Source organism: Bidens hawaiensis, unplaced genomic scaffold, assembly GCF_021521415.1.
Source record: "Bidens hawaiensis isolate Kalapana, Puna unplaced genomic scaffold, B.hawaiensis_p1.1 tig00015545_1, whole genome shotgun sequence".
Classification (NCBI taxonomy): domain Eukaryota; kingdom Viridiplantae; phylum Streptophyta; class Magnoliopsida; order Asterales; family Asteraceae; genus Bidens; species Bidens hawaiensis.
The window spans coordinates 154663-226751 of record NW_027492389.1 but is presented as its reverse complement, the minus strand read 5'-3'; the positions used below and the strand labels follow the sequence as shown (position 1 = coordinate 226751).

Sequence of the window (72089 nt, the reverse complement as noted above, 5' to 3'; positions counted from 1 at the left end):
TTAATAGTTTTAAAGTCAGCATCTAAACGGACGTACTGATCAGTCATAGTTGTTAGTTGCTCAGACAAATTTTCACAATTAGTACAAATATTCTTATTACTTACCTCGGAGCGAGTGTCCTTGTCATTTGCCATGAAAGCTGTTTCTTCTTCAGTAGCTTTCTCAGTTCCATCAACCTTCTCACATTCTTTAACTTCAGCCTCAGCCATGTTTGCTTGCTCACCAGAACCACTTGAATGCAGGTTCCAGTTGTACTCACCTGCTTCTCTGGTCAACATGGCGTTAATCTCTCTGTTAACTCCAGAATGTTGTGTAGGCCGACCTTGTCCTCGTTCAACCCTCTCATTTCTGCATTCCTTGGCAAAGTGCCCGTACTGTTGACAATTATAGCACCTTACCTTGGATTTGTCGAACCCGGGCCGACCACCAACAAACTTTCTCCCAGTTTTGTTCATAAACCGTTTCACACGCCTCACAATCATTGCCATTTGCCATTGCAAATCCATCTCCTCCAGATCATCAGCATCGATCTGGTCGTAATCCTCATCCAGTACAGCAGGGTCCACAATCTTCCCCTGAATGTAGTTTTCGTAGGAAGCAATAAATGATGCATAGACTGCAAGCTACTCCTCAGCAGATTTTACACTCATAGGCATCTTGGAATAATTATTGCTTGAGGCATTAGCAGAAAAACTACTTGTGGAAGCTTGAGGCTTTGAAGTACTTGATCCTCCAGCAACGAAACATACATCACCATTCGAGTTTACAGAAACGTTTCCTTCATGAGACGAGTCAGAACCTGACTCCCCTTTAGAGTAATAAGCAGCAGATTCAGGCCTCGAACTTGAGCCTGAGTTAACCTTTGCACCATACATACCAGGGTCTTGTATCTGATCTGTAGGTGTTTCTTTTCGAACCATATTAAGCTCATAAGTTCTGAGCTTGTTTACTGCCGTTTCAAGATCATAATTTGGAAAGTCTCTGTCTTCCCTCATAAGAACGGTGTACATTTCCCACTTCGGTGGGAGAGCATCGAGAAGCTTTTCAACGATCTCTTCTTCTCGGTAAGCAATCGAATAATTACTAAGCTCTGTCATTAGATGATAGTATCTGGTGATAATATCATCCAGTGATTCGTTCTTCAAAAATTTGAAGACGGAGAACTGGGTCTTCAAAAGTTTTACCTTCGATGCACGGATACCCACATTCCCCTCGAATCTATTTTCAAGAGCATCCCAAAGCTCTCTTGCAGAAGTGTACTTTCGGAACGTATGGAGAACCTCTTGAGGAAGTGCCATTGTTATAGCTGCATGGGCCTTACTCTCAGCCTCATACATTTTCTTTTCTTCGTCCTCCATTTTGCTGTACTTCTTAACTACGTCACGGCCTTCGTATTGCATAGTTGGAGGGATATATCCATCCTGGATGCACACCCACATTTTGGCATCCTGGTATTTGATGTATTGGATGAATCTGTCCTTCCATGCCACGAAGTCAGTTCCTTTCATCAGCCTCGGGGCCTTAGTGGCAGACCCCGCTTCTACTTCCATCTTGACCAAATCGGAGATGTTAATCGACGACATCCTTGCGAAAACCTGAAAAACCTGAAAATAATAAAAAAATATTAAAACAGCTCAGTAGGCGAAGTTAAGAATAACTTCGCTTGAAAGTTAACTTCGCTGAAAAGAGAACTTCGCTGAGCCTCAAATTCGCTTGACCTGGCGAAGTTAAAAATAACTTCGCTTAGAATGAGCGAACTTAGGGGTTAAGCGAACTTGGGTGGGAAGCGAAGTTGCGGATAACTTCGCTAAGGCGAACTTATGAGGTAAGCGAAGTTGTGGTTAACTTCGCTAATCCTTATATCTTCGCCGAAAACCCTAATTCCAGTGACGGCAACTTCGCCTGAAGAATGGTAACTTCGCCCGAAGAACGATAACTTCGCCCGATGAACAAGGAAACTGTTCAGATCTGTTTTCGTCGATCCAGCCGATTCCAATCAATGCAATGGCTTGAAAATGACTGTCAAGCACGAGCAAAACACAATCCCAACAAAAACACGTCCCGCGAATAGGTCAAACGAGACGTTTTCTACACCCGCGTGAAATCCCGAACCTCACAATCGAGCCGATGGCTCTGATACCAATTGTAGGCTCCTGGACGGATCGTACACGGGACGTCGCTAACAACGCAGGTGCGGAATCCCTGCGTGGGTAGATACGAGTGTAGAGTATGTAGAGATCGAACACGAAAGCAATAAACCAACCACGTTATATTGATAACAAACACGTGACCCGAGGTCACAGTTACAGACTATGACACGAACACGTTCACTGAACAACTGAAAACAAAACCCTAAAACGACCAACTCCGTAAACTGTTCGCTGAACAGTATATAAACACGACAACTTCGCCACCGGCGAAGTTGTCAATAACTTCGCTGATTCAACAAGTTCGCCATAGCGAACTTGTTGACAACTTCGCGCTTTACATAAATAATCAAATTCAAAACATAATTACATTACAGACTCGATTACAAATGCTAGACTATGAACTACTGACACACATGTACCAACACAGTCAATAAACTACGAACTTTTGAACTTAACATGGTTCGAAAAGAGACACCAACTGATCAGGTTCAGGATCCGGGAATGTATGGTGCGAAAGTTAATTCAAGTTCAAGTTCAAAGTCAGAATCATCTGCTTACTACTCAAAGGGAGACTCGAGCGCTAACTCAACTCATGAAGGTCATGTAACTCTCAACGTGGATGGTGATGTGTGTTTCGTAGCTGGTAGAACAAATGCTTCTAAACCTCAAGCAACAAAGGGTAGTTTTTCCTCAAGTGTTTCGAACAACAAATACTCTCAGATGCCCATGAGTGTTAAATCTGCTGAACAGCAGTTTGCTCTCTATGCATCTTTCATTGCTTCTTATGAAAACTACATCAAAGGTAAAATAGTCGATCCCGCAACTTTGGATGAAGACTATGATCAGATTGATGCTGATGATCTAGAAGAGATGGATCTGCAGTGGCAGATGGCAATGATAGTAAGAAGAGTTAAAAGGTTTATAAAGAAGACTGGTAGAAAATTCGTTGGTGAAAGACCAGGTTTTGATAAGTCAAAGGTCCGGTGTTATAACTGTCAACAGAATGGCCACTTTGCTAAAGAATGCACAAATGACAGAGTAGAACGCAGTCAAAACAGGTCTACACAACAGAGTGGTGGTGGTAGTGAAAATAAGGCTATGGTATCTAGACATAATAGTGGGTATAACTGGAATCTACAAGTTGAGGAAGACTTCGAACAAGCAAATTTGGTGAACATCGAAACTGCAGGAAGTGAGAAAGTGACTGGAGAAAATCAAGCTTACATGGCAGAAGTGAACGATTAGCTTTCTGAGGTAAGTTCTAAACTCCCTTGTACGAAATGTGAAAATCTGTCTGAACAATTGAAAACAATAACTGATCAGTTTGTTAGTTTGGATGCTCAATTTAAAACATTAAAAGAAGATCATCATTACACTAAAACTAGAGAAAACAGTTACTCGGTAAAAATAAAAGCTAGTGAAAAAGATATCAGAAGTCTTAAAGCCAGTCTAGCTGAAAAAATACAAGTAATTGATCTTAGCTATGAAGTGTTAGAAGAGAAAACTAAACTAATTGCTGAAAGGGATAAACAGATAGCTGATTACCGGGTGAAAGTGGTGGAACTAAACAGAAAGCATGAGCAATTTAGAAATTCCTCTGCTATACTTGATCACCTCGTAAGTGATCAACGTTCCCCAGTTAAAAGGGGAGGAATTGGATATTCTGAAGTTCCACCACCTTATAATCATAACTATACGTATGATCCTAGTAATCAGAAATCTGTTGATGTTGAAATTGGTCAGACAGTTCCTGTTAAGGTTACGATTAAAGATCCAGAAGTTAGTAAAAGCGAAACGAGTAAGCCTGTTTCGAATGTTAAGATTTCTGTTCCTAGTTCTGTCTCATCAAATTCGGACAAGACATCTGAGTCTAGTGAGACAAAAGAAAAAGTAGTGTTACTAAAACGTGGAGAGGACCATAAACCAACTGAAAAGAATTCTCCACTAAACCCGTATGTCCCACCATATGTTAGACAAACGGGCAGTAATGCAACCTCAACATCTAAAACAACTGTTGAGACGAAAGTTGAACACAGAAGTTGTTTCAGATGTAATCAAATAGGACACCTGATTGCAGATTGCCCTCTAGATCAGAGATTCAGAGGTATGAGGCCTCCGAAAACTGAGAATAAACCAAACAGTAATTATTATAATAGACAGAACGCAAATTTACCAATGTTCAGACATTGGACTAAACCAAGATTTCAAAGATGTCAATCTCAGTTTTTCCCTGTTAACAACCAAACCACTGGTTACAATTCATTTAAGTCACGAAGGTTTAGATGGCCTCATAGTCAATCTCCAAGAAGGTATCCTTCCAGAACTTACAGAAGTCATTATCAAACTGACTTTGGACGACCAAAATACGGGATGCAGTTTAACAGATTTAATCGACCCAAGACCAGTAGGTCTTGGGTCCCCAGATTTTAATCCTTTGCTTTAATCGTGCAGGAACAGTTGAACAGGGCTGCAAACAATCTATGGGTTGTGGATAGCGGCTGTTCCCGGCACATGACTGGTAACAAGAATTTGTTACACGAATGGAAACCTGTTCAGGGAGGTAGAGTAAGTTTTGCTGGAGAGAGTGGTGGTAGAATTACTGGAATTGGGACGGTGACTAATGGTAAAATGAAGTTAGAAAAGGTGAATTTCGTTGAAGAGATGAAGCATAATCTGCTGAGTGTGTCTCAGATCTGTGACAAAGATTACACTGTGCACTTTACCAAAAATGAAGCGATCGTACTGTATCCTGGTTTCAAGATACCAGAGGCATGGATAATAATGAAGGCTCCAAGGGAAAAGAATACATATGTTATGGACATGAGGTCGACTGAGATGGCAACAGAAGAACCATGTCTTCTGTCAAAGCAACTGAATCGGAGTCCGAGTTATGGCATCGAAGAATGGGGCATATACATCTTCGAAAAATGAACTACATTGTCAAGAATGGGCTGGTGCTTGGTGTTCCCTTAAAAATTTTCAACTTTGAAGACCAATGCTTATCGTGCAAAAAGGGAAAACAACACAAGAAACCTCATCACACCAAGAAGATCAATTCAATAGTCAGTACCCTAGACCTACTTCACATGGATCTCTTCGGTCCCATGAATGTAAAAAGCCTAGGTGGAACATCGTACTGCTTGGTGATAACTGATAATTTCTCTCGATATTCTTGGGTATATTTCCTGAAGACAAAGGATGAAATGGTTCAGTTGGTAATTAACTTGATTACCAAGGTTAAGAATATTATGGGGAGAACGGTTAAATACATCAGGAGTGACAATGGGACAGAGTTCAAAAACTATCAGATGGAGATATTCTGCTTACAGAAAGGGATAGACCACCAGTACAGCGCTCCGTATACTCCGCAACAAAATGGGGTGGCTGAGAGGAAGAACAGAACGCTAATTGAAGGAGCCAGAACCATGCTGGCTGATGCTAAACTTCCTGTGGTGTTCTGGGCTGAAGCTGTTGCAACAGCCTGTTATATCCTTAATCGAGTTTTAACTGTTAAAAGATTGAATAAAACATGTTATGAACTTATGCATGGTAGAAAGCCTAACCTGAATGGTCTCGAACCATTCGGGTCCCCGTGTTCGATATTAAAGACGAACTCAAAATTTGGTGAGATAGCCGACGAAGGTATTTTAGTCGGAGATGTTGTTGGGACACCCAACAGACGAGTCTTTAATCTATCAACCAGCAAGGTTGAGGTGGTGTGTAACACTGACATCACAAGTTACAAATCACCAAAACCAAGCACGGGACCCGCTGGGGCTTTCGACTATGATAAGCTTTTTAAATCTTTTAATTTGCCTTACTTGGATTGTGCAGAAGTTGATGAGAGAATAGCAACGAAGATTCTTTATGATGAGGAAGAAAATTTTGTGCAACGACCGCAGTACGATGAATGTCAACCTTCCTCGTCAACTGCTGTTGACACCCCTGCTGCCACTACTGAAGACGAATTCTTCAATCCTTTTCACTCTCAACAACAATCATCCATTGATGAACACTCTTCGAACCTGGAAGACAATCTGCAAGTCAGTTCGGTTCCGACTACTGGAGTTCATAAATATCACCCTTTGGAGAACGTGATAGGTGATCTGTCTGATGGTGTACAAACAAGACAAAGCTTGAATGAGGACGCCTGTGTTTACGCAAGTATCAAAGAAACATGTATCATTAACGAGTGCCTATACACCTGCTTCATTAGCCAGATTGAACCAAAGAACTATCAAATGGCTCTAAAGGACAGCTCGTGGGTCGAAGCCATGCAAGAAGAGCTAGCCCAGTTCGAGAAGATGGAGGTATGGAAATTGGTTGCAAAACCGAAGAATGTACATGCGATTGGCACCAAATGGGTTTTCAAATGTAAGAGAGATGAAAAAGGGATAATTATCAGGAACAAGGCAAGGCTGGTTGTAAAAGGTTTTAATCAGCACGAAGGTATCGACTACAATGAAGTGTTTGCTCCTGTGGTGAGATTGGAAGCGATTCGTTTGTTTTTGGCATTTGTTGCACACAAGGAGATGAAGGTGTTCCAGTTAGACGTGAAAAGTGCGTTTCTTAACGGTAAAGTCGATGAGGTTGTGTACGTTGAGCAGCCTCCGGGTTTTCCTGACCCAGACTTTCCTGATCACGTGTACAAGCTAAGTAAAGCGCTATATGGGCTACATCAGGCCCCTCGTGCCTGGTATGCAACTCTATCCGATTACTTGCTTGAGAATGGGTTTGAAAGGGGAAAGATCGATAGCACACTGTTCGTTAAGAGAAAAGGAAGAGACTTTCTTCTGGTTCAAGTCTACGTGGACGACATCATCTTTGCTGCATCAAAAGTCGCCATGTGTCAGGAGTTTGAAGCCGTCATGAAAAAGAGGTTTGAAATGAGTGCTATGGGTGAACTAACATTCTTTTTAGGATTGCAGGTTGATCAGAAGAAAGATGGCATGTTCATTCATCAGACTAAATATGTCCAAGACGTACTCAAACGCTTCAAGATGGAGGACAGCACTCCATTTGATACTCCTGTCTGCGTCAACCACAAACTGGGTGCTGACTCAGACAGTGATGCAGACGTGGACCCCACCCAATATCGGGCAATCATAGGTTCTTTAATGTACTTAACTGCATCTAGACCTGATATTATGTTTGCAGTTTGTCTTTGTGCTCGCTTTCAGGCAAACCCAAAAGAATCTCACATGAAAGGTGTGAAGAGGATATTGCGGTATCTCAAGGGCAAGCCTAAGCTGGGGTTGTGGTACACGAAAGGGGGAGACTTGGAGCTGGTCGCTTACACGGATTCTGACTATGGTGGATGCAATCAGAATCGGAAGTCAACAACAGGGGGGTGCCAATTTCTTGGAGGCAGATTAGTGTCATGGCAGTGCAAGAAGCAGACCTCAGTCGCCATTTCTACCTGTGAAGCAGAATACATGGCAGCATCGAACTGCTGCTCCCAGGTTCTTTGGATACAACAGCAATTGCGCGATTACGGTCTGAATTTCACTCATACTCCTATCTGTATAAATAACACTGCTGCTATCTCAGTAACTAACAATCCCGTAAAGCATAGCAAAACTAAACACATTGACATTCGTCATCATTTTATACGGGATTGTGCTGAGAAGAAATTAATAGTGCTAGAAAAGATTGATTCGTTAGATAATTTTGCTGATTTGTTTACTAAAGCGTTTGACAAAAATCGTTTTCAAAACCTTGTTGAGCTAAATGGGATGATCAATCCCGAGTAACCGTGTTTTTCGTCTTTGTTTAAAAAAAAAAACGTCACTATCGCTTAGAATTATGTCGGTTGATTCAGTTTGAAGGACATATCTTCGGATATGTTTGGTCCTCATTTCTACCTGTAGATTATGAGGATAGCCATTAACCAAATGACTGAAAGTGACCGGGCGGTTTATGATGTGTTTTTATTCTTTCGCTGAAATTTAGTTGTTCATACTTAGTTAGAAGGACACATACTCGTATGTGGTCGGTTCAGCTGATCCATTGGATCCTCAGGATAGCCGTTTACCTGATGACTTTGACTTGAACGGGGTGATAGAACTTAAAATTTTTTTAGGGAGATGAAATTATTTTTCATGTCTACTACTTCGTAAGAAGTGTCTATACAATGTTTAAAAGAAAATTGATCCAACCTTGGAAAGTGATAGACAAACTGATTCTGTGTGCTTAACTAGTGAAGTTATTAGGCCTAAAAGACTTTAGAACAGTCACTGTATGTAATGGTAGCTTTTTATGGTGCGTAAAAGTAGAAGTGATACTAACTTAATCTCCTCGATCTTACGTGGAAACTCCTTAAGAGTTGTGCATGTCTCTATATATATCTTTCCGAATGATAGGCAGAAAAGCGATTACCCACTCATACACGAGCCCGTGAGTGTTCTGATTCCTGAGAAGATGGTATGTCAAGAAACTGCAGTGATCCAGATTTGGGACTTGCAGTAGTTTACTTGAAGCTGTGTAAATCTTGTTATTAAAAAAAAAATTATTTAAGCCTTCTAAAGCTTATAATGTAATACTTATCACTCATGAGGCAAGAAAGAGAACGGGAAGAAGAGTCTAAGATCGAAGAGTACTTACTATTTAGACAGACACTACGGGTCGAGGTCAACTCGGGGTGACTTGGGGAAAGCCAAATACCCTTTGAGAATAGATAGGAGACATCACATTCTCTGATGTGTTGCCCATTTAAGTTTTGAGCTTAATTGAACCTAACCCGTATCACAGAAGCGATGAAAACCATACTAAGTTATTTACCTGCTAACAACCTGTCTCTTTATGTCATAATACAGCTGAACATGGATCTATGTGACAGTCACTTAATTAGTATGATTCCTGTTCGGATCTTTTCTAAAACGTGGTAGTCCCTTTCGAGACTGAAATTTGAACCCGTGTATTTTATTTCTAAATTTTATTCTACTTATGTCGTTTTATGATGTTATACCTAGTTACTTGGTCTTTGATCGTATCATTTAACTTTGTAAAGGAAGTTTTAAAAGTTAATTGCAAAATGTTCAAATTATAAGGGTTTGTTTTGTAAAGTTTAATATAGGCGAAGTTGTTTAAACAGGCGAAGTTATGGGATAGGCGAAGTTAACCCTAACTTCGCCTGTATAACACTGACCCTATATAAGGAGTTTTTTTGGTCAAACACTTCATTATTTTCATAAACCAGCGAACTTATCAACAGTTAACCCTCGGCGAAGTTATCTTGTGAATCAAACCTTAATATTAATCAATTTCAATCCGTGTTAAGGTGTGTAGTGTTGTCCTAACTTATAATCTATGTCAATGGCGTTAATCAAAGATTGTTTTGATCCAATTCGTGACCCAGTTCATTCAAACCCTCAACACCCGCTTTTCAAACTTATTTTTACGTGGTCGTAATCATCTTGATCGTCGAGATCTCCATAAAATCATGTGTTTAAGAGTCCACAATCATCAAATTATCAAAATTCATCTCGTCTGGCCTTCTAAAACTTTGCCATTTCAGTTCAGGCGAAGTTGTTGTTTAGGCGAAGTTATTCTTAACTTCGCCTAAGGATTAACTTTGCCTGTTACTTAAAACTTTAATTAATCAAGGGCGAAGTTATGATTGGGCGAAGTTATCCTTAACTTCGCCTAAGGCTTAACTTCGCCTGATGCCTTAAATATTATTTAAATGTTAACCTGTTGTCAAGCGAAGTTATAGTATAGGCGAAGTTGTGCTCAACTTCGCCTTATGTCTAACTTCGCTTGCACACTAATGTTTATCTTAACTTCGCTCGTGGTAATAAGCGAAGTTACGATCTGCCTCGACGTTTCTCTAACTTAAACCGTTTGTGTTGCAGATATGGCAGCAGTAGCGGGAGCCGGTGGTGCTGGTGGTGACGAAGGAGGAGTAACAATCGGCAGTTTTTCCCGGGGCATAACATGTACATAACTTTGGACCCGGATGCGAGCGGTGTTGATGATTTCCGCGAAATCATCACGTTTCTTATCCGCTCGCATATCTTCCACGCTATTACTACAACACTGCCTATCTCTTTGCCAAACATAGAAGATTTCTGGCAGACAGTTGAATATGATTGTCGAGTCGAGCCCCCGGTTATGCGTGCAACGGTTAACAATCAGGTAGTGCGGTTCTCGTCTGAGCAGATCAGGGTGGCTTTGCAGTATGGGGATGAAACTAGAGACGATCCTACAGACTTCGTTTCTCCATTCAGAGATGGTGCTTTTCTAAGAATGGGCTATTCTGGTCCATTGGGGGATACTCAAAGACGAAAGCGGTTCTTGTTGGACCAATGGCGCTTTCTCATGCACGTGATGATCGTGTGTATGTCGGGGAGAAAGGCTGGTACAGATGGAACGGGTGCAACGATGCAGTCGGCGATGACAGCACTGACTTACAATAAGCGTTATAGCTTTAGTCAGATGGTGTTCTACGAGATAAACCGTCAAAGACGAGCGGTGGCGCGTGAGAGGTTCTTGATGTATCCAAGATTCCTTTAAATGATCTTGAATCACGTTGCTCCCACGTTACCTCAGCGCCGTCCGATTAGATATGTGGAGAGTGTAAGCAAGAGAATCTTCGCTCAGTGTAGATCATCAAGTGCAAGAAGTAAACCTGAGCTCCGTCCTCGACATACTCCGTTGTTTGGGTATTTGATCAATCCAGAGTATGTTGCAGCTCGTGGGGACGAGTTTCGGGATCTGGCACCACAACAGGCAGAGGCACCTCAACCACCACCTGTGGTTCAGCAAGCTTTACCTGCTGCTCCTATTGTGGCACCAGAGGAACACGTTGATCTTGAAGCTGCTTTTGGCGGCCAAGGATTCTTCGATATGGAACGTGTTGATCCAGAGGAAGAGGTGCAGGTCTCGGCTGCACAGGTTTCAAGTGTTGATGTGTCAATGGCAGCTACGACTGTGGCTTATACGGAGAGAACTGATTCTGACTCTTCAAATGATGATGTGAATGAAGCAAGACAGATTCTGATTACCCAAGAAAGAATTCACGGGAAGAGAAAAAGAGACACCGATGACAGTGATTCGGATTTTGAGGAAGACTTGCATCGGTTGGTTCGTAGAGCGAGAAGGGAAAGAGTAGGTGCAGGTTCGGGAGCTGGTGAGAGCTCAAGGGTGGTTCGTTTCTCTCCACCCGCACTGTCTGGTATGACTATCATCCCTACATCATTGACAGTTACAGGGGCGATCACCTCGGGTGTTCCAGTGTTGACTACCTCATCTTCATTCGGCATACCACCCACTACATTCCAGCTCTCGGCTCCGGAGATTGTGTCCTTGCCCCCTCCAACTCTTACTCCATCGGAGGTCGTTGCAAGGTTTGTTGAGTCGACGGTTGTCGCCACTGCAGGTTTGTCGGTTACGATACCACCTGCGGTTACGTTTCCATCTGTTTCTGAGGTGCCGGTTACATTGGGAATCCCTCATCCGTACGCTCAAGACATATCACATATGTGGTTTGATTTCGATGCAACCTTATTCGACTCGGAAAGAATAGCAGCGCTTGAAAGGGTCGTGGCAGAACAATCAAGAGTAAATCTAATCCAGACTCATGCTATTCAGCGCCTCGTTGCGGAGAATCAAATTCAGTCGTCCCTCCTGATCGAGCATGGTAAAATATTTGATGCCTTGAAACAGTTCTTGGCATCTCAGGGGGAGACGAGCTGTAAGGGTGACGAGCTGAGGACAAAAAAGAGCAACGATCGAGACGATGATCCCAATGCATCGAAAGGTGCAGGTGGTGAGTTGCCAAGAACTGAACAAGCTCTTGGGACTTCCACATCTCAGGGGGAGTCAACGAGCGCAACTGGTGGTTCAGGGGGTGATGATGTGGTGGTAGTGGATGCTGAGGAGGTGTTGGATGATGATGTTATAGGTGATGATGATGTGTTACCGTTGGAAGAGATTGAGAAGATAGGGGCTGAGATCGTGATTGATAGTGAAGTCGAAGAGGGAGAGATTGTGGAGGACAATGTTGAGCATGAAATTCCAACAGTTGAAAAGTCAGATTTGGGTAAAGATACGGAATGTGATGAGACTGAATGGGAAGAGCAGCCAAGATGGAAAGAAGGCTACGCTCAGTGGTTCGTAAAGACTAAGAAACCGGCGGTCCCTACTATGTTCAAGAAAAGTTACAACATCAAAGGTTATGCTGAATCGAAAAAGGGGATTATATGCTGGTTATATGATGAGCAGTTGAGGCTCTTTGTGATTAAACGGTATGATGGGGTTCAGTATTTCAAGAGGCTGTTGAGATCGTTGAATGCGTTGCCTGAGTGTGAAGTGAAGGACTTAGCTAGGTTGGGGTTGATAAACAGGAGTGATGATAACATGGCTAGGATCATTGGAAAGATAGTCTGGAAGGAAAGCATAAAGGAGAAAAGTTCGAGCTGTTGAAACCACAGAAATGAAAGCTCGTTGAAGACAAAGACAGAGGAATGAGAGCAGATGGCAAGCCTTGGATGATAATGAAGTATAAACCGATCCGGTGTCTAAAAGAAGTGCCGATGAAACAAATGCCCAAGGATGTGCTCAAGGATCTGAAATGGTGGTACGTTGATAGTGAAACGGCTGAAGCGGTAATGGAGGATGAAGATGAACAGGAGATGATGAGAGTGTATGATCCAATGCAGTTAGTGAATTTGTCTCAAGCTGATCTGCAGGTGCTAAATGAGAAAAAGATATTTTATATTCTTGCCTGGAAAGAGGAAGCAAAGAAATATCAAAGAATAGTTTCAGTTTGTGTACGAGAAGGAGTTCATGCTTGAAGATGGAAGATACAAGATTTTTGGGATTACGAGACACGTGAGTGAAGATAGAGATATGAAGCTACTTCCAAGGGGGAGTCTGTTGGTGCATGATGTCAGTAGTTCAGTATCTAGTATATGTAATTGTGTTAGTTGGATTTGTATTAATGTTTTGTTAACTTGTTTCACAAGTTCGCCTCTTATAAGCGAACTTGTGGAACAGGCGAAGTTATCAACAACTTCGCCTAACATGTTAGGCGAAGTTGTCGATAACCATAAAAGCTTGGTTGCGGCTTGTTTTGTAGTTAGTGGTTCAGTTCGTGTAATCGGTGATTGACATATCACGTGTTACTAGTTGCAATACAACGTGTTCTTTGTTTATTGTAACATGTGTTTGCTTGTGTTTAACGTATATCGATTCTACGCTCGTATTGTCTTACGTAGGGATTCCGCACCTACGTAGAACGAGATATTTCCGTATAGATCCGGCTGGGAACCTACAAGAAGAAGGAATAGACTTTGAGGAAGTCTTTGCTCCTGTTGCAAGACTTGAAGCTATCAGGATTTTTCTTGCATATGCTGCCTCAAAGAACATTAAAGTGTTCCAGCTTGATATTAAGTCTGCATTTCTAAATGGAAAGATTGATGAAGAAGTGTATGTAGCTCAACCTCCAGGTTTTGAGGATCCAATGTATCCAAACAGGGTGTATAAACTAAACAATACCCTTTATGGATTGCATCAGGCTCCTAGAGCATGGTATGATGAGCTGTCAAATCATCTTCTTGAAAATGGTTTTAAAAGGGGAGCCATTGACAAGACACTCTTTTACAAAAGAAAGGGATCAAACTTGCTTCTGTTACAAGTATATGTGGATGACATCATCTTTGGATCTACAAATGAAGAAATGTGCATGGAGTTTGAAGGGGTAATGAAGTCCAAGTATAGCATGAGCTCTATGGGAGAAATGAACTTCTTTCTTGGATTACAAGTTCAACAGAAAGCTGAAGGGATCTTCATTCACCAAAATAAATATGTGCAAGACATCTTGAACAAGTTCAACTGTTATGAGTACAAGACTGCTTCAACTCCAATGGACACCAAAGAAAAGATGATTGCAGATGAAAAGGGGGAGCCTGTAGATGAACATGAATATAGAGCCAAAATTGGATCTCTGATGTATCTGACTGCAACAAGACCAGATATCATGTTTGTTGTATGTGTGTGTGCAAGATTCCAATCAAGTCCAAAAGTCTCCCACATGAATGCTGTTAAAAGAATATTCAGATATTTGAAGGGAAGACCAGACTTAGGGATTTGGTATCCAAAGAACCAATCTTTTGATCTTATTGCATATACAGACAGTGATTATGATGGCTGTAACATGAGCAGAAAGTCAACCTCAGGAGGATGTCAATTTTTGGGTGAAAGGCTAGTGTCATGGCAATGAAAAAAGCATACTACTATCTCAATCTCTACTGCAGAAGCTAGATATGTTGTTGCATCTTCCTGCTGTGCACAAGTTCTATGGATTCAAAATCAGATGCTGGACTATGGTTTGAATTTTCTGAACATCCCTATTCTTATTGATAATACTGCTGCATACTTTACTGTCAAGAATCCAGTTCAACATTCTAAGACTAAGCATATTGAAATCAGACATCACTTCATCAGAGATTGCAATGAAAAAGGTTTGATTGAAATGCAAAGAGTTTATACAAGTGACAATTTGGCTGACCTATTCACCAAACCACTTGATAGAACCAGGTTCAACTTTCTTCTGTAAGCCCTGGGGATGATCAACTCTGATGAGATCTGATTAAGGATGTATGCTTGGTTGTGTACCTCTATGTGCTAACTGATCACTTTATTTATAGGTTTCACAAAGTGAATGCTATGTGAATATGTTGTATAATACTGATTATGCTACTGAATGTGTTAACCATTATGTGCTTTAACTGATTTTATGTGCAAAATTTTACATGATTGATTTGATTGAAATGTGAGCATGTTTATCAGTTGATGTGCATTTGTGATGTTAGATTAAGTGTTCTTGATATGATCTACTTGTTAGGACAAGCTTTTCTGACATCATTCCTTAATTGCTTGAATATGTATTTTATCTGATCTTCTGATGTTATTAAGATAGGTTAGACTTTGAATGTTAGTGCTGTCTACTTCTCTTGATGATATCATGTGTGATTAAGATTTAATTATGTTACAACTGTTTATGTTAAAATGAGTCTTATGTCAAAATTAAGTGATAATATGATGTCTTCCAATGAATTTGCATAAATACTTTATTTTGATCGAAACATGAGCATGTTGTTAATGGTGTAGAGATATGATAAGATTATTCAGTTCAAGCTTTAAAAGAAGCTTAAAAGAAGGATTTTTCTTAGAAAAGTCTCAAGTAGTTGTTTTTGCTGAAAATTATGTCATTTGCCCAGTTGGAATGACATGCACTTGTGTATGTTTGGTCCTTAAATCTCTACAGATTCAAAGGATAGCCATTGACCTGAAAACTGAATGCACTTGAGGCAATTATGACTTGTTTCTTATTCCTTCACTTAAAACTATGTCAATAACTCTGACTTTGAAAGGACATATATTTACATATATGTTTGGTCCTGTTGACCACTTTTGATCAAACAGGATAGCCATTTACCTGCCAATAAAGAGATATTGGGGTGATTGAATATTAAACTGTTTTATAATGGGAAATGATAGTACATTGACTACTTAGCCAATCATATGGATTTAATAGGCCAAAAGGACCATAGTATAGTCATTAACATGTATGGTTGCTTTCCCATGATGATGTAAAATCTAAGGTGATATAAACATAATGAATATGCTAATCTTTATGTGGAGATACATAGTTGTTTTTGCATGTCTCAAGATAAATCTCTCCAAATGATAGGCAGAAAAGTGATTACCCAGTCATACACAAGCTTGTTGTTATTTGGTCAACCAAAAATGAAACATCTTTAAATATGACAAAGAACATGTGTTAGAAAATTTGAGAAAATATCAAAAACAAGGGGAAGAATGAATAAATCAACCAATAGTTGATAAGTGTTTTAAATATTTTATCAAACAAGAGGGTTACAACAAAGAACTACAAAGATGTTGACAAAATCTGTCTCATCTTGAATGAAAGGCCTGTTATCTAACTGTAAGTCCAACGTTCAACCTCTATATATGTTTGAAAATCAAAAATAAAAAAAAATTCAATAAGTTCTGTCATACAAAAACAAGTTTTTGACCAAATACAGGAGGTTGGAGTCAAATTGGGGTGATCTGGGGAAAGCCAAATAAGCTTTGAGAAGAGATATGAGGCATCATAGCACAGTGTTGACCATTAATGCATTATGCTTAAATTGAACCTTAATCATATCACCAAAGAGATGAAATTCATGATAAGCTTATACCTGCTGTTAACCTATCTATGTTGTCATAATAATGCTGAGAATGAAGTATTGAGAAAGCTACTTAGTCAATATGATCCCATTCTTGAGATCTTTTAAGAAAATGGAACAAGCTGTTTTGAAGTGAAATACAAATGAAATTTGATCTCTAAATGCACCATTTGCTCTTAAACTATGATATGTAATGAAAAATATATATTGACAAAGTGGTTTAAGTCAAAAAGTGTTGCATTTTGCCTTTAATAGGTTGAATATGTTATTTCGGGTAAGGTTTGATGATTTATGACCTTTCCGGGCAAGCTTAGTCGTTTTTAACTAGGTCTATGATTTTCGGGCATGCTTTGAAGTATTTATACTTTCCGGGTAGAGTACACTGTTGTACTCATTTCCCGAGCAAGCTTGAAGTCTTGAGATGATTATGTGTTATAACTAGCTTTTAACAAGAGATTCTTGTTTGGGGCAAGCTTTGCATTTTATATGCTGATTGTTAGTTCAAGCAAACTTTGTGAACTTAGGATTAGTACACCGAGTAAGCTTTGTGATTTGTGTGAATATGTTGTTAGGAAAGGTTTTGTTAACCTTTCCGAGCACACTTAGATATTATTATTTAAGTTTGTCATGTTCGGGTATGGTTTGATATGTTAAAATCCCTCGGGTAGAGGCATACCTGATGATTGAATATGTGTATCCTAGTAAGCTTAGTGCTAACATAGGAATTTTTGGCAAGCTCTTTGAAATTATAGACTAGAGCACACTTAAATGTTTATGTGTTGTTAATTTCATTTCTAGCATGCTCTGTGATATTTATGTTTATAATTTCTTTGAAATTACAAGTGTTTTCAGGCAAACCTTGTTTTCCGGGCACACTTTATATTTCGGGTACACCTTTGTTCCCTCAATATACTTGGTAATTTCAAAACTTGACTTTCCGAGTACACTGTCTGCTAGAAGTTATTTCCGGGAACACTTTGTACTCTAGGAAGGTTATTCGGGTATACTTTGCATAAAAAGGTTGCTCGGGCACACTTTGCTCCAAGTATACTTGACTGAATATGTCTATTAGTATGTATGATTGAATATGTTTTTCTTTTTAATAGGGTTTATGCTATATTAAGTCATTTAATTTGAGTTTAAGAAATTTATATGGGGATCTTAATTGATTCCTAGCAAGGATGCTTATTTGATGCTATATACTTGATTATTTGCCTTGTGATTAATTTCTCAAGAAATCTGGTATTTCGGGTAAGCTTTCTTCAACAATGTTTAGACTTTAAATTACTTGGTTTGACCAAGCAAGGTTTGATGTTTTTATTATTCGGGTAAGCTTTGTGTAAGGGGAAGTATACCGAGTAGACTTTGGATATATTAAACTTTCCGAGTAAGGTTTTTATTAACTTAAAAGATAAATATTGTTTTTAATATATCAAGTGGATAAGGTTACTGTTTGACAGCTAATAATTCACAAAATGACAAAAAACATTTAAAACTCACTTTCAAAAGGTATATAAGAGGGAGTTAGAAAAATTTTTCAACATTACTTTTCCCTCTCTCTCCTTCCACTGCAATTGCTTACTCGCAAAGAAACCTAACCGACTTATCGCATTCAACTTTAATCCAAACCCTAACTTGAATTAACCCTCTAATTCCGACTCGGTAAGCAATAGTAATGTGTTTTCCGATCACGATTAGACTATAATGGGCTTTGATTATGTATTTGATTACTAATACTCTGTTTATGTGTTTAGGTTATATAATTGTCGAAGAACAGGTTCTTGATGATTTCTCTCTCTTTCTTCTTCATTTTTATACCTTGAAATTATTTAAAGTACTGAACTTTATGACTAATTTCACTTTGAATATGTTTATTTATAATGTTCAGATATGGCAGAAGAAGACCAACCCAAGTACTTCTTCGAAAAGAAGCATAATATGTGTGCACTCTTGCAAGTCACACCTGACAACGAGCCGATGGAAAGAATGATTACATGTATGGCTCGAGCAAATGTCAGTTTTGCCTTCACTGAAAATCCTGTTATCTACAGAAATCTTTCACTGGATTTCTGGAGATCTGCAGAACTTATTGAAGATATCAATGGAAAGAGAATCGAAGCATCTGTTGCTGGCCATGAGATACATGTGACAGAAAGAATGATCAGAAGATGTTTACGGTTGAATGATGATGATCATAATCCAATAAACTTCAATATTGATCACCTGATGACGATCTTTAAACAGACAATGGGATATCAGGGGATGGTACATGATAGGCAATTTCAAAAGGGGATGTTCCCTATGTTGTACATATTCCTTATTCATCATGTGATACAGGGATTTGCTCCACGAAAAGGATCATGGACTTTGATTAGTCGTGATCTAGCAAATGCCACTGTTGGAATCATTTATGATTTGCCATTTAATTTCTCAAAGATGATCTTTGAGGGATTAGTTTCAAATTTGAAAAAGGCTGAGAAGGATAGATTTTTGCAATACCCAAGGTTCCTACAGATAATCTTCAAAAGAGAATTACAAGATCTACCCACTATTGGCATAACACACCTACTGCAAAATCCTGACACTTATAAGAGAATTAAGAATCCAGGTGTTGCCAATAGATTCAATTCTGAAGTTCCATTTGAAATTTTGCTATGGCTGTTAGATCATAACTTGGAGGTGATGCCAGTGCCTGAGTTAAGCTCAGAGGAGGAAGGAGGAGATGATGTTGAGAGTAATGATGATGGTTCTGATGATGGAGATGATAATTTTGATGGAGATGAAGGAGTAGCTGGAGTAGCTATGGATATAGTTGCACCTGATCAGGGGGGAGCAACTTGAGCAAACAGAACAACCTATTCCAACAACCCCACAGTCACCACCACATATTGACCAACCCATTATACCTTCACCACCACAAACTCCACCACATCAAACCTCTCAATCCCCACCTCATACCCTAACCATAAGCCAAACAGAAACATCAACACATACATCCCCACCACCACAAACACCACCAACACATAGCTCAACTCACACAGATTCATTCATTCCAAGCCCACCTCATGCACAATCACTACCACTATCCATACTTCAAACCCACACCACAAACCAAGAACAACATGAACATGATACATTTTCCACATCACCATCTACAACACCACTCACTTACACAGAGTTATTCCAAATAAATATGGATTTAATGTTCGAAAATGCTGAATTGAAGAGAAGGAATGAGGAGGTGACTGATGAAAATGTAATGTTGATAGATAAGTTGGTAAGAGATGAATTGAGAATAAAGTCCCTGGAGCAGGAGGTTAAGAAGACCTCAGCTGCCCCAAAACAGGGGGAAAATGAGAATATGCCAACTGTCTCTGGTGTAAATGTTGCTGAAACTGTAACAGTTGTGGAGACTGCAGACAGTTTAAAACTGATTATGAATGTTTATGATGATGGAGAGGAGAGTAGTGAGGAGAGGAGATCTGAGGATGATGAGTATGATGGTGATAGATTAGATGTGGGAGAACAAGATTATGATTACAATGATGAAACAGTAAATGTGGAGAGGGATGGAGAGAATGTTGAGACAGAAGATAGGGTTGAAAAGACAAATGTTGAGGAAAATGTAGCTGCTACTGATATAGCTACTGCTGTCTTAATTGACATTCAAACTGGAGTTGAGACTAAAGTGTTGAATGAAGGGAATACTGCTGCTGAGGAGCCCATCACTCAAACTGAACAACCAGAAAGCTCCAAGAGGGCAGAGTATGATCCTGAGTTAGAGGCACTAGAAAAAGAGATTGATGACTATGTACAGTCTGAGGATGAAGAGGATGTGAGGAGGAGAATTAAAAAAGGTAAGGCAAAAATCAGTGTAGAAGAGCCTGTTAAGGCATATCCATAAAAAGATGTGTCATTTAAAGATGATGCTATTGCAAATGAAGATGCCTTAAGAGAACAAGAGAACATTCTGAGAGAAACAAGGGATAGGGAGATACTGGCTCAATCCTTGACTCCTGAAGAAATGGCATAACAGGAAATCTTGATCAAACAAGCCAAACTTGCAAAAGAAATTATTGATGATGTGGCTGATCAAGAAGCAATTGAAACACTGATTATGATGAACAGAACTGAGGAAGCTGACAATTCCTTGGCTATGGTGATTAGTATGTTTCAACCACAGAGCCAACCTGAAAAGGAATCTGAAAAGACGTGTGAATCTGAAGAAACGCCTCAAAAGGTACCTGAAAAGCTAATTGGTGAATCTGTTGAAGAAATGATGGCTAATATCACCAGAATCAGGATGGAAAGAGCCAAAAGATTTGAACAAGTGTATACAAGAAAGAGGAAGTCTGATGAACAGAAAAGGAATGATGAGAGGAAAACAAAGAGAGGGAGATGAGATGAAAAGAACAAATGCTATGTTGAGACTCCTGATGATGAAGGTGATAATGATAATAGCCCAATCAGGGCAATTCCACTGCAGACACTGCAACCAGGACAACAGATTCCAGGTGTTCCTGATGTGCCTGCTAGTTCTGAACAAAATCCAGATCATCCACCCTCAGATGAACCAAAGATAGATGCAGTCAATGTATCAACTGAAGAGGATGATGAAACTGATGATTCTGATGGAAACAATGATGATCAAGGGAAAGGAGGAGAAGCTGTAAATGTTGAATCTCCACAAGTTGAAATGACAGATGAGCAGAGAGCCAACATTGAGTTAAGCATGAGAGAAGCTAAAAGGGGTCATCCATTGGTTGTAAAATTGAGAAGATATGGCATAAGTTTTGAATCCTTGGCTGATCTTGATGATGATCAGTTACAAAAGAGACTTGATAAGGAGAGAGATGACTTGAAGAAAAAGATGGAAGAGAAGAACAGGGAGAGTCAAAAGTTTAGAGAATACCTCAGAAGGCATAACTATTCATAGAAAGATCTATCTCACTTTAACTTTGACAAACTCCAAGATTTATATAACAGTGAAAGAGAAAAGGTGATTGAGAAGTGTGTAAGAGAAAATGAGAAACTTGAGAAGATGAAAATTTTGAAGAAAAAGTATGAAGGTATGTGTGGATATTTGCTGGAAAGAGGCTTAAAGCCTGAAATTGTTGAAAACATGTCAAGAGAATCAGTTTTGGATCAGTACAACAAACTGAAAAGAAAAGAAAAACTGAAGAGAGTCCAAACTGAGAGCTCTACCAAACACTCTAAACCAACTGATGAACCACAAGCAAAGAAAATAAGAATTCAGACCATGAGGGAGAAACTAAAAGAACAGGTCAGATCAGTTGAAACTCCTACCCCACAAGAAGAGAAACCAGAACCTGAAGAAGAATCCTTTGTCCCTTGGAAAAATGAAGAGATGATAAATATTCTAAGAAGGATAATGATCAATCAAAGGGGAATGAGTGAAGCATACTTCAATGTCTTGGAAAAGGAGGATTTAAAGAACCTTTTCTATATTTAAAAGGCAGAGTGGGAGAAAGCTCTAAGGGAAGGAGAAAACCCTAGAAGCTTTGTAGATGGAAAGTGTGTACCTTCTGGTCTGTCAGACAGACCTGGTATATCAAAGATGTTGCTTGATCTTAAGGAATTAGCAGGACTTGACATTGTTGATCTTGCTAACCTCCCACCAGAAATGGTAGAGGCCATCTACATTAAAGTTTTCAACTTGGGGCCTGGAAAACCAAAGAAGTCTATCCCTTTTAGGCCTCCAATCTCAAGAAGACAACCACAAGGAGGAAGAGGTGAATCAAGTAGATCTGCACAACAAAGAACAACAAGACCACAATCTGATGTGGACCTTCCAAGAGAACACTATTTTGATTCTGTTACTGAGTCCCTGAAAGTGATCATGGAAAGTAGACAGCTGAGGGAAATTGTTGTAAGAAGTGACTTCCGTGAGTATACAGAAGAGCAACTGTAAAGAATGGCCAATCTTAATCTGTATGACTTCAGGAATAGAAACAAGATGGCTGGAAGGCAGATGAATGATCTGTCAAAATTTTTGAGAGATGAAGCTGATAAGGGATTCAAGTTCTTAAAGGAAAAGAGAAGTTGGAGAATGATTCAACTTCACAGGTCAAAGAGGACAGAAAAATTGAAAAGAATGGACATTGCTGAAAGAGACTTTATGATGAATATCACAGGAATGAATCCATTGTCGAATATGAACACATGTATAAGCTTAGGAAGAAGAATGATACGCCCCAACTATACAGTACAAAGAAATGGCGTTATAACTTAAGTAGAGTACAAAGAAAATAATGACCATTACTTGCTGAGAAATTCAGTTGGAAAAATACTGGGGATTATCAAGAAAGATGAAGATTTGACCTATTTGCATGTTTAGGATCTAATGGATATAAGGGATTTGGTTATTCCTGAAAGTCATACTCACTACCGAATCCTTAATATCTTCAAAATGAAAGTTGCATCCGAAATAGTCAATCGAAGACAAGCCATTCATAATGCAAGGAAGAGACAAGATGAATAGAATAGGGTTTGTTGTGTAATGTCTTCGGACAAGCTTTTGATTATGTAATTTGTTTATGTTATTTGAATATGTAATTTGACTTTCAATTTGATGTGTATTTTTTACTAAGTGTAAGTAACCTTAGAAATGTTTTGGGTCAGCTGAGGTGTTCCAATCTAGGAGGAGATTGTTGAGTCAAAGATTTGACCAAAATGAAGTATATGGAAGATTGGAATCTTCTCAACCTCCTGAGAATTCGCTAAGTATGGATCCGGGCACACCTTAGACCTCCGAGCAAGCTTTTACTTAGCCGGGTACGATATTTTGTCTATCGGCAAGGCTATATTCAAGAAGTCTTCTTTAGTGGATATCCGAGCAGGGTTTCCAAATTAGTGCATTGCCGGGCAAGGTTCACTAGTTTATGTAGATCCGGGCATGGTTCACTTTATCAAGCAAGTCTGTTCTTCATAGCCAAGTAAGGTTCACTCCCGAGTAAGCTTTTGGCTAGCCAAGTCCATGAAGCCAAGTGATTGGAAGACCGGTCAAGGTATTCATTAATAATAGTGGTCCGAACAAGCTTGATGATTTAAATGAATATCATTAAGTAACATCGGGCGAGGTTCAACTCAAGCAAGGAACAGTACTCCCGAGTACACTTTGTTAATAAGTTATTTTATAGCAAGGAGTTGAAATGGACCATTGAAGAACAAGGTTACTTGTAAGGGTTTGTCGGGAAAAGTCTGGCAAAGTCAAGAAGACTGAAGTCTACCCGGTGAGTATTTTACTTGGTAAAATACTCTTCAAGTAAAGTCTACCAGGAAACTGATCCCGGGCACACTTCTATGTTACCAAGTTGTGAAGGATGGCAAAGTACACAGCGTACTCAGAAAATGAAGATTGATGCAAAGCCTACCCGGAAGACTTGTTTTACACTTAGAATCTTTTCTGATTATGTCATTTGAATATGTATTTAATTTTGGGGTTTCTAGAAGGAATGGCAGTTGTCCTAGGGTGGCAGGCCTATAAATAGAATGTTGTAGGGCACGCCGCCCAAGACGGATTTTAGCCTTTACACTTTTGGATAAGAAAGAATATTTTCTTGAAAGTGATGGCTGTCCTAGGATACGTATGGAAAAAACCCTCCTTCAAGAACCCTAAATCGATTATCCAATTTGTATGATAAATGTTATATGAATGGAAATCTTTTGAGTGAATCTTGTTTGTATTGGTTACCTTTTAATATTGATTAAGCAACCTATGTTTGTTATTGATTCCGCCTTTAACAAACGGTCATCTTTCTAAATATAGCAACTCGTCATTAACTCTCTTGTCAACACATCTATTTGTGTGAGTTATGACATGATTAAGTAAGATCCAGCTGAAATCAAGGGACCAGACAATTAAGCATATAACTCTTCCGGATAATGTTTAATTACTTGCTACTAATATGTAAACGAACATAAATGAATGAACGAAACACCCATAAATGAATGAACGAAACATATGTTCATGTTCGTTCGTTTCGGGTATAACTTAAACCGAGTTTCAAGTAAACCTAGAACCGGGTTTCAGGTATTACCGGGTTTAGATCAGGTACGGGTTCGGGTTTCAACATTGAAATTCATACCCTATTAGTACCCTACGGGTAGGGTTGGGTTCAGATATTAAAAACCGGATTTAAAAAAAAACCGGTTCCAGGATTTTTTCAGGTCCGGTTCCGGGTTCGGGTTTTTTATGCACCTCTAGATGAAGGTTCTAAAACGACTTTATTATTTTTTTTACCCTTTTGAAACCTTGTTCAAACCTTTCATACTACTTTGTTATTTCAATTTTTTTAATAAATTAGTTTTATATTATTCATTGTAAACTATAATTTCTTACAAAAGAAATATATTTTGCTATATTGAATTATTTTTAATCTAACAATAACAAAATTTTATATATTCTATATACGGTTAGTAGTATAAAATATGTTTTTTATAAATTGAATAATAAAGATAATTATTTTTGTAAACTTCTCTTATGTTGTCTCCTAAATTTTATAAATTCTAATCACACACACATACATACATACATACATATGAGTTTATAGTAGGGCCTATTTTTTTTACTTGTACGGGGTCTATAAAAGTTCACGCATTCTCATAGACGACCCTACTAGCTACTCTAGATATTTTTGAATTCCCGCCTAAGCTATGCTGACTATATGCCATTAGAAAAAGTCACCATAACGTTAAAAATTTTAAAAGTTTATGCCAACGATACTCATCGCTGAAAGGTGATCTATGTCACCGAGTAGGTGTCATATGTGTATATACTTTGTCGTTGTAGGGTCAATCTCTTTCTCTAATTTTAACGGCGAATCTCATGTTGTGTTAGAGTGCCCAGTTGTTCTTTTATTAAGAAAGTCTTGTTAGTTTATATTTAGATTGATGTTTTCCTTATTATTGATATATGTAATTTCATGTAATATTAGAATAACCCCCCCCCCCCCCCACCCACACCCACCACCACCACCCCAATTTAGTGTTCTAGTGGCATATAATCTCTTCGTTGTTAAAAATTTAATTCTCATAAAATTGTTTGGCACGAGAATAAATTTTGAAATATTTCATTTAAAGAGTTTATTCAATTAATTTTCATACAACTTATTCTTTACTTTTTTAATAATGGGAAGATTAACCACGCTGAAAATAAATAAATTTAAAACATTTCAAACATATACTAACTAGTGTTTACCCGGCGCAACGCGCTGGGCGCAATAGTAAACCCAAGCATTGTCGGTCACAAGTGTTCAGGCAGTCAGTCAACGCGAATTCGGTTGGTTCCGGTTATGTGTGTTATTGTATCAGAACTAAAATCAAAATAAAATAATAATATTTGAGGAAAACTAATGGGGTGGCATCAGCCGGTAAAACTCGGGCTTCGGTAAAACCCAATTGTTGTTGATCCCGGGCATTGAAGCAATGAGTCTACACAAATTTGGTTGGTTTATGTCACATTCATGACGGTACCGGAACTAAAACAAAAAAATAAACAAAATAAACAATCTGTCGATCTTCGTTACGCTTGTTACGATACGAGAACTAAAAGAAAACATGTTGAGTCTACTCGAATTCGGTCAGTTTCCATCAAGTTCGTAACAGTATCAAAACTAAAACAAAACGAAATTTACATGCGGTCCGTTTTCGTTACGTTTGTTACGGATCGAAACTGAAACAAACCAAAAATGACTAATGATTTTTTTTTTCTAGAATAGGTGACTTTACAAAAAAAATAAGTGATTTTAGGTGGCTGACTTTATTTTAAGTGATTTTAGGTAATCATCTATCTCAGATAGAGGATTAAGGTGACACTTTAGCAACATTTCCAAGTGACGGTCCATATCATCCTGATTGTCGTCCATGTCATCGCATGTGTGATGTGGCATGGCATGTGGAAGACTCTATCTCAAATAGAGGATTATGAATAAATAAAAGAATTTATAAAATATACATGTAGTAACAAAACCTACTGAATAATAATATTAACAATAATAACCATAATAATAATAATATGATTAAAAATCATAAATTAATGATAATATATGTAATAACTATAATAACAAAATTAGTAAATAATAATAATAATAATAATAATAATAATAATAATATTTATAATATCTATTTAGTTAAATATGTGTTATAGATGTTAAAAGCATTTAATAATTTATGATTCACTTTTATAAATAACACGACAATAAAACTATAATATAATAAAAAAAATTATACAAAATAATACAATACGACAAAATATTGTATTAGCGAGTGACCAATATGTTGCCTTAAACACTCATTTAATTGCTTTGAATATTTAGACTTATAGGTAAATGTGACTATATAATATATTTCACGTGCCATGAAAGATTTAAGTCCAAAATTTCAAAATAGTTTGCTTGGTTTTTTGAGGTTATATGTTGGTCACCCACCAATATTGTATTTTGTTGTATAATTTTTATGTTGTATTATATTTTTATTTAATTGTATTTTATGAAGTATGTTGTATTTTATAAAAGTACGTCATAAATTATTAAATGAATAACATATACAACATATATTTAGCTAAATAGGCTGAAATTCTTATTAATGTTTATTATTATTACTTAGAATATTTATTATTATTATTATTGACTTACAAGTTTTGTTATTATAATTATTACGATTATTGTACTCAACTTATGATTTATTATTACTATTATTGAGTAGGTTATTTATATACTAATATGATTATTTATAAATTCTTTATATTTTTCATAACCCTCTATTTAAGATAGAGGATTCCTCATGTTATGTCATCTCACACCTTTGACGATGTGGACGGCCATTTGGATGATGTAGACTGCCACTTGGAAAGGTTGTTGATGTGTCACCGTAATCCTCTATCTGAGATAGAGGATTACCTAAAATCACTTAAAATAAACTTAGTTACCTAAAAACACTTATTTTCTTTTAAACTCACCTATTCTAAAAAAAATCAATGACTAATACGGTGCGGTAAAGTTGCCCAGTTGAGACTTTGCGACAACAAACTTCTTGTTTGTATTATATAATAATAATTACTTGCTTCCCAAGATACACATTTCAAATATATACGTTAATACCGGGAAAACAAATAAATTAAAACGTTAGATGATTAAAAGTTTGTTATTTGTCCTCTTTAATAAACTCTCCGATTTCTCTCGATATTTCATTTACTTCATCATCGAGTTTCTTTAAATACATTCACATGAACCGCTTCTTTCTTTAACAAAACTCAAGGCCACAAAAACCCTTGAAACAACATTAATACTTCGATCGATGCAAGAACTAACATCAGTAGCGGTGATGAACTACCTACGGAATTCTGACATCAACGTCTTCGATGAGTTCCAAAAGAATAGAGATATGATCTCTAAAACCCTCATCTCCGGTGATGATCGGTTTATGAATTCGGAGGAAGACGAAACAACAACGGTGGCTGCTAAAGTTTTGAACCTGAAAGCCATTCTTGATAGCGGTCATGAATCGGAAGCGGTGTTGTTCGACTCATTATCGAAGCTTCAACGTATGGTGATATCGGTGAACGTACTGAAGTTAACGCGAGTCGGAATATCCATCAACGCTCTCAGGAATCACGCGTCAAAACGCGTTGCCGAGATTTCAAGAACACTTGTGAAACAATGGAAAGCAATGGTTGATGAGTGGTTGAATGATACTAATAATAATAATGAAAACAATGTGCAACAACAAATCAAAGGTGGAGAGTCTATTCAAAACCCTCCACATGAAACCGAGAAGCCCCGATCGTTGATCATAAGAATAAAGTTGAAGAAAGATTATCCGAAGAGTCCAGCTACTCCGGATCAGAAAGTTGAAGAGGTTTTGAAACCTGTTCTTGATGCTCCTGATCAAACGTTAAAGAAGGTCGAAAAGATAAGTTCATCTATGGAGACGCTAAAGGAAACGGGAACTGGAAGATCGGTAATTAGGGTTCCTGACAAGAAATTTGGTTCCCAAGAAATTACATGGTTGAAAACCGGAAGACGAAAGACGGAATCGGGGAACTTGAAGAAGCGAATATTGATTGATTATGAATGTGATATATTTGATGAATCTGTGAAAGCGCCAGGAATTGGAAAATCGGTTAGGGTTCTTGACGAGAAACATGGATCGGGTTTGAACACGGGAAGAAAGATCAATGAGGTTCATTTGAGAAACTTGAAGAAACGGCTGATTGATGATGCTGATGATGGTGTTGAAGAAAAGCTTAAAACAGTAGTTACAAACTTGAAGAAATCTTATTTGGATGATGAGAACATGAAGAAAAAAAGAAGAATCCAACTGTTGTCGTATGATGAACAAATCAGTTTAGCGGTTTCACGTCAAGAGCTTAAGCCACCACTCAAAAGGCAAACTAAAAGAAGATGGTAGAGTGCATGGATTGGTTTTAATTAGCTAGTTGACATGTTTTTGTGTAATCAAAGATATAGGATTCAAGTATTGTGAATTGAGGTTTCCATGTTTTATTTTTTCAGAATGTTAATGTAGCAGGTCATTTGAAACCATGACAAATGTGGCTAACAAGTCCTGTTGGTAGTTTCTCTTTTAATCGATTGTTTGTAACTATGTATGGCTTTTAGAACATGACAGACAAGTCCCAAACACACCCCGGTAAGACGAGACCTACTGGTCCGGTCCTTTGGTTTGATAATATGTAATACTCGGTTTTCTAGTTCGGGCTGGGTTTTTCTACCAGAAGCCTGTTTACTTTTTATAAACATCTCTTAAGTCTAACCAAGTTCCAAATCACTTCCACACACAAATACTCCAAACCGATCACAAGCCTTCGGTTTCAATCAATCCCAAACAAGTTCCTACCAAACGGATATTGACATCGGTTCCTGTTCCTACACTAGTTTTTGTTCCTATATATTGATATTGATATAGCAAGTTGATGCAAGATGCATTTTTAACCGAGCTCATCGTAATTCAACAAACAGTTATCGAAGGCCAACTTGAATCTAACTAAGAACCCAACACCCGCGGTCCTTGAAAACCGCACGATACCACCATAAAACAGCCACCAATGTTTGACCGATCAAAAACCTTTATAATACAAATAAAAATACAGATACAATATTCACTTTTCCATTTTCAAACTACCCTCTAACCTTACTTCCATGTCCACATACAAGAATTCACTTTTTTGGTTCTTTTTTCATGAAAATATTCTTTTTTTAAACGAGTTATGGTTTCAAAAAACGCGTATATCACCCTGGTTTTTTATTAATAAAGCACAACGCGTAATAATGGGACTCAGAGTAGTCCAGGCCTTCTTCCTCCAAGACGTATCTTTGGACCACAACTGGAAGTCAAGCGAGAGTGCGAATCCCTTTGGTGTGGTGGCCTGTTCCAACACAAATGTAGACTTGCACCCGCTGATCGTTTGACCTGACTATGTTTCTAAGTGTCATGAGGTCTCGCTTTAAGACGTGAATGGCTTCGTTCACGTGCAGCCCGTGAAGATCGATTATATATCCTTCTTTGTCCTCTTTCATTGCCTTGCATTTCTAAACTTGCAGAATTCCGGTAGAAACAAATAGAAGCCCAAGAAAATTAGAGGTGGCAAGATGGACGGGTCACGCATATAAAATGTCAAAAACTGTCATGCTTTGATTTATGATTTGACAAAAAACCAACAGAACGAACCCTGAACACCCCAAATGACAGGTAAAAAGGTCAACGAGTTAGGCTTGAAACTAAGTGTGTAAAAAGCCAAGCCGTTCGTGAGTTACTCGAAGTTGGTTCGCTAAAAGCTAGAATTGATTCAAGCGCAAAAAAGCCAAGTTGTTTAATAATCGACCCAGCTGGCTCACAAGCCTATTATTTATATTGTTTCGATCTCAAGCCTGGACGATCTTGGGCTCGGCTCATTTACACCCCTACGTACTTAAAAGTTAAAACCAAGCATCTTTTTCCGGTCAGGATGACATACAAAACAACTATTTGCCCACTTTAAAAACTAAAAAATTACATATATATTGATTATGAATTCAAAATAATAATCTAATTTTTGTTATGGATACACCTTTGTTAGCTATTTTACTAAGACTGTCCGTTGTGGCCTTTAAAGTGGGCGGCAAGGGGGGCTTTAAAGCCCCGACCACCATGCCGGGGCTGCATGGATAGGGCGGCAAGGGGAAATCAGGCAAACTGTCAGCAAGGGGAAATGGTGGGGCCAGCTTCTTCCGAGTACATATTTGCTGCGATCTCAATGAAGTTAAAGTGCATAGACACAGTCCATTAAATTAAAAAAATTGTTTATTTAATTACATGTATGTTTCATCAAAGACATTACCAACTGCATCACCAGTTTCAAGCCAGACAGGAGCAGAGCCGAAACGGTTTGAACTTCGGTGAACCAACTGATCCCCATAACCATAACCGCTGGCTAAGTTATGAAAACTTCTACTTGATCCTGTGGAGTTTGGTGAACGGTTATTATCATACTTCCATATGCTTGAGTCATGTGCTGCCATTTTTTTACTGCAGATCAGCAGATGCAAAATCTGTAGCACCCAAAGATGGAGAAAATGAGGAAGATTTGAACATGAGTAATTCTTTTTCCAAAGAACGATAAGAGTTATTATAATTATTATTCTGCTGATGATCATGAACCGAAAATGTTGGTATGTTATTCTGGTTGTCCGTAGGAGAAAGAGCGGGAAAATCTAGGGAACTGAGATTTGGAGCAGATAAGGTTTTGGAGTTTAGATTCGGGTTCAGTTTCACTCCATTATCTACCTGAAGCTGCAATTATAAAAAAAACAGAGTTAAATGAGTTAATATCCAAAACATATTAGAAATGATTTTTAATATCAAAAAAATTTAAATTTAATTATGGATGTGAGTAAAATTCCATATAAAAATGCAAGAAAACAGGAGCTAGTGACATATGCTCTTTTTAGTTGAAGTATGGCGTTATGAAATATATCTGCGATTTTCAATTACATGTCTGGAACTGGAAGTATTTATCAAGAGTGCCAAATGCACAGCAGGCAGCCATTTTGAGTATGGGTGTGAATGAACCAAGCCGGTCATGAGATACTTAAGAAAGACTCGCTAAAAGCTTGATTCCTCTGGCATTACGACCCGAATCGTAACAATAGAATACGACCCGAATAAAAAATGCATACATTTGTCACATTATCACATAATACTATAGGGATGGTGAGAAGAGACATGAGACATGTTTTACATTTCGAGAAGGGGGCAATAATTAGAGAAACCATTGTTTCTAGCACAAAAGATTCTAAAAAAAGGGGAAATGCTCAACCTTTGAGTGCGGTTTGAACTATTGATTTACATAATTGGAAGTAACCAATTAAGTTTACAACGAAACATAGAAATTAATCACTGATTCAATTTGAGTACCACTACAGAATAGACTTCAACAAAAAACTGAAAAGTAACGATGCAACTATTTTTTCAAACAAACAAATCAGCAACAATACTACAAAGCACAAACGCAATAAAAATGTTCAATAATCAGCATCTTACTGCAAAACTTTCCAGCATAACAGAATGTATTCTCAAAAACATAACAGCAAATAGTAATCCACAAAAAACTAACAAAAAGCAACAGATCCAAACAATTCAAAACTAAATTCAACTTCCATAAAACCAGTTTATCACTTATCAGCCTTGGCAGCAGCTTGACCCCTGAGACGACCAGTCCTCCTTGCAGCAATAAGACCAACCTTTTGACCGGGTGGTGCATCACGACGAACAGTACTAGCGTGACCAATGTGTTGATGGTTACCACCACCATGGGGATGCTCCACTGGGTTCATAGCCACACCACGAACCTTAGGCCAGCAGTTTCTCTTCACACGGAACTTGTGGTAAGCATTACCTGCCTTCAACATTGGCTTTCAGTACGTCCTCCACCAGCAACTTGACCAATCATAGCACGGCATCCACTTGGGACAATCTTCTTGGCTCCAGATGGAAGCTTCACTCTGCAATATTATCAACAAACAAAAAAATGTTTAAAAGTCTGAAAAAAAAAATAAAAGCTTCATAATATCATAATCCCAAGACAAACCATGATTATAATTAATTTGTTTCAGGGAGTTATTAATGCAAATCCAAATCAAACTTAACAAAAACAAAAAATTACAAAATTATGAATATAAACAAACAATGTATAACTACAAATATATATTGTTTACACAGAATAAGCCATGATTATAATTAATTTGTTTTAGTGAGTTATTAATTCATATCCTAATCAAACTTGACAAAAACAAGAAATTACAAGAATCTAAATATTAACCAACAAAGTATAACAACAAAAATAATATGACCATACAAGTTCATTATGTTAATATTATTCCCATGATTGTCGAGTAGAGATTATATCAATACTTATAACTAGTGTCATCTTAGGGGGTGTTTGGCCTAGCTTTTTTAACCAAGCTTATAGCTTTTTTAGCTTTTTTTTTTTACAAATTAAGCTTAACTTGGTGTTTGGATTAGCTTTTTAAGCTTATGCTTATTAGCTTATATAAGCGCATTTGAATAAGCTTATTTGAAGATGATTTTTTAGCTTATTTGATAGAAACTAATTTGTTTAAGGGTGTAAATTACTCATTTGTCCTCAAATGGTGTTGATTAGTAATTATTACTCTAACAAATTAAAGAATGTTGGATTTAACAACTTATTAAAACACATAATTAACTTGTAGAATATAAGCTAATTCAAACACTTAAAAAGAGCTTATCAAATAATAGAAAAAAAAGCTATAAGCAAATTTTATATATAAGCATAAGCTTAAAAACAAAAAGCTAGGCCATTGGCTAACACATTACCATGGTCGTGGTTGACATGGTGGCAAGGCAATCGTTAAACAGTCAGCTTCGGTGTCGAACACTTAGTAATGCATGCTTGATAGGTTAGCTACCTATTGATATATAATTGACTTAACATTATCTGGTAATGCTAAAACGAAATGTTTTAATTTATGTAAATCTGTGAACTCACCAACCTTTGTGTTGACACTTTTAGTATGTTTATCTCAGGTAGCCGAGGCGGGCGGGCGGTATAGGACATGCATTCACTGAACACCATTGTTTTAAAACTTCTTTTAAATTTTTATCTTGATAACTTGTGTTTTAAGTCGTCCTGTGTGGCGCAACTATTTGCTTTACACTTTTCGCTTCCGCATTTAACTTAAGACTTGATGTCTTGGTGGTTTTGAATACTTTATTTATGGTGTTTGATTATAATTAATGATTCTGATCTTGTTAGTTCACACGCTCTGATGGTAAAACTCCGTTAGTGGATTTTAAGGGTGTGACATGGTATTTATGAGATTGATGTTCAAATTAACAATAATGTATTTAATCTTTCTAAACATACTAGATCTGGCATCAATGATACGTTTCTATGGCATTGTCGAATTGGTCACTGAAGCAAGGCACAAGTTAAAAGACTCCGATCCGAATGGATTCTTGAATCCACAGGACCAGACTCTTTTGACGACTGTGAGTCTTGCTTAGCTGGCAAACTCACCAAGGACTCCTTCACTCCTAAAATTGAACGAGAAAATAATCTGTTTGGACTTATACATTCTGATGTGTGCGGCCCTTTCAGAACTATGTCTAGACATCATTAAAGATACTTTGTTTCTTTTATTGACGATTACAGAAGATATGCTTATGTGTATCTTATGAAACACAAACATGAAACTTTTGAAAAGTTCAAAGAGATTAAAAACGAAGTGGAAAACCAACTCGGAAAAAATATTAAAATGATTCGATCAGATCTAGGTGGAGAGTACCTCAGCTCAAAGTTCATCAATCATATCAAAGAGTGCGGAATATTTTCACGGCTTACTCCACCCGGGACACCCCAACATAATGGCATGTGCGAGAGGAGGAATCGAACCTTGCTAAACATTGTCCGATCGATGACGTGTAGAACTAACTTGCCTCACTCCTTTTGGAGCTTTGCCCTTATGACCACCCCGCCCCCATTGTTAATCTAGCTCCAAATAAAAAGGTAAACAAAACCCCATATGATATATGACATGGGTCTAAACCAATTTGTCTTTCTTTAGAGTATGGGGATGCGATGCATATGTCACCAGTGATTCTGATGACAAACTCGATCCCCGTGGCGTAAAAGTTGTTTTCGTCGGGTACTATAACCAAATCGAATATTATTTCTTCCACCCTGATACAAATTTGAATTCTATCAAAAGGAAGGTCCACTTCCTCTAGAATGAAATTCTCGATCGAGGAACTGGAAATAATATTGTCGGTCTTGAAGAAATTCAAGAACCACAAACAACCTATGAGGAAGTTGGAGCGTCTGATCAACAAGATGTTGTTGTTAATACATCAGACATAAACACGAGCGTTCGCAGAAGTAGTAGGACTCGCGTACCAAATTCTAAATACCTATGGCACCCAGATGGTCCCAAAGTCCTATTAGTAGCCGAGTCAAATAATGAACCTACTAACTACAAATCTGTTATCGTAGATCCAGAATCGAGAAATGGCAAGAAGCCAGGAATGCCGAGATGCAATCTATGCATAAAAATCAAGTCTGGAACTTGGTTGAGCTACCTCTCGAAGGTTGAGCAGTAAGTAGCAAGTGGATTTTTAAAAGAAAAACCAACATGCATGGAAATGTACAAACCTATAAAGCACGACTAGTCGCGAAAGGTTTTACTCAAACTCAAGGTAACGACTAAGATGAAACCTTCTCGCCCGTTGCTATGACAAAGTCAATAAGGATATTACTTGCCATAGCCGCGCATTAAGACTACGAGATATGGCAGATGGATGTCAAAACCGTTTTTCTTAATGGACACCTTTCAGAAGATGTCTATGGTTCGGCATGAAGGTTTTTTCGATCCCAAATATCCTAATAGGGTGTGAAAAATGAATAAGTCCATTTATAGACTCAAATAAGCATCTCGCAGCTGAAATCTACATGTTGATGAAAAAATCAAAGAGTTTGGTTTTATTAAAAATGAAGATAAGCCTTGTGTTTACGTAAAGGCTAGTGGGAGCACTATATCATTCCTCATCCTGTATGTGGATGATATATTGATCATTGGAAACAACATTCCCATGCTTAAGGAAGTTAAGCATTGGTTGGGATCTTGTTTCGCAATGAAAGATCTACCGAGATAGGTCTAAGCGGCTTCTAGAGCTAAGTCAAAGTACATACATAGACAAAGTCATGGCATGCTTCTCAATGGATAACTCCAAGAGAGGAGGTGTTCTCATTGCTAAAGGAATCGTGTTGAACAAAATCACAATCTCTGGCAACAAACATTGAAATTAAGAACATGCAAGCAATTCCATATGCTTCAGCGATCGGTTCTATCATGTACGTTATGTAATGCACTAGACCCGACGTCACGTATGCTTTAAACATGACTAGCCGTTTTAAGCAAAGTCCTGGCGTTGCCCATTGGAGTGCAGTAAAGAACACTCTAATGTACCCGAAAAGGACCAAGGATATGTTCTTAGTGTTTGGAGGAGTGGGAGAAGAGCTCACTGTAAGGTGTTACACTGATATTGCTAGCTTCCAGACTGACCGAGATGATTCTCGCTCACAATCAGGATTTGTAATCACTCTCAATGGAGGAGCTATTTACTGGAAAATCTCCAAGCAGAGTTTGGTGGCGGATTCCACCACTGAATCTGAATGCATAGCTGCATCAGATGCTGCTAAGGAGGCTGCTTGGATGAAGAAGTTCATCACTGACATCGATGTGGTTCCTAATATTCATAAACCAATAGAGGTGTTCTTTGATAACACGGGTTCTATTTCTCAAGCCAAGGAGCCCAGATCTCATCACACAACCAAGCATATTCTAAGGAAGTTCCACCTTATACGGGAAATAGTGGAATACGGGAAATAGTGGAACGAGAAGACATCATAATAAGCAAAGTAGACAAAGATCAAAACCTAGCAGACCCGTTCACTAAGCTGATGACTCAGGACAAGCATGACCAACATAGGGATGCTATCGGTCTTAGATTAGCTAGTCATTTGTTTTTATTTAGTATTTAGATGTATGAACATTTAAACAGTTATACTTTTGAGTTCACTTTTGATTTAATGGTTAAATGCAAACGTTGAATATTATAAATGTGTTCATTTTAACACGTTTAATCCATGAATATTGTATTCTAAATTATTTGTGTTAGTACACGGTTTTGCGTCTCGATTCTTTGTATTTATCGTTTGATTATTATAATGTAAAAGTTATTTATATTAACTTAGTTCGTTAAGAATTGTCTAGGTCGTTAAGGATGTTTAACGAACTAGATGTTAAGTTAAGTTCCCTCCTAATTCGTTAAGGATGTTTAACGAATTAGGAGGTAGTTCGTTATGTTTATTATTCGTTTGTACTGTAACGAAGTGGAAGTCTAGTTCGTTACGGAATGTGTAACGAAATAGACCCATCTTCTATATATAGAGGTCTTCCTCCTCTGTTTAAAAGTATTGATTTTAATGTATTGAACCTTTGCCAAAGTGTTCTCTCGATAAATCCTTCAACTAAATTAATCTATTACATAATATATACACATATTACAACTAATACTAATACATATATAATCTATAACCTATAAAGAGTAATCTATGAAATAGATTCGTGTTAATCGTATTTGGATCTTAGATCTGAGATCCGAGACGGTCTACAAGTGGTATCAGGGCTTTCGGGGTTCAATTGCTCTTGATCTGGTGTTAATTATAAGCTTATTAAGATCGTTGTTGTTCAATTATGACTTTGATTGATTTACAGTTTGATTTGGTTGGTATTGGACTGAATTAAGTTGAATTGTTGATTGTTAAGATATTGGGAGGTTTGGTGGACTGGAATTGAGTATTGAATTGGTTTGGTATTGTTGTTAATTTGGATCTGAGTGTGGCCAAAAAAGGGTATTGATTTTGGTCAAATTGGATTTGGAATTGAGTAAATTGGTAGACAAGATGTTACGATTTGGTTTCGTGTTGAGTTTCCGAGTAGTTTGATAGGTTATATGAGCGATTTGGTGTTGGATTGAAGGTGTATTACGGATTTGGTTTTGGTTGTGTGTGTTCTTCATTTTCCAGATTTCTGAAAAAATGATGATGAAGATTTGAAGATCTTCATCATCTGTTGAAGATACATCTTCGTTAACCAATTCGTTACCGTGATTCGTTAACTTTAATCAATTCGTCATCTAATTCGTTACTCAATTCGTTATCTTTTAATTCGTGATTATCTGATTCGTCAGACATGTGGTCTGATTCGTTAATCTCATATCTAACAAAATTTTGCCACGTGGCAAAAGTTGTCAGAGTTTGTTATAAATGTTATAATAACCTGATTCGTTATAGTTGATTCGCTATCAACTGTAGCTAATTCGTTATCTTAATTCGTTACCTTGAATCAGAGATTCGATACCTAATTGGTTAAGTTTGATTAGTGATTCGTTACTTGGTTCGTTAAGTGAACTCAGAGATTCGTTATCTTGGTTCGTTACATTGAATTTGGATTCGTTAATCTGATTCGTTAACCTATTTCATCAAACTGATTCGTCACTTTGACCTGATTCGTTGACTCAATTCGTTTGATAGTTCGTTATAATCTAATTCGTGTGACATTGTTCCGGGTTCGTTACTCAGATAACTTTCAATTCGTTATAATTGATTCGTTATTTAGTTCGTTATAAACACTGTTCACAGTTCGTTATACTTGCTGTTCTAAGTTTGTTAATATATTTTCAAGTTTAGTCCTTGGAGTTTGTTTGTTTGTTACTTATCAATATGGCTGGTTTGTACACGTTAACTTCTCAAAACATACTCATGCAGCAAATGTTACAATTGGACACTAAAATTGGATCCCATTCCAAATGTCCTCGATTGATGAAATTTAGTGACTTTGCTAAATGGAAACCTCGTTTTCGTGCTCATCTGGGTTCTGTTCATCCTGATTGTTCTTATTGTTTGGATGAAGTGTACATTGTTTCAATGATTGGAGATGAAACAATTGGATTCACACCTAAAGCTATCTCCCAATACTCTCAGGAAAAAAAGAAGGCTTTGGAGATTGAAATGAAAGCATACTCAACTTTTACAATGGCGTTACCTGAAAACATATTTCATCAAGTCGGTAGCATTAAGATTTGTGCTTAGTTGTTTCAACACATTCGTATGAGGAGTATGGGTAATACTGCAGAAAGCAAGAAGGTGATGTTAAAGTTTCAATTTAGAAATTTTAACTTACTTAAAGGTGAGACTGTCGAAGAAATGACAACACGGTTTAACCATCTGATAGCCGAAATGGACAAAAAGAAGATGGAACCTTCTGAAGGTGATAAGTCAGATACAATCAAGAGTGATTTACCGAGTTCTTACTCAACTTTCTTAATGGTGTTGAAAGAAAATAATTATTTTAGTAATGAAGATCTGACTGCGTCTGAGTTCATACAAAAGATCGAAGCTCGTGAATATGATCTTAGGTGTCAAAAGTCTTCTAAGGATAGCCAAGATCTAGCTTTTTATGGTGGGAGTATGCCATTGAGTTCAACAATCTCTCCAGTCACCGTATTTCTTACACAAAATGCAAGTGATAATGTTACAACTATCTATAGTGATCCATGTGCATGTTTTTACACTGCTGGAAGTTCTGGGTCACCTGGTGCTTCTGATTCTTCTGGAGGGTCTGGAACTTCAGCTACTGCAAATCAATTTTCACCACCACCGACTGTGAATATGAAGGAAGCTGAACAAAATTTTGCCTTCTTGAGTGCTTTCATGTCTTCTTATGAGAATCTGGTTGGTAGTAAAATTGCCACTAGTGAATTAACTGATGAAGATGATGACCAAATCGGTCCTGATGATTTGAAACTCATGGATTTTAAATGGAATATGGCAATAATCGTCAGAAAGGTGAAAAGGTTCATGCAACGAACCGTCAAAGATCTTCCATCACTAAACAAGAAGTTGGGGTTCGATAAAATGAAAGTTAAGTGTTATAATTTCCAAGAGTTTTGACATTTTGCCAAAGAGTGCGATAAACCAAAGAAGGAGTATACAGGTCCAAGAAATCAAGATCGAAGTTCATCTAGTAAAAATGGAAATGATGCTGTTAAGTCTTTTGGAACCAAACCATCTTCTTCTGGGTCACAAGCTATGTTGTCCAACATTGATGTAACTGATTGGTCACAAAGATTGCTGTGTAACAACAATCAAGCGAATTTGGTTATGTTTGGATCAAATGAAGATTTTCAAGATGCAAGTGGGAGTGAGTTATCTTCTAACAATGATACTGAATCTGATTCTCATGATTCATGTGAGAAGCAACCGACTACTTTTGCTTGCATGGCCAAAATCAACGAGGTTAGTTCTTCTGTTTCCTGTGTTGATTGTGAGAAAAACAAGCCTAAGTTAGAATCATTGAAAAATCATAATTATTGTTTAGTGAAAGAAATTGCTTCACTTAAGGATACTTATAGACAATCTTTAGAGTCTCAAATGAGATATAGGGAGAAAATTAAAGCATTGTTGATAAGTAATCATGATCTCAAAGCTGAGTTATCTGTCAAAATGACGATTAACGATCAAAATTTCAAGAAATCTTAAAACATCGTTCTAAGATAACCGAGCTTGAGAATGAAGTTCATGAGTTGAAAAACAAGTTGGGTAAGTTTAGAAACTCAACATTTTTGCTAAATGAGATAATCGAAGTATCTGGTAAGTAAAAAGATTCTAAAAAGGGTATAGGTTTTGTTGAAATACCACCACCATTTTATAATGATTATACAACAAATTCTTTTGCTAGAAAAGAATAAGATGCGATTGTGAAAGAACCTGTTGTTTCTAGAAAATCCTAAACTAGTAAAAACTGAGCACGTTAAAGCCCAATCTTCAACTCAAAAACATCATGTTGAAAGCAATAAAGATTTTGTTGAGAATGTTGATAAAGTTATCATTGAAGATGTGTTTGAACCAGAAATTATACACAAAAATTAGAACATTCCAAGTTCGAATCACATCCTTTGTGAGCCTCATGAATTTGAGGAGGTTGTATATGGTTCAAATACAGTTCATGAGAAAAAGAAAACGCATGTTAAGGTCAACTCAAAGAAATCTGAAAAACCAAAGATTTCGGATGAGGATTTGCTGCGTTTCATAAATCCTTCAGTTTCTACTGGCCGTGTGTTTAAGTTAAAAAGTTTGGACACGATGTTCACTGAGAAAGACATTCCGATTAGTATTATCAAACCAAAGCTGATTGAAAGTGTCTTTCACAATGAAACCTCAAAAATACAAGATCTTGAATGTCAGTATGCTTGTGCCAAAACATCAAAAACATCAGACACATTTTTTAGAGCTAAACAAGTATTAAAAAATGCTAAGAAATTTCAGTTTGTGAAATCTACTGGAACTGACACATTGCAAAGTTTTTCAAACTGCTCTAATCTTGATTTCTACCTGAAAAAGAAATCGGTGTCGTCTGATGATTTGGCCAAGAGTTTTACTAAGAATGTGAGTCATCAACCTTCTGTGGCATTTTTTTTGCTAAACCTCAAAATGATAGTGTGGACATGAGAAGTTGTTTTCTTTGTGGTCAACAAGGTTATGTTGTGAGAAATTGTGGACAGAATAAATCTTAGAATCTTCATCCATTTGTCAAGGACCACTCGAAACCGGTTCCTGTGATAAAAGAGATTCTAAAACGACCTTTGTCGTGTGATGATGATACTCACATCATTTTCAAATGTGGATCCACGTAAGGTGATTCATGTGAATGAAGCTTATGGTCAAGTAAAACCGAAGTTTGTTCCAACTGAGCCAATATGCAAGAACGTGAACTAAAATGTCATTCAAGCAGCCTATCTAAGACGAAAGTCTAAAAGGCCTGTAACTTATTCTCAAGTTGTTGAACAACAATTGAATTCGGCTAAATTTGGTTCTTCTCATGAAACTCAAAAGGTGCCAAAGACTGAGGCCTGTGCTGCCTTTTTGAACTAATCATTTTTGAACCAAAGACTGAGGCCTGTGTATCCAAGACCGTGTCTGGTGAGAACTGGATAATGAACAGTGGATGCTCTCGTCATATTACTGGAAATCTCAACCTCTTAACAAATGTTAGAAATATTCAAGAGGGTTATGTTGCTTTTGCTGGGAATTCTGGAGGTATGATTACACAAGAAGGTGAAGTTTCAAATGGGCATATCACGTTTGAGAAGATCAATTATTGTGATAAAGTTGATCATAATTTATTAAGTGTGTCGCAAATCTGTGACAAGAAGTGCACTACTGTATTTAACGATAAAGAATGTCTGATTCTGAAATCGGGATACGTCATTCCCGAGGACATGGTTGTCATGGGATCACCTCGATCGAATGATATTAATGTCTTAAATATGAGTTCTAAGGTATCTACATTGATCGAAACATGTTTTGTCTCAAAAGCAACTGAGAAAGACTCTATTTTATGACATCGTAGGATGGGTTATATTCATGTTTGAAAGATGAATTATTTAATGCGAATGACTTGGTCGAAGGGATTTCTTTGAAAAACTTTGAATTATCTGACCACTGTGTTGCTTGCAAGAAAGGCAAACAGAAGAAAAAGTCGCATCCGCCTAAGTTAATGAATTCCATTGATACTCCTATTGAACACCTTCATATGGATCTTTTTGGTCCGGTGAATCGTGCTAGTATCTCTGGAGATTGGTATTGTCTTGTGGTTACCGATAACTATTCAAGATACTCATGGGTCTTATTTATGAGTTCAAAAGATCAAACACCGGTTCTGGTTCAAAATTTAATCACTAAGATCAAATCACTATACAAGCAAAAAGTGAGGAGAATTCGAAGTGATAATGGTACTGAATTTAAAAACACTGTATTGGATTTCTTTTGCATTCAAAATAGAATTCATCGTGAATATAGTGCCTCTTATGTACCACAACAGAACGGTGTTGCTGAAAGGAAAAACAGAACTTTGATTGAAGCAGCTAGAACTATGCTAGCCGATTCTAAGCTTCCTGTCCAATTCCGGAACGAGGCTATGAAGACTGCTTGTTATACGCTTAATCGGGTTCTAATTGTTAAGAGACTCCAAAAGACGAGTTATGAGCTTTTGAACAAACGAAAGCCTAACTTAAAGTACTTGGAACCATTTGGGTGTCCTTGTACGATGTTGAAAAGAGATGTGGGTAAATTTGAAAGAAAAGCCATTGAGGGTTATTTCTTGGGTTACGCTTCTCCAAAAAACGGGTATTTAATTTTACTTCTGCTTGTGTGGAAGAATGGTACCATGTGGATTGTCAAAGGTATGCCACACCTCCTCAAGGAAGAGGTCCCGACTGGATGTTTGATTATGATGGTTTATTTAATTCATTTACTCCATCAACTGAGCAGCCAGATGCAGACCTGGTTCATGCGTATTTTGAAGATCAATTGGTAGTTCCAAGGTTTTCAAGTTATAATGATGTTGAAGCTCCAACTGTAGCTCCAACTGAAGATCCACGTGATAATCCTCCAGCTTCTTTTGATAATGTTTCTACTTCTTCTGATGATACTCAAGTTGTTGATCAAGTTATTGAACCTGATGTTGCTCACACAATTGATAGTGATGATTCATATCATGAACTTGGAGAATATTACACTAACTTATTCGAAAATGTTGTTGTTCCTGAGAATCCCACTCTTAGGATTCATAATTATCATCCTAAGGGATACATCATTGGGGAACTTGAGGTGGGCGTGCAAACACGTCATCAAGTTGCTTCTTCGAGTGAGAATAATGTATTTTGTGCCTATGTAGATTTACATTTTTCTGGAATTGTAAATATTGCCAAATTCACTTGCTTTCTATCCCAAGTAGAGCCAACGATGACTCGTATGGCACTTGAAGATCCTTCTTGGGTAGAAGCAATGCAAGAAGAATTGCAACAATTTGCACGATTGGGTGTATGGGATCTTATCGACAAACCTGCTAGAGTTAAGAAACCTATTCCAACTACGAGGGTATTTAAATGTAAAAGGGACAATCGTGGGGTGATCGTGAGAAACAAGGCACGACTAGTGGTGCAAGGTTTCCATCAGCAAGAGGGTATAGACTACACTGAGGTATATGCTCCGGTTGCAAGATTGGAAGCTATACGAATTTTTCAGTCTTATGCGACTTACAAGAATATTAAAGTCTATCAAATGGATGTGAAGAGTGCGTTTCTCAACGGTGAACTACGCGAGGAAGTGTTTGTGTTACAGCCTCCTGGCTTTGAGGATCCTGATTGTCCGGACCGAGTTTATTGTTTAAACAAGGCACTGTATGGTCTACATCAAGCCCCGAGAGCTTGGTATGGCATGCTTTTCGACCATCTGACTGATAACGGCTTCAAGAGAGGGACTGTTGACTGCACTTTGTTCTATAAAAACATTGGTGATGATCTTCTTCTCGTTCAGATTTATGTCGATGACATTATCTTTGGGTCAACAAATGATAAACTATGTAAGGAATTCGAGAAGTCAATGCAAACAAAGTTCGAGATGAGTTCGATGGAAGAGATGAACTTCTTTTTAGGTTTGCAGGTCCATCAGTCTGCAAAAGGAATCTTCATTCACCAGACTAAGTATGTGAACGATGTCTTGAGCCGTTTCAAGATTTCTTCCCGAAAAATCCCTTCAACTCTGTCACACCCCGACCAAAGGCGGCGGAACATGCCGGGGTGCAACGTGATTGGACAAATACACAAGACACTATTTAAAGTGGCAATATTTATTTAACTCATTTTATTTCAAAAAATCAAATAATCAACACGTCTCGTCCACACAAACAAGTTGAATACAAGTAACAATTATATTGTTTGTTTTACTTTAAAGCAGCCGAAGATCATTTGGAAAGGGTATCAAACGGCAAGAACGTTGATACAAGATTTGATTCGATTCCTGATCCATCGGTTGCTGATATTCAATGATGGTTTGCTTGTCTAGACAAGAAAGCTCGTAAGATTATTGATGCACACAGATACGTTGATGAAGAACGAAAATAGGAAGCCATTGTACGAGCCAAAGCAAATCAGATGAATTCTTTCAAGGCCGTGTCAATAGTTCAAGGTGATATTATTTCATGGCTTTTGGATTCTGAGTTAAAAGTGTGTATCATCAAATGGGAGAACGGCGTTCAGTACTATGAAAACATCACTGATGTTCTCTCATTACCAAGATGGGACGTACGAACTCTTGCGTACCGTCCATTCATCAACCAAGGAGGAAATCGACATGCAGATTGGTTTCATCAACATCTGCTATTCGAAGTCAATCACGGGTTTAAGTTCTTTAAGCCACAGATTCCAATTCGTAAGTTTATTGATGAGATTGATCCAAGGACGGGGTGGAGGAAGTTGGTGCTTAAAGTTAAACCGCCGAAAACGATGAAGCGTGTACCAGTCAAGACGTTGAATCAACACATGTATTTATCTTTCAACCGCTGGTATTATGACAATCGAACTAGCAAGGCCGTTATTGTTCTGGGTAAGGGTTTAAAGACCGAGCTGATTAAAATTATTGATCTGATGTGGCTCGTGAACTTGACAGAGACCGACAATGATGTGTTGTTCAAGAATAAAATATTAATAGAGCGTCTTGAAGACTATGACCGATCAATGCAATTTCAACGTGTTGTTCGTGTGTGTCATAAGCATGGGATTCACAGTTGCAGAGACTGGCAGTCCAAGCGCTTCAAATAACTTTTAGACAAAGAGCTCAAGACGAGGGGGTGTCTATTAGTACATGGTTTTGCGTCTCGAGTCTTTGTATTTATCGTTTGATTATTATAATGTAAAAGTCATTTATATTAAGTTAGTTCGTTAAGAATTGTCTAGTTCGTTAAGGATGTTTAACGAACTAGATGTTAAGTTAAGTTCCCTCCTAATTCGTTAAGGATGTTTAACGAATTAGGAGGCAGTTCGTTATGTTTATTATCCGTTTGTACTGTAACGAAGTGGAAGTCTAGTTCGTTACGGAATGTGTAACGAACTAGACACATCTTCTATATATAGAGGTGTTCCTCCTCTGTTTAAAAGTATTGATTTTAATGTATTGATCCTCTGCCAAAGTGTTCTCTCGATCAAAACTTCAACTAAATTAATCTATTACATAATATATACACATATTACAACTAATACTAATACTAATACATATATAATCTATAACCAATAAAGAGTAATCTATGAACTAGATCCGTGTTAATCGCATTTGGATCTTAGATCTGAGATCCGAGACGTCCTGCAATTTGTAGTCGGTCAGACTCGTGGGAACGATTCTGAGATAAGACTATTCAAAATTGGGACTCAGGGAGTTGACTTCCAAACTCACAAACCTCATTATGAATGATGTTGGATGTAACTCGCATCAAATCATCTTCATGGATCTTAGTCATAAGATGTGTTGATATTGGTATGCTCATTTAGTATCCTTAGACCTGATATACATATTAGAACTTTCGTTTACTAAAGGCTATTCTTTGATCAGTGTCAACCGATGTCGCGTAACTGTCGTGTATAAAGGCATTGGTTAGTATAATTCTAAAGTTCAGTGGGAGTTGTATGTAATCAAGATAGGATTCTGTACTCTTACATGATATGTAACAGTCATACATCTTGGCGCCCTCGTTGATTCAAACTGGTGAAGTGTAAAGCCTCACCCAAACTTACTGTGTATTTGATTTGACCATTTTGATTCTAGATCGAGAATAATAATGATTGAATAGCATATGCGATTGAATCCAATCCATGTCTTATTGTTCAATTGGTGTCTTATACAGAAAGGATAGATGACAACGATTATTATAAGTTCATTATCTTGCAATAGTGTATTCCAAGATGTTTTTGGTTAATGAATTTAAAATGTCATAACCTGTTGAGGGGAGCCATGTATAGCTTGAGCACCGCTGGCTATCAGCGTTAAGCAACTTAACTAGAGACCATCCAAGTGGAAGACTGTTGGAATTATGGACCGACTCAGTTAAGTCAACGCGGCTGATCCGGTTATGACCCGTGAGAGTTACACCTTGGGTAACGAATGTGAAACCCGCTAAAGCTTATTAAACGGGTTTGACATATTAACGAGATAATGATTGCGGACTGGGCTTAATAGTTAGAGACGGGCTTGGTGACCCATATTAGCTTAACTAGTCATTATAACTAGTTAACCTAATAACATAATAATGAATTAAGTGAATAACCCTAGCCACCAATAAGCTTGCTCTCCTCTCTTGCACTTCTAGCCTAGCCGCCAGCCTCCCAAGCTCCGTCGTACACCGTCGCCGCTGCCACTGCTGTCGGCTCTCCACGGCTGCTGTGCACCCGCTGTCGTCGCTGTCGCAAGCCATCATCTCCGTCACAACCACCGTGAACTGCCACCGTCGGTTTTAGTCTCGTTTGGTCACCTAGCGTTATTCGTTAGCCCTCGGTGTCTCAATCGGTTATTTGTTAACCAAGGTAAAATTAAATTAATTGTCGATTTACAATTATATTTATTTATTTTGACTCGTACTCGTATTGTTTGTAACCGGATCCTGTACGGTTCCTAAAAGTGATGATTATTTGTTTTAATATTCCGCTGCGTAATCTTTAATTAATATAATTAATAACTATGAAACCTTTTAAATTAGGATTATTGGATTAAAATAATCCCACCTTTAATGAGTTGTCCAATAATAATCTCACCTCAGTTATTTCCCTCTTGCAGTCTCACCTTTTTTATGTTTTTTGTTTTATGATTCCCCGTTAAAAATAATTAACGGGGTTAAGTTTTTGCAGATGTGGCTAATGACTTGGCATTTTAAAATTCAACATGGCTTTTTCTTTATTATTATTATCTATAAAATAAAGTGTTAGATCATAACAATACCCCCTCCCTCATCTTGTTCACCACCAACGGGTCATCGTGCTCTTTAACAATTTAGCATTAACCACCAAGGCACCAACCGATCACACCTCGCCACCTAGTAAAACTAGTAGCCCACCGAATTGTTTAAGATGGTTTAAGGTACTTTCAGGTGGGTTTAGGGCATTGGTGTTGATGGGGGTGGTGTTAATAACCACCGATCGATTGCAGGTGGGGTGATAGAAGCGATGGCGGGTTTGAAACCGATTGATGGAAAAGACAATCAGCAGATTTGGCAGGCTGTTTGACACAGATCTGAAGATGGCGAGTTTGAAACAATGGTGCTTCTTTCTGTTTGACATAGATCTGCGGCTGCAATGGCAGGCCGTTTGACATAGGTCTAACGATGGTCTTATGTGTAATGATCAGCGATTGCACCAGCGACAATCGCGCGTTTGAAACAATGGTGCTTCTTTCCGATCAAGAATTGCATATATGTAGCCTTGATGTTTACGTGCGGTGATGAGGTAGGAAGAGGCGAGGAATCGACTTATGGCGCAGTGGTGTTAGGCCGCCGGAAACTTGAATACCCCCTCTTGGTCACGGCCATAGGCAGAGGGGTTATTCATTATTGTGCCTTCGAAGATGTGGATTCCACGTAATTAATCAGAGGGGTAAAAAATAAGTAAAAGCCATGTAGGATATTTAAAATGCCAAGTCATTAGCCACATCAGCAAAAACTTAACCCCGTTAATTATTTTTAACGGGGGATCATAAAACAAAAAAAACATGGAATGGTGCTTCTTTCCGATCAAGAATTGCATATATGTGGCCTTGATGTTTAGGTGCGGTGATGAGGTAGGAAGAGGCGAGGAGTCGACTTATGGCGCAGTGGTGTCAGGCCGCCGGAAACTTGAATACCCCGTCTTGGTCACGGCCGTAAGCAGAGGGGTTATTCATTATTGTGCCTTCGAAGATGTGGATTCCACGTAATTAATCAGAGAGGGGTAAAAAATAAGTAAAACCAAGTAGGATATTTAAAATGCCAAGTCATTAGCCACATCAGCAAAAACTTAACCCCGTTAATTATTTTTAACGGGGGATCATAAAACTAAAAACATGGAAAATGTAGGACTGCTAGAGGGATATAACTGAGGTGGGATTATTATTGGTCAACTCATTAAAGATGGGATTATTTTAATCCAATAATCCTTTAAATTAAAACCGAGTTTAATTTTTAAACCGTTTACTGATCACCACTTGAACCCAACATTACTTTTATCAAAAACACATGCAGTTTAGAATGTACATAATTAGGAGTTTGTTTTTAAAGAGAACTTACTTGTCTTTGTGACCATCGATCACTTTAAATTTTAGGTTTACGTAAGCAATTGTTGTTGTCTCAGTTGCAATTGTTGCTGCTGTGGTTGTTAGCTGCAACATTTCTATAAAACAAAGATTGTTTTAGTATGTTTTTAAGGTATATTCTAAACTAGTTTGAGGCCCGTTAATTACATGAGTACTTATTAAAAATTTTAAACTTTTACCATTAAGTGAAATACAGTCAACAAATTGATCATATATTGTTAATACAATTGCAATTAAATTAAAACAACATAACTAAGATTACACAAATATGTTACAAATAGGTAAAATTCCTTTTACACTACATTTGTTATTGTATTAGCAGGTATACATTGTTTATCAAAAATCAAAATCTTTAGTTCATGTCTGCTTATAACTTTTAAAAAAAGTAACATATATGCTTGCTTATAACTCTTGATATAGTCATATATAGTTGTCCGCGTGACAAAAAAGGATCTCCAAGTACATACAAACTCTAGATAAATGATAATATATATCCATGATACTAATAAAGAAAATATTCATACACATAAAATATCATAGCTTTTAATCAATTAATATGATGTCATTTGAGAACATCTGCTCATGTTTATAAAAAAAACATGATTATCCCAAAAACCATATACCTGAACTTTGATGATATAATCATCCTTAAAATCTTTACAATTTGAAATTGATTGATCATGATAAATTTGTTGTCATTAATATTCTGTGTATAATAAATTTTTATTTGACTTTATATTTTATAATTAAAAATTGTATGATCAAGCAACAAAAAAACCGAAAATTTAAATATAACAAAATAATTTGTTTATTTCATATGAATGTAATTGCCAGGAAAATGAAAAACACATACTAACATTAAAACCATGTTCAAATAATAGTGATTATCCTAAGTTAGAAGAATATTAGAAGATTTAAAGTTGTATAAAGTGAATGTAGTGATTCAAACTTATAATCGTTGAAAGTAGGGCTAACCCAACACAAGAAAACTTGTGCCTGGCCCCAAACTAACCTGACCCGAGAAACTCGAACCCAAGAAAATACTAACCCGAACCTGAACTGAAGTAATTTGGGTTGGTTCTTGGGTCTGAATTCTAGGTTTCGGGTCTACCGAAAACTTTTAGTTTTAAAATCATATGTATTTTGAGGTATTAAAGGCTAAGCCTTAGCCGCTGACGTTATCAGGATTTAGTCCACGTCGATTGTTCTCATTCCACATATTATGAATCAAATGTTTATTGTTTATTATTTTGAATATAATCCATAATAAACACTTTAATACACACTACAAAATTCACTAATCGTCTATTGTCAATCCATATGGAGAATACTTATTATATGTAGTAATTGATTTAGTTGGAATAAACCAATAATTTTAATGTTATAAATGGAAATGACTTAAAAGATTAGGACCATATATGAAAATTGGTTGAAAAAAATATGAGGAGAGCTATGGTATTGACAAGTAACAAAAATAGTAGGCTTTTATTAGAATAGATATATTAGATTTATAGTTGGGATGCTGTTTACCTTTGAAAGTCGTCACTTTTGTTGATTTAACACTTATGATATTAAGGGATGATTTATTTCTAAGTTCTAACATATTATGCATCAAAGAAATAGCACGAAGAATCGTCATACGATACACGTAATGAGGGTTCTAATCATATCCAACACCTACCAAGAAATACTAAAACATGAATTCATGTGCTTAAAAAGGAACTGAAATTCAACCATGAGAGTCACTCAAACATGTTGTCACACCCATACCAACGGCGGAATATGGTGAAGTGTAACGTATTGATTGAAGACACTATTTAACGTAACAATAATTATTTATTTAATTATAATTATTCAAGTACACATTGCAACCAAAATCATACGAACTAGCTTTTTATTGAATACACTACAAACTAAATGCCCTTAAACATCCAACTCTTCAAATAGCAAACTTGTAACACGCGTAAAAAGAGAGTTTAATCAACAAAAAGTTGAGTGAGCAGTTCACAAGTTTAGGTATATAGTAATATTGTAAAACAAAATAATTCGTATGTGATTATGGACAATTACAATATTAATAATCTATAATAATTACCAAATAAAATAGATGTGGACCCTTTCGGTCAATCACAAAGCCAGCTTACCGGGGTAGTGTATGCATACTTGATGAGGATACGGTGGCCTAACCACCAAACAATACAAATAAACATATAACCATATAGCATGTCATCAATGAACAATTAATCCATAGACACATAAACTATCGAATTGTGGTTGATGAGATATATATGTATAAAATAAAACTTGGTGTGTGGTACGCATGTTACCCCCAAAATTAAAAAATGAAAAAAGGGTGTGAATTACTCACCTGAAACTAGGCGAGCGATGAAATAGATAATAACTAAGAAAGAGTAAAGTTAAGCGAGCAAATGATCCGATTCAATGAAGAGTCCCTTGCATGAGATGAAAACCATAAACAAATGAGAATAATGATAAGTAAATGGAATAATTAATCAAATCTGAGATTTTTAACTAAAAATAGAAAATTTGTTTTTCAGCGAGTGTTCGGTTCGTGTTCAGCCCAATTATTGATTTGAGGTCAAATTCGGATCCAACGTGTTCAAAACACAAATACAAACATAAAAAATTTAAGGAAAAAAACTAATTCGAGCCAATCAAGGTCTAATTGAATTTAAATCTAGCTTCAAAATCAAATTATCTAAATCTAATATTTGAAATTAGATTTGTTTCATACCCTCTACCTCATAGCACTTATGACGTGTTTGGATACACATTGTGAACTCATTATATGGTTATTGTGACCATGAAATTATGGAAATTAGTTTTTAATTTTTGATACACTTTATGGATTCCAATAATTGGTCTTAGAGTATTCTCATTCCATTCATCATCCTCTTCCCCATTTTTATATTTAAAAAACAATTACTAAAAAGTAACTCCATTCCATTCATCATTTGTTTACCCCAATCCTAAATTACAAAAAAGTAACTCCTATGGGTTTATAAATAAATTTTAAGACACAACAGTTTTATATATTAAACTTCCTTACGGTTATCTAATTAATTATGAAAGAGTACCTTTAAAGTGAAATTCTGCCTTACAGCGTGGAAATCAAATGTAATTTAATAAACTTAATTGACTCGCTAGACAATATTAGACAATATTAATTAATCAAACCTAGACGGATTCCTTACAAAGAACTAAATATAGCAATCTTAATCAACAAAGATCTAACAATAATCTATCATCTTACAGCTTTCTTAGTTAGCAAAACAATTTTATTCGTTTGATTAATAATATTATTCCTATGATCTTATTCGAATTCAATCATAAACTAGTCAAAAATACACAGTAGATGACCTAACTAAATCCTATCATATGTAACAATCACCAAAGATAATATGGAATAATAAAACTAGAACAAGAAAAACCAAGTGCACATACGCATCAATCAAATAAAATCAAATAGTTTACTGAGTCATAAAACCATACGAAAATAAATAATCCAACTAAAATCAAACATCAAGTCAGGTTCATCATAGGCCTAGGAAGTTTATAACGTTTAGCCTAGCATCTTAAAATCAAACAAAACACGAGTAGAAATCTTGGTGAACATCGGATAAAAATTCGAAACCGAAAGATTAAAGATGATAAAACACGTAAGTCTTCGATCTCTCTTGAATTATCACTTCACAGGATGAATTCTAGCCTCCAAAAGCTCCAAAATACGCAATGCTGACTTCTTTCGACCTTAACAGCTTCTGGTTCCTCTCCTTCTTTAGGATTAATGTTATTGATGTTTATATAGTGATTAAGGCTCAAAAACCCGTCCACACGTCAGAATCTTCTAAACAAAGGGCTCGTCACGCTACGCGACGAGCCAAAGGAATTTGCAGCGTTAAGTGGCAACACAATATACTCTCGTCGTGCTACGCGACGAGGTTCCTTCTCCTCTTCTCCTGTGACGCGGCCAGGTCTGACTAGTCCGATTCTTTTTTCGGTTCAACCGGTTCTTCTACTGGTTCAACCCTGATTCGTCCCGGTTCTTTGTTTTAACTCGTTTAAGCTCTTTTTCGATTGCGCACCCGAGACCTACAAAACTTCATTTAGTTAGTGATATATCAATTATAAGAGAAAAATGAATCATAAATAATCAAATGCGGCATAAAATTATCATGCGAAAACATATGTAAATAACTGTATATCAGTGCCCAATTTTCATATTTTTCGTTCAATTTGAGATTTTGAAAAATATTGAAAACTGCCAAATTTGGAGTGCAGTAGACACCAACCGAGAACTAAGTGAACGGTTATTGAAAACCCTTAGAAGATACCGAGAACCCTTGGAACACCGAGAACTCAACCGAAAACTAGAAACAAACACTGAAAAATCAAGCTGCCGAAAACACAAGAGTCCCCGAGATCCTGGTTTCTATCTAGGAATACCTTTAATCCCAAAATAACTTTGAACACTGAGAACACTTTTGATTTAGAGAACACCCAAAGCCTGAGAACCTCGATGCCGAGAACCCAAATGACTGAAAACCGAAATCTAGGAGGTTAAAGCCGAGAACCAATTGCCAAAACTAACTAATTATCGAAAACTCGAAAAGGTGCTCGAGAACCTAATTTAAAACCGTGAACCTTGTATGTCCGAGAGCCAAGAATACTGGAAACAGAAGGATCCCACAAACTCATTAGCCCACGAACTTGTGACCCTCTGAGCAAATTTTTTCCATAAACTCACACACTTTAGCCTCCAAGTTAAATCCCGACAAAAGAGGGATTTGAGATCTTTCAAAAATTAAAAGATATATTTTTTCTTTCCCAAAAAAACCTCCTAACAAAAGAGGATCAAACACAAACACCCGGTGATATCTTACTTTTGTATCAAACCAACGGCTAATTTCCAGAATTTCAAGAACACCAACAATACTGAAAACCCGAAAATTTTAGTTGCCTGAATATTTGATCACCAATAACTCCAAGTCTAGAATTACCGTGAACAATTAAAGCCTTGTTGCTTGAGGTGTCCGGCTGAATGTTTCCTTATTTCTTTCCAAGTCTAAAAACAACAGGTGTTAGCTTACTTGTAATTAAATTACCTTCCTAAGTGCCTTCCAAATCCTTAGCCTCAGCCTACTAAACTTTAATCACTGATCTCTTCAAGAACATGTCCGAAAACACTTTCAACTAACATGAAATCCGCAACAAGTTCTATCCAACTTCAATACTTGAATCATTGATATCAAAACTGAACCTTGAAAGGTACAATATCTCTAATACCACTTGTAAGTCTGTAATCCAGATCTTGACAATATGAGTATGTTCCTAATCCGGATCTTGACAATATGATATCAACCGAACACAATATTTTTGTTGAATCCAAATACCATGGTGATTCAATAATAGTATATTAATAAGATGAACAATAAAAACACGGTTAAATATGGTTACAATTCATATGATTTTACTAATTAATAATCTGATACATAAACCGAATACACTCAATTGCAATCTAGAATAGATGGTGGCCGGAATTTTCTAATATGAGTGCTAACCCTAACAATAACTAAACGTTACATTATATAGGGAAGCCATACAAAGGCCCAAACCCAAATCCCAAGCTCACAAGAAATCACTCTTGAGATTTCGTGTTTTGCATACTCCAAGCTGAAAACTTGTCTTGTGCATAACTTTAACTCGTCTGAAATCTTTCTTCTATATTGATCATGTTGTTGTTCGTTTGATACGCATCAGTCTTACCAATTTATGACCCAACATAACCTAAAAGAAATCTTGCTAAACTAGAATATACAGACGGCTCCCATTCATGTTATATCCAAATTACTTGGAGATTTGATTAGAGCCACCAAATTCCATCTTGATCATAAATGCCTTACATACAAATATGTTGGCTTCCTTGTTTTGTGGTTTCCATCGCTGCAAACTACAACACACGCCACCACAAGCTTATACCCGGTCGCCATAGGTCGCCGACATTCCATCTCTCTCTGATGCAGATTACAACCAGCCACTTCCCGTTGTTGCACGTTAATTAGTTGTTGCTGCTACTGCTTTTTGTACGGCACTGCGACGCCACTTGTTCCGTGTTTGGTTCATCAACTAGCTCTTGTTCGTTGAAACTCGGTGTCTAAACCGGTTATTCATTAAACGATGTATACTTTATCTCATCAGTAGTTATTAGATAAATTGTTTATCTATTTAGTGCTCGTACCGTTTGTAACCTGATCATGTCGGGTTTAGTTTTGGTGTTGATTACTCTTTACTTTTCCAATGGGTATAAATTAGTTGATTACTCTTTAATTAATTAACTAGTTATTATCAAACCTAGTTTATTTGATGATAAAATTTTGACTGATCACCATTGAAACCCAACACTTTTATGATTTAAGATACAAATGTGTATGATTCCATTGGAGGCTTATTTGGGAATATAGCATAGCCATCTGAGCTTACAACGGGAAGGATTGATAATTCCATCGGATCCTGTTATGTCCTTACTTCAAAAGGATGTATGATTGAGGAGGAGATATTATTATGGTGGAAAGGCAAAGAATACACCACATGGGTTTTGGAAGAGGAAGATGATGGTTCTAGTGCGGTTGTGATGCGTGGTGGGTGTAGTATGAAAAAGGTGCTAATTTTTTCAAAGGTTTTGTCCACACAATGTTGAGTTTTAAATTCATAAAAATAATTATTATCTTAACTAAACCACACACAAGTAGGCAAGTGTACCTATCGTATACGTAGTAAAGTATAAGTAAGAACCAAGTATCGATCCACGGACATACTTATAGATTTTACTACTAATCGTTGTATTTATTTTAACAGGAAGCGAAAATCATTTTGGTATTGGTTTTTGTTAGTGCACGGTTTTGCGTCTTGAGTCTTTGTAATTTTCGTTAACGTATTTGTTTTATATTTAATGTAATAATTAGTTTAATTATTGTTTAGTTCGTTATGTGTAAGGTCTAGTTCGCTAGGGGATGTTAGCGAACTAAGATTTAAGCTTATTCCCTCCGGATTCGTTAGGGGATGTTAACGAATCAGGGGGTGTTTCGTCTTATTAATGTATGTAACGAAGTAGCTTCTGGTTCGCTAGGGGATGTTAGCGAACCAGACCTATCTTCTATATATAGTGAACACTGTTCACGTTTAATTTAAGTTTTGAGATCTAATTAACGAAACTCTGTCCAGATTCTCTCTCGATCTTCATCCTAATATTATACAATTACTATTATATACATACTGATAATACATACATACATACAACACTGAATCAAAGTTAATTATGAGCTAGATCTATAGTTAAGGTATTAATCTATTATAAACAGATCTGAGGTCTGTTAATTGTTATGGATTGATCCGAATCTGGTTCCAACAAGTGGTATCAGAGCCGTTGGGGCTCAATTACATTTGGTGTTTATTTAAAATTTTAGATCGCGGTTGTTCTGTTTTAACGAATTTGAATCAAATTAAATTTAATTGAATTAATTGTGGTTGGTTTGGATTGAATTTGAGTTGATATGAGTTTTGGTAAAGGATTGTGAGTTGGAATTGAAGTTTGGTTTGTTTTTGAGTGAATTTGGTATCGGTTTTGGTTTAAGGCCGAAACAGGGGTGTATTTTGGTATAATCGAGTTGGTTATCGGAGGAAATTGATTAAGAGGTTAGATGTATTGAATTCGCGATCGTATTACGAATGTTTTGGTTGGTTACTTGTGTGATTTGGTTTCGTATCGAGTTTGTATTACAAATTTTAAGTTTCTGGGTTTCTGGGTTGGTGTTTATCATTTCCAGATTTCTGGTAATTCTTGTTGAAGATTTGAAGATTCAAAGATGAACATGATTCGCTATGTTGATTCGCTATCATATTTATTTTGATTCGTTCATTAAGTTCGTCAATTCGTTATTCATTTCAAGTGATTCGCTAGCCAGTTCGGTATAATAGTTGATTCGTGTGATCTAATTCATTATTTGGGGATAACTGATTCGTGTGACACGTGTCCACTTTGGGATTTGTGTCATAACAACCTTTGCCACGAGGCATAAGGTGTCAGAGTTTGTTACAAATGGTTGTAACAACCTGATTCGTTATAGTTGATTCGCTAATCAATTGTAGCTGGTTCGTTATCTATTTCGCTAAGTTTTCCTTAGTGATTCGCTACTGAATACTTTCTAATTCGTTAAGTTTATCTTATCAGTTCGTTAGTCAATTCATTAGTTTGACTTTCTGATTCGTTGACCTTCTGATTCGTTAGTTTGATTCGTTAAACTCAATTGTGATTCGTTATCTGATCAATCTTAACTTCGTTAAGATTTGATTCGTTAATCTACTGTTCACAGTTCGCTACAACTGTTTACAGTTCGTTAAAATTCTCATTCGTTAATCTTATTCGTTGGTTGATTCGTTACACCTTCAAATTTTGGAAACTTGTCAACAATGGCCGGTATGTATGCATTAGCATCTCAAAAAATGTTGATGCAAAAAATGTTGCAACTTGATACCGAGATAGGTTCACATTCGAAATGTCCAAGATTGATGAAGTTCAGTGACTTTGCCAAATGGGAACCTCAGTTTCGTGCTCATCTAGGATCAGTTCATCCTGATTGTTCATATTGCTTAGATGAAGTTTATAATGTTCCTATGATTGGAGATAAGACTATCAGATTTAGACCTAAAGCTATATCTCAATACTCTCAAGAGGAGAAGAAGGCACTAGAGATAGAGACGAAAGCATATTCTACTCTAACTATGGATTTACCTGAAAATATATTTTATCAAGTGGGTAGTATTAAGATATGTGCTTCTCTATTTCAACATATAAGAATGAGAAGTATGGGAAATACGGCTGAAAGCAAAAAGGTGATGCTTAAGTTTCAATCAGAAACTTTAACTTACTTAAAGGTGAAACGGTTGAAGAGATGACTACGAGATTCAATCACTTGATTGCAGAAATGGATAAAATGAAAATGGAAATTTCTGAGATTGACAAGATTGATACTATTAAGAGTGCATTACCAAGTTCGTACTCTACCTTTCTAATGGTATTAAAAGAAAACAGCTACTTCAATGAAGACTTGACTGCAAGTGAGTTTTTACAAAAGATTAAAGCTCGTGAGTATGATCTCAAGTGTCAAAAATCATCAAAGGAAAGTCAAGATCTTGCTTTCTATGGGGGTAGCATGCCTTTAAGTTCAACAATTTCACCGATCACTGCTTTTCTGACACAGAACGCAAAAGAGAATGAAACAACTATTTATAGTGATCCTAGAGCATGTTTTTATACTGCTGGTAATTCTGGATCACCAAATCTTTCTTCTGGTACAGGAAGTTCGTCTTCAGAAAATCAATACTCATCACCTCCAAACGTCAATATGAAAGAAGTTGAACAAAACTTTGCCTTTCTATCAGCTTTCATGACGTCTTATGAAAATCTGGTTAGTAGCAAAATTGCCACTAGTGATTTAACTGATGAAGACTATGATCAGATTGACCCAGACGACTTATAAATCATGGATTTAAAATGGAACATGGCAATGATTGTTCGAAAGGTAAAAATATTCATGCAAAGAACTGCAAAAGATCTTCCCTCTCTAAACAAGAAGTTGGGATTTGACAAGTTGAAGGTGAAATGTTATAATTGTCAAGAATTCGGTCATTTTGCAAAAGAATGTAACAAACCGAAAAAGGAATATAATGGTCCTCGTGGTCAAAGTTCAAACTCTTCAACACCACGAGGTAATGACGCTGAGAAGAAACCATCAAGTTCCGGGTCACAAGCGATGTTAGCCAATGGAGATGATTGGTCACAACGATTACTGTGCAACGATAATCAAGCTAATTTGGCTTTGTTCGGGTTGACTCGAGATTTCCATGGAAGTGAGGTTTCTTCTGATAATGACTCTGGATCGGATTCTGATGATTCCTGTGACAAGCCTACAACAGTCTTTGCCTGCATGGCTAAGATAAACGAGGTTATTCATTCTATTTCTGCTACCTCATCTGTTAAAGCAGATTGTGCTGATTGTGAATCTAACCAATCTAAGTTAGAATCTTTAAAGAATCACAATGACAATTTAGTGAAAGAAATTGCTTCTCTAAAAGATACTTATCGACAATCTCTTGAATCTCAAATGAGATCCCGTGAAAATATTAAAGCATTGTCGACAAGTAATCATGATCTCAAAGCTGAGTTATCTGTGAAAATAACAATTAATGATCAAAAGTTTCAAAAATTTTTGAAACATCATTCAAAGATAACCGAGCTTGAGAATGAGATTCTTGAGTTAAAGAACAAATTGGGTAAATTTCGAAATTCATCTTTTCTGTTGAATGAAATTATTGAAGTTGAAAACAAAAGGATTCAAAGAAAGGTATAGGTTTTGTTGAAATTCCACCACCATTTCACAATGATTATAAAATTAATCCTTTTGCTCCAACTGAGGAGGATGTTATTCGTAAAGAGCCTGTGATTTCAGAAAATATTAAACATAGTAAGTCTGAAACTGTTAAAACCCAATCTGTTTCTCCGAAATCTCATGTTCAAAGCAACAAAGTTTTTGTTGAAAATGTAAACAAAGTTATCATTGAGGATGTGTTTGAACCAGAAATTATACACAAGAACAAGAACATTCCAAGTTCTAATCATATTTGGTGTGAACCTCATGAATTTGAGGAGGCTGTGTATGGTTCGCACACAACTAAGATGAAACAAGATGTTTTTGTCAAACCAGTGAAGGCTAAGAAATCAGAAAAACCCAAAATTTCTGATGAGGATTTGTTGTGTTTCATAAATCCTAATGCATCTAAGCCATCATCTGCTCGTGTGTTTAAGTTAAAGGGGATGGACACAATGTTCACTGAGAAAGACTTTCCAATAAGTATCATTAAACCTGAACTGATTGAGAGCGTGTTTCACAATGAAACTTCCAAGGTTCGTGAGCTTGAATGTCAATATGCTCAATCGAAAACATCAGTTCCATCTGACCCATTGACTAAAGCAAAGCAGGTTTTAAAACAAGCTAAGAAAATTAATTTTGTGAAGTCAACTGGGACAGATACATTGAAAAGTTTTTCGAACTGTTCTAATTTAGATTTTTACTTGAAAAAGAAATCTGAATTATCTAATGAGTTTGCTAAGAGCATGACCAAAAATGTGAGTCATCATCAAACTTCTGAGTCATTCGTTCCAACTACCTCTCAACATCATCGCGTAGACATGCGAAGCTGTTTTCTTTGCGGTCAGCAGGGTCATGTAGTGAGGAATTGTAGTCAGAAGAACTATCAGAATCTTCATCCTTTTATCAAGGATCATTCAGAACCAGTTCCTTTGGTAAAGGAGATTCTGAAACGACCTGTGTCGTATGCTGATGAAACTCATATCATGTTTTCAAACATACATCCTCGAAAAGTTGTTCATGTGAATGAAACTCATGGTTCCGTTAAACCTAAGTTTATTCCTACTGAACCATTATGCAAAAATGTTAATTCAAATGTGGTTCAAGCTGCATATCTAAGACGAAAGTCAAAGAAACCAGTAACTTATTCTCAAGTTGCTGAACAACAATTGAATGCAACTAAAGTTAACATTTTTCAAGGAAACCAAAAGGTGCCCAAGACCGAGGCCTGGGCTGCCTTTTTGAACTAAGTCGTTGACCGACGGGATGCGATACCATCTGGGTGATCGTTGACCGGTTGACTAAGTCGGCACACTTTTTGGCGATTAAGGAATCGGATAAAATGGAAAGACTGACTTGCGTCTACATGAAGGAAGTAGTGTCTAGACACGGAGTGCCTGTCTCAATCATTTCTGATCGAGATTCCCGTTTCACTTCACACTTTTGGAAGTCGCTACAGAGTGCCCTAGGCACACGCCTTGATATGAGCACAGCATACCATCCTCAGACGGATGGGCAAAGTGAATAAACTATTCAGACCTTAGAGGACATGTTGCGTGCATGTGTGTTGGATTTCGGAAAAAGTTGGGAACCTCACTTACCTTTGGTAGAGTTTTTGTATAATAACAGCTACCACGCAAGTATTAAAGCAGCGCTGTTTGAAGCACTGTATGGACGGAAGTGTCTATCACCTCTCTGCTGGGCAGAGGTGGGTGACAGCCAAATCACTGGTCCAGAACTGGTACTCGAAACTTCGGAAAAGATTGTTCAAATCCGAAATCGCATGGCAGCAGCACGAGATCGCCAAAAGAGTTACGCTGACAAGCGCCGAAAACCTCTCTAATTTCAAGTGAACGATCAAGTGTTACTCAAAGTCTCACCTTGGAAAGGTGTGGTTCGCTTTGGAAAGCGAAACAAACTCAACCCCCGATATGTTGGTCCTTACCGGATAACGGAACGCGTTGGTCCAGTGGCGTACCGGCTGGACTTACCAGCGGAACTCAGCAGTGTACACAATGTATTCCACGTATCCAATTTGAAGAAATGCCTATCTGATGAAACCCAAGTAGTCCCTTTGGATGAACTGCGAGTTGATGAACAGCTACGCTTCATTGAAGAACCAGTCGAAGTTTTGGATTGGGAAACCAAAACGCTCAAGCACAGCAAAATTCCAATCGTTAAGGTTCGTTGGAACTCGAGACGTGGACCGGAGTTCACGTGGGAACGCGAGGATCATATGATGAAAAAGTATCCTCACCTTTTTGAAGGGCTGACCAAACACAGAAAACCGCGAAACCCGACAAACCGTCAGAAATCACCTGAGGTATGAATTAAATTTCGGGATGAAATTTCTTTCTACTAGGGGATGATATGACAAACTGGAAATTTTTCTTACTTTTTCAGACACTCATCACGACTTGACTCAAATTTTCGGGACGAAAATTCTTTAACATGGGAATGATGTGACAATCGTCAATTTCAGGTTAACTACGTTAACTCCGTTAACTCAACTCCGTCAATTCAAACTTAAAGATCACTGAATCTATAACGCACACCTCATTACATTTAAACTAGGGTTTAAATGACGCTTAACACTTACTACATGTGTAGTCTTTCGGGAATTGCACCGAAACGCAAACGAGTTGACGCAAACGATTGGTGAATAAACGAAAAACATCAAAACAATAATTATGTGATAATTATGTGTTAGACTTATGTGTTATGTGATAACATTGTATAAACGTTAACTCAATGTGCTAGAACTAGTTATTTAAGCTAGAAAAGTAACATTTGGAAGTTGAGGGACTAAAGTGTAACATGTTATTATAAATAATAACATAAACCTAAAACCCTAACACTCTTTCTCTCCCTCCCAAACCCGACGGCAGCCTCTAGACCCCCCCCCCCCTTGCGATCGGCCCTCATACACACACATACAAGCAATCTTTCAAGCTTTTGATTGAAGATTAAGGTGCTAGGAAGGTATAAACGACTATCCTTTGCATCCTTTATACTTAATTTCGATTTTTAATGGGTTAATTAAAAAAACCCAAGGGCCGATTTTTGTATATAAGTTGTGTTCATATGTTTTGTTTGATTTGATGATGCATTGATGATGATTTGATAACTAGTATTGATATTATTACATGTTAATTGTTGTGTCTTTGAGTTTGAGATCAAATAAAACCCTAACCATATATGTATGGTGAAATTGATATGCATGGATAGTGGTTATAGTGTCTAGAATGTTATATGAATGATTTGTGGTCCATAGATAGTTAATATGTTGAGTTTGGATGCAAACAGTTTCTGGACAGATTGTGTTGTTGATGTTCAATTGACTGTAACGGGGTGTAAATGTAAAAATTGGTTGAGATAATTGATACTACAGTAAACTAGGTTGAGTGTAGTTTCTAAAGAATATAAATTTACAATTTTTGGACGTGTAAAAGTTAACCTTTATGATTTTACAAAAACGTTGTGCAAAGCTGAGTTGTTAGACCTGCTGTTAGGTTGTTTTGTAAATATTATATCTCATGAAATACGAGACCAATTGGGTTGGTTCCACTTCTGGAAGTTGGCTTGTTGAGTTAGGAACCTAACCCAAGTGGTCTTGCATTTTTTGGATTTTTCATTTAACGGGAATTGCAAATAACTTTCTGTTGCGCATAAATTTGAGTGTTATGAGTTTGCTGTGGTAAATTGATCATTATGAGAAATATATATGGAATAAAAATACAACAAAATATGTTCTGGAAACCTAACACATATATTCTTTTGTGATGATTTTTGGTAAATTAATTGAGATGCTATGATCGGTGGAATAGACTAGTTTTACAAGTAGAATTCTGTCATTAAGAAACTAGTTGCTGAATTTTGTAAAAGTTGCATGAAACATGGTAATTGCTAATTTATTTGTCGTGTTTTGACCAAATTGCCCTTGCGGGGAGTAATTGCTAGTGATGTACTTTATTAATACATGACACGTAAATAATTGCTCACACATGTAATGTATCACAACTGTACTTGTTAAAGTCACACACGATTCACAAACGAAACACGAAACGTGATATTTGCATAGGTACTACGTGCCGGGTCTAGAGACTCGTTAATAGTTCCGATACTTAGAAAATCTCTTTGTTGTTTTAGAACGCTAGAGAGAGTTTTCTGTGACGCGCATCACTTGGTGATTTATTTTTGGGAATTCTTCGCAAACAGTGAGTTCACTTACCCCTCTAAACTATTTTCAAACGCTTTTCACTTGGGGAGATAACATACTCCGAAAACGCATTTAAGATTTTGTTAATATAAATTATATATCACTTGTAAAGACTAAGTGGCAAACGCAATAACTAAAGTCCTTCATTCACATCGAACCGTTTAATATTGGATAATAGCGAGTCATTGTTGAGTAGTACTACTGGGTTTGACAAACCCCACCCAACGCTAAACTCGACTGGAGGTCGAGTGGGTGTAATCTTGGCTAAACACACACCATGGTCGGGATAGACCTGGTGGCAAGGCAAATGATAAACAGTCAGCTTCGGTGTCGAACACTTAGTAATACTTGTTTTATAGGCTAGCTACCTATAGATATATAATTGACATAACACTATCTGGTAACGCAAAACGCTGAACGCAAAACGCTAAACGCAAAACGCTGAATGCAAACGTAACGCTTTATTGATATAAGCTTGTGAACTCACCAACCCCGTGTTGACACTTTTAGTATGTTATTCTCAGGTAGCCGAGGCGGGCGCGCGGTATAGGATCATGCATTGCTTGAAAACGCTTTTGTTATGCAAACTATTTTAAAACTGTTATCATTGGGTTTAAGTCGTCCTGCGTGACGCAACATTTTGTTTTATGGTTTTTACGCTTCCGCATTTAAATACTCGTAAACGTTTTCATGGTTTTGAAACTTTGTTTTATGGTTTGATTATAACTAATGAATCCGATCCTGTTAGTTAACACCCTCTGACGGTAAAACTCCGTTAGTGGATTTTGAGGGTGTGACATAGTATCACCAACAATCCCGTACAACATGCTAAAATGAAACATATCGAAATTCGATATCATTTTATACGGGATTGTTATGAAAAGAAATTAATTGATCTTGAGAAAGTGCACACTGATTTTCAAAAAGCCGATCTATTTACCAAAGCGTTTGATAAAACACGTTTTCATTTTTTGCTTGGTTAAAATGGATTGAAGACCCTTGCTAAGATCCTAAAGTTAGGATGATTATCTTTATTTTTAGTTTTGTTATAGTTTACTATTTTTGTTTTTTAGGTTTTAGGGGGTGAATTTCTAGAAAATACAAAAATATTGTGCTTTTTGTTTGTATAGATAAAACCCAAAAACATTAGAAAACTTTGAAAAATCAAAAATATTGTGTTCTTTTTTGTTCTATTAGTTGAAAACCCAAACACATTTTACAATTTGAAAATACCAAAAAGATTGTGATTTAAGTTTGTACAAATAAATTCTTAAAAAGGCAAAAAGAATGTGAATTTTCTTGTTTTGTAAAGAAAAATCCGAAAAAGATAAAAAGTTGTGTTTTTAGTTTGTAAAGAGAAAAACCAAAAAGATTCTTGCTTATGTTCGCTGAAAATTATGTCATTTGCTTCTATTTTGAAGGACATATACTTGTATATGTTTGGTCCTGATAATTTCTTGTAAATCTTCGGGTTAGCCATATACCTGACAAATGGATAGTATTTGGGGCGTTCGTTAAGCTTTCTACTTTATTTTTAGCTGAAAATTTAGTCAGTTATTTAAGTTTGTGAAGTGTGCCTGCATGTTTTGGTCATATTCTCTACTTGTAGATGGATAGGATAGCTATTAATTTATAAACTTAAATTAACTGGGGCAATTTAAATCATTTTATTTAATGCTCCTCAAAATTTTGAGTTTTTGAAGCAAAAAGGGAAAATAATAGTACATTGATTATTTGACCCCAAATCCAGAAAGAAATAAGCTTAAAAGACTGTGTGCTTAATCCTTGGTGCATTGATAGGTCTTAAACAAGCTGTTAGAGTAAAGTAAGTGATATAAACTTAAAGAAAAGCCAAATTGAAAGAGGTGTTAGTATCTAGAAAAATTCTCGGTGAAGATGGCAGAAATGTAATAACCGGTCATACTCAAGCCTTATAGTTGTTGATCACCCAAAAATATAATAAAGCAAATAAAAAGCGTTAGGATTCTGGACACTGTGAGTCTTTATGTGGCTTAATCATCTGGGTATTCATAAGCATGAATATTTCCCTCGCTTTCTAGAGCAAACCCTAAGTCATTAAACTTGATCACCGTTGTACTTTGTACAATCTAAATTACTAACTTGATCAAAATCCGATGTTAGTCATACAATTGTTCCTCCCTTGCGTGCGTCTCAATACCAATAAGAAATGGACCCCAGGGGATACAATGTATGTAAGCCGACAGATGGACTCGTGCATACACACTCACGGTAAAGGAAACTTGATGCATTGCTCAAAATTTCACAATTGGTATAAAAAATTTTGATCAACACTATAATGGTTTAAGTCAAGTTGGGGTGATTTGGCAAAAATCAAATTAAGCTTGAACCGAGATTAGGGGCTGATATTTTCTGATATTCTGTGCGCTAATTGAACCATAAATCATATCACAAAAACGCTCGAAGGTTTGTTATAAGATTTAAGTGGACAACAATATCAATGACCGACTTAACGCCAGTAGTAATATCGCTGATATATAAAACTGTGATGGAATGGCAGTTTGATCAATATGATTCTCTGCTCAAACTCAACAAAAATACAAAAATATGTACTGCTTTTGATAAATCATTGAAAAACACAAAAAGATTGTCCAATTTTTATGTTCGGAGTGCTTCTTTGTAAATACATTCTTTAATTTTTACAAAATATCAAAAATATTTTACTCTTCTTACTTTATATATTATTTAATATTTTAATTTTTTTTTTTCGTAAAAGTGAAACGGTCTTTAAAGTATTCAATTATCGGGATAAAAAGGTTCTCGATAATTTATTTAAGTTAAATATTTTATTTATTTAATTAATTCATTATTTAATTCATTTATTTATTTATGTTAAAATTAAATAAAATGTTTAATTCGTTAAAAACTAATTCGTTAAGTATGGATAACGAACTAGGTGATTCTTTAGCGAACTAATTTTCAGTTCGCTCACCTAATTCGCTTCCGCACTCTGTAACGAATCATCTCTACTTCGTTATACATATTTAACGAATCAAGACACAAGTCATGTCTTGTTCGTTACTCTAAGGCAACGAATTGGAATAACGAATTACCTAATTCCTTTTTAATAATTCAAACAAATCGCTTGATTCGTACAAAGAGTACCTTGGGTGGCGTGTTAGGCTATATAAGACAAGAAACACGAACAGTCCTTCACTGTTCGTCTTCTTCCTTCACCCTAAAGTAATCTTTTTCAAATTTTTCTCTGAAATTCGACTTTCAAATTTCGACATTTCAAGAATATCATTGTGTTTCTAAGGTATTGATGATCACAGCGATGTGATTTTCGTCAAAAATGACTGTGTATTAATTGACTAATTATGGACTTTTGTGGTCTAAGGGTTTTCCGAGTTCATAAACCCTATTTTATTTAAGATATATTGGGTTAATGTAGGTTATTTATGATTCAATGTGATCGGAATGCGATTCCGATACCCTTGGTAGACTTTAATCGAAGATTGATTCTAGTTTGCCGGGTTGATTGTGTTTACATGGTTTCGAGGTTCTTGTTTACTCTGGTTAACCTAAGTCTTTCTGGGTTTTGAGTCTCAATCTCAAAACCATGAGCTTAATAATGTGTTTCCGAGTTCAATACACTTAATGTTTTGATTATCCGACGATAGTTACGGACTAATTGAAGCTTGATTCGTGTTGTTGACTATCGGTGTTCATCTTAATTTTGACTTTGACTATGCGGGTCAAAGATTAAGTCTAATTTATTGACCATTCGTTATCTTTAGCGAATTGGAACTGCTTCGTGTCCAATTCGTTAAGGAAATACACGAACGAGCTCAGCAAATCAGTTTCTTAACGAATCAAATTTGGATTCGCCAAATCTGTAACGAACTAGACTTCAGTTCGTTAAACTTGTATAGTTGATTCGCTGTGTCTCTTTCGTTAACTTATTTACCTGATAGCGAATCGCTTGATTCGTTACTGGATGGTAACGAATCAGTGTGATATTTAAACGAATGGCATTCCTTTTTTTAATTATTTAATTAAATTTAATATCAACATTTAACTTAACTAAAGTATTTCAACCGTCTAAACACGTAAATAAATTCAATACACCATTTATGAATAACTAGATATATATTGGTGCTAAATGCATATTACGTCTTCACATTCCTTATATTCGTTCATATTTATACAGTTAAAATGGCTGATCAAGTAAATCAAGATCCACCGGTTGCCGATCAAGGGCAACAAGATCAACCACCACAAGGGCAACCACCTCAAACACAACAAGAAGCTGTCGTTTTATTACCTTCTGAGAAAAAGCATAACATATGTGCTTATGTTGACTCAGATGTTGCTGATATTGCTACATTTGGAGATATGTTGGCTTTTCTAAGACGATCAGTGATACATTATGCCATTACTGCTCGACCTAAAGTGTATCTGAGTATTATCAGGCAGTTTTGGGCTTCTACTGAGTTTGTGGAGATGGAAAATCATATTCGAGCAACGATTAATCAAACTCCCATTATAATTGATGTTGAAGTAATTCGGCGTGTGCTTCGGTTTGATGATAATGATAACAACCCGAGTGAATTCGACAAGCAACTGGTCAAGGGTTTGTTTACACGTGTGCGTTATGGTGGAGATATTGATAAATCTATGTTGAAAAAGAATGGTTTATGCCCACCATACAAGTATCTTCTCCATGTTCTTATTCATTGTATGAGTGGTCGTCGTGGCGGTTTTGACGAATGTCGACTCAGTTTGCAATCAGCCTTTGTAGCGTTAATTTTGAACAAGCCATTTAACTTCTCTGAGCTCGTCTTCGATCATTTGAAAGAACAAGTTCAGCAGAAAATTCAGTCGAAGAAATTTTTAATGTATCCTCGATTCTTGCAGTTGATTATTCAAGATTTGATACCTAACTTAGCTATTGATCTGACCTTGGTGAATGATGTGCTCCCTATGGAACATATGACAGCCGATACCGTTCGTCGAATGTCGCTTCATAGAAAAGGAGGCCAGCAGATAAACGAATGATTGGTCATATCATTAATCCTAACTATATCTGTCCTCCTGATGAACGTTGGATCCACGACGACTCGGATTCCGAACGTGAAGGGGGAGAAGGTGGGAACGATGATGATGGTAATGATGATGTTGGTGGATTTGGTGATGCTGTCTTTCAAGAGCAACAAGAGGCAGTAAATACTGCGTTAGCTGCCACCATTGCAGCTCAATAGGAACGTAAGAGGAAAGGGAAAGCGGTGGCAACTGAAGAGCCATAGAAGAAAAGACGTGTTTCAACAGGGGCTGGGTTAATTATTGGTGTTCGCCACCACGTCAATCAACGCCTCAACGCTCGGTAGTGCCTCCTACTACTAGCACTCCGATGCTTACATTGACAACGACGTTGGTGTCCCATGAAAGGCTTGGTTTAATCCCTCAAATGGCATTATCTGTGATACCAAGGCCTCCTGCTACATTATCTGTTGTCCTTTCAACACTATCAATGAGGCCTCCTCCTCCTCGTCCTCCTACTCCTCCTCCTCCCAGTGATGTCTCTTTTATAAGAATCATTCGGCCTCAAGGACCGATTCAACCTGTTCATCCATCACTATACAACTTGCCACCAAACCGTCAGTCTGAGATGCTGTTGAATCTTCTCCACCTTTATGAAAACCAAATGGCAGCTGATCGTCAGAATCAAGAACGTCTTATGGAGAATCAACGACGGATGATGAGTTATATCTCATTTTGTCAGAAGAAAACTAAAGCGCTGTGACCAATTGTTGAGTCTCAGGGGGTGAAAATGAAAGAACAAGAAGAGTTGATCTTATAGTTGACTTGCAAAGAAGATGCCCTAAAGAAACTCAAAGATGATGATCAAGATCCTAATGAGTCTGGTGTAGGAGGTGAGCCTAAACAATCGCACGGCTCATCTTCCGGTGCTGGTACTAGTGGTGGTGAAGACTCGAGCAAACAGATTATTATATATCAAGATCTAACTGCCGCTAAGCCAATTGAGATGATTGCGGCCAACACTGTGATATTTTAGATGGTTCGGGGGTGGTTAGAAGTGTGGTGAACAGAGATGAGTTAGAGGTTGGTGAGTTTGTCGACAGGTCTCTGACACGGGAGCAGATCTCCATATTTCTTGGGTTGAATGACGAACAGTTGACTGCTTTAGAGACTGAGCCTGATTTCGAAGTGGTGAATGAGGAAGGTATATCGGATGATCCATCAATTCAGATGAATACGGACTTTATTTATGAAGATGAGGATGTTGAGATGGAAGATGTAACTGCTGAGGAGTATCCTGACTTGTTTCAACATACAAACGTTGATCAAGGTGCTCCTGTGTTCGATGAGGAAACGTTCAAAATTGCTGAGGATGAATTGGAAAAGGTGTTGAAGTGTAAGCGGATAGTTCATTCACTTGAAGTCATAACTGATGATGATATTGCAAGATGGTTCAAACGCCAGAAAGTGGGTAAAATTGTCAGTGCGTATCGATATGTTGATCAAGAACGGAAAGACACTGCTGCTGCATGGGTTAAAGAAAACCAAATGACCTCCTTCAAGACTGTTTCCAAGGTACATGGTGATATTGTCTCATGGCTTTATGATCCTGAGCTTAAGGTATTGATGTGTTGAATAACACACTTATATTTCCTTACAATTTTATAATGTTTTAATGATTTAATATCAAATTTATGTAAGTTTAGGGGGTTAAGTGCAAAGTTTTACAAAGTTGAAATGTTTTGTGTAGGTTATGGAAAGATGTGGAAAAAAAGGCAAGAAAAAGAGAACTTGGAGGGTTTAAGTGTCAAAGTTTCAAAGTTTAATCAAGGCCCGACCCAAGCCCACTTCTTAAAAGCATTTTATATTATTATATTTAATTAATATCAAAAGAGACCAGCCATTCTGAAGCCTAATCCCGAAATTACACAGCCAAGAACCCTAAACCCTAACCTAACTAAGTTCCGATCGGAACTGTTTCTGCCGCCGGCCGCAAGAAAGAAAGAAAAAAAGAGAAGCTAAAGGCGGCTGCTGTCTTGGACGGCTGGGGAAGGAAGAAGGAGGCTTGGGGCAGCAGCTAGGGGCTTCAAACATTCATAAATCTCAGCCATACTCTTAAGTAAAACACTCATAAACTTTAGTTATTGTCAAGAACCCTAACTTTGATTGATTTGGTCTTTTGTTTTACATTGTTTTGCAATTGATTGATAGATTGACTTATAATTGATTGTGTTTGGATCTTGAATGAGTTTTATCATGTTTATATTGATGTTTATGATGTTTACTTTAATTGTTTGTGGCTGTCCAAAATCTATGTTAGGCTAATCTTGTTTGTTCTACCTAGGATAGATGATTGTTGAGTAGTTTTAACTTGTTTAATGGATTGTTAATGTTCAAGACTTAAATTATTGATGTAAATTTTAACTAAACCATGAATTAGATTGTGTATGATGGCTGTGTTTTATTTGTTATTACTTATAATCCTCTTGCATTAGTTAATTGAATCGGTTTTGATTAATTGATTGCTTGTTAAACTCTTTACTTGGTGTTTTGGGTTTATTTGCGGGAAGTACAACCGTAGGGATAAGTGGGTAATATATCATATAAAATCAGTTAAAATACACCTTCTTTGAGACCGAGAGGTGATAAGAAGTAATATTGTCTCGTTGCTTTTACTTGTTAGAATTAAGACCGCGCGAGAGCGGGTTTTTGTCTTGTCAAGTTTGAGTGTTTATGTGCAATTAGTTGGTTTAATTTGGGTTAAGTTAAATTGTTCCTCTATCCTTGGTTGCGTAGTATTCGTTTCCATTAGGATAGTGTGTCGAGGAGACCGAGAAGTGAGTCGGTATTTGAACACGTTAATAGTTGTTTTTTCGGTTTATTCTTTAAAATCAACTAAGATAAGTTAGAGATTGTTAGAGAGACTGAGAGGTAATTTAACTTTCTTAAACAAGTTTTAGTTGTGTCATCTTTTATAACGGTGTCTTGAATATTTTCAATCCGTTGTCTTGTTATTTCTATCAACATGATTCATTTCTAGGTAGACGTTTTTATCACTGCAGCCGAAGTTTTCTTAAAGAGTTTTGTTAACAGTTTTCGTTTAATTAAGTTAAGTAGTTTAATCAATTTTAAATATTCTAAAATCATTTAATTATTATTTTGTTGAGTCTTAGTTAGAGTTTCGTAATTAAAAACGTTTTCACGTGTCTTCGAGTTCGATATCCGGACTTCCTTGATGCTATACTATTTATGATCGGTACACTTGCCGGTTTTGTGTGGTTTCTATAGGATTTTCATTTTTATAAATTTAAATCTTAATTGTGATTCGTTTTTTATTTATATTATACATTTTCACACATCAAGTTTTTGGCGCCGTTGCCGGGGACACGGTTTGAGGCGTATTAAGAACGACTCTAGTTAGGACTTGCCTTGTTGACTACTTGTTTTTCTTATTTGTTTTGTTTGTTAGTTTAAAATAATTTAGCTAATTTTAGTTTATTTCGCTTAGTTTAATAGTTGTATGCGACGTACTCGATCTCTAGGACCATCAGAAACCGAAGGATTTCCCGAACCAGAGAGAGAGCTTCTTGAGAGACGTCGTACAAAACCGTCTTCCAGTTCATCTACATCCGTCGGTAATACGTTTTCTTCTCCTACTTTTTCTGAACCCGTCATTAGGGATAGGATTATGGGCGACGCGAATCCACTACCGAGGAGGACAGTTGCAGACCGGGCCCGTCCGGTCGATGCTGGCGCGAGATCCAGCATTGCTCC

General features: G+C 36.9%; 1 pseudogene; it reads right to left on the bottom strand.

Annotated features, from left to right (window-relative positions):
- Nucleotides 1–29297: 29297 nt before the first annotated feature.
- LOC143549351 (polyadenylate-binding protein-interacting protein 7-like) lies at nt 29298–32271 on the bottom strand (annotated as a pseudogene).
- Nucleotides 32272–72089: the final 39818 nt, after the last annotated feature.